A 72089-nucleotide genomic window follows, 5' to 3' on the forward strand; every position below is an offset into this window, starting at 1 on the left:
ATATGAATGTTCAACACTTTTATTAATAAAATTATGTAGCAGAATAACATAGGTGAGACATAACACAGGGAATTAACTGGAAAGACGCAAACTGTCGTCACTGAGTAGTGACAACTACACCAACAGCAGCAGCAGTAATTTATTAAAGTGAACTGATACAACACAACAGAAGTCTTCACTGTCTTAATTAGCAGCAGCAGCACAGAACATCTAAGCAACATTCACAAGTCTCGAAGCAGCAAAAACAGCAACACAGAGCAAACAAGCTGCAAAATTTGTTTCCAAATAACAAAGGATTAGAAAATTCCTTTTACTAATAAGAGGGAAAAAAAAAAACTAAAAATAAGAGAAACCCACCAGGCATAGAGGAAGCCTTTGTCCTCATGCCTCCTCTTAACATGATCAGCATATGACATCTCTTGATAAGCTGGTGCATCCATTCTCTCTCCCTTCCTGTTTCTCTGGAAATCAGGAGACACCAAAAACTACAACCTTTGAACACAAACTAATGAAGGCTTGTTGGATAATATGTATAAATGTACGTGGCAAACGGATACTTAAGGAGATTTGAGGAGGAAGATTAGAAGTTTGTGCAATACGTGGAAACACTTGATTGGTTAGATATTTGTAATGGTCCAATTTGTCATCGTCAAACATTTTATTATATTCCTCATGTTATTTTCATTACGTAGGATTATCTAGTTTTGTGAGAAACCTAACTCGTTAAGCTTTCTTAAGTCTTCTTTCTTTTATATATATATATATATTTTTTGGAGCAAGCAAGCTTTCTTTAGGATTGTCTTGAAGACCAAGAAATTTCGTAAATGTTTTTTTTTTTAAAAAGAAATTATTATTTAATTTTTATATTATGAAAAAATTATTAATAAATTTCCCAGATTTAATTTTTTTTTTTCATAAAATAGGGAAATAATTAATTGACAGAATTTGAAGAAGGAAAAAAAAAATTCTGAATCGTATTTTCTTCTAATTTTTTCTTCCTATCTCACGATGATAGACTTATGACTTTTTTTTTCACGTAAATTAAACAAATATAGAGTGGGTTCGTATGACGCAGGATTTTTATTTTTTTATTTTCTTAAAACTAAAAACAGTTTTTTGATATTTAATATTTATTTCTTAAGTTTGTATAAAAATAAGTATAAATTTTATATAATAATAAAAAATAAAATATGTTTTAAAACATGATATTTAATAATAAAATAAGAGCGTAAATAATTTTATAAATAATTATATGTAAAAATAAATAATAAATTATATTTACATTCTATATAATATTATAATAAAAAATTATTATTTGATCTTCGGTTATATAAAAAATTAATTAGTTAATTGCTTAACTTTTAAAAATATATTAAAATATCATTAAAATTTTAAAAATTTTATCGATTAATTTTTCCTGTTTATTTTAATTGTCAAATAGTATAAAAATAAAAATTACTATTTAGTACTTATAATATAGGAAAAGTCACTAATTAATTTATTAATTTTAAAAAATATATTAAAATATTCCTAAATTTTTTAAAAATTTTATTAATTAATCCCCTATCAATTTTAGTTGTTAATTGTTATAAAATTTTTTTAAATATTCTCAATATGAAAGAATTAATTAGTAGACATTTTTATAAAATTAAGAGATCAACTAATCAATTTTCTCTTACTATAAGGACTGAATAGTAAAATATTTAATAATTAAAATTAATAAAAAAAACTAATTAATATATTTTCAGTATCTTAAGAACACTTCAATGTATTTTTTAAAATAAAAAAAATTAATTAATGAGTTTTTGATATTATATAGACTAAATAGTAAATTTTTCTTACAAAAAATTTAAAACACCTTCAATACAGAAGAATTTTTATAAAATTAAAAGATTAATTAATGAGTTTTTTATATTATAGGACTAAATAGTTAATATTCAATAATTAAAATTAATAAAAAATTAATTAGTATATTTTTTAAAATTTAAAAGTTGTTTTAATTTATTTTATAAAATTAAAAAATTAATTAATAATTTTTTTTATATTATAAAAATTAAATAGTAAAATTTTTTATAATAATAAAATAACAATATATTTTATAAATTAATTAAATAAATATGTATTTAAAACATAAATTTAATTAGTGAAAAAAAATTTTAAAATTTATAATAATAATTTAATAAAAATTGTAAAGAAAAATAATAAATTTTTTATAATAATAAAAAAATATATTTTATAAATTAATTAAACAAATAAGTATTTAAAATATAAATTTAATTGGTGAAATAAAATTTTAAAATTTATAATAATAATTTAGTAAAAATCGTAAAGAAAAATAATAATTTGATAGAATATGTAATAAAAAAATTAATATTTATAGTTTTTAATTTTTAATTTTTTATTTTAAAAATATTTTTTAATAAATAATAAAAATAAAAACATAACACTATGAAACAAAAAAAATTTTATATTTTTTAAAAAATAAAAAATCGTAACAATAACGAATGCATCCGTAATTATTAAATTAAAATAATACATTTTATTCCGTTTATTAATATGTCTTTTGCTTATAATTTTTTATTATTAAATTGTTTTTACATTAATAAATTATATATATATATATATTAAACAGAAATATATAAGAAGATTAACAAATGACTTATAATTTAAAATGAGAATTTACGTTTGATTTTTCAAGAGAACAGTAGAATTTGAATTTATTAATACCGTCGTTCATTTACTGAAAACAAATAATTTAAAGAGGAAGTAACAATAAATTGGACTTCTTCCTTCTCCCAATTTTTTTTTCTTCAAAAAAAAAAATCAATTTCCTCATCTCCCTCATATAATTTTAATTTATTTTCTTAATTATTTTCTGATTGATCATAATAATATGGGAAAAGTATCATATATTTGACACTTTAATTTAATTTTTAATAAATCATATGCTAAAATTTATTCCGTTAGCATTAAAAATTATTCGTAATATAATTAAGAATTTCAAAAGGGTTTAATTTAATTAATTCTCTTATTTAAATAAAATAATTTAATTTTTTTAATTTTAAAATAAATTAAAATTATGTGACTAAAAAACTGTGATCGGTGAATTTGTAACAAGAGAGTGCAGTGATTAATATTTATAATAGTTATTCCGACGTTAAAGTTAATAAATTAAAGAAAATGATGAAAATATTGAGATGTTTTGAATTTAATAATAATTATATAAAATTGTATATTTAATTTTTATATTTATCAATTTATATACTGTAAAGACATGAAAATTGTTATCAAATCTTTTAAAAATTCAAATAATATATACTAGTAGATAGGTGATTCCGAGATTATAAGTGTGAAGAAGATATATTAGATTGTATTTTATAATAGTAATTTTCTCGTTAGATCTGCCCTATAATTGAGAAGGTGAACGAAAAACTAAGATTTACAGCATTTGAATTTTTTTTTTTACAGATAAAATCGCTTAAATAATAGATTATTTTAAATGATTATCGTGTTATATCATATAATATTTTATTTAATTTATTTATTTTTAAAATAAATTATTATATTGAAAAGTTAAAAATAAAAATTTAAATCAATAATTTTAATTAAAGAATAATTTTATTATATTAATTATATTTCATAAGATGGCTAACAATATTAAATACTTGCCATTAAAGTGTTAATGAAATAAAGTTCAGAAACTATTTTGTTAAAAATTAGGGTAAATTATAATATGGTTATGTTAAAATCAAACGCCCTAAAACAAATATTAGAATAAGTCGCATTAACTATACTGCTATAAAAATTAATATATATACAGTAACAATATAAATGAAAAATTATTATTTAATTTTTATGATATATAAAAATTTATTAATTGATTTTTAAATTTTAAAAAATATATAAAAATATTCATAAAATTTTAAAAATTCTATTAATTCATTTTTCTGTTAATTTATAAGAAAACTTTAATCGATCACAAAGATTAATTAATTTATATTTTAATAAATTAAAAAATTAATTAACGCTTATGGATTAAATTAGCGAAAAAATTAATTAGTCGATTTTTTAATATTTTTATATGTTTTTAAAATTAATGAAATAATTAATTTAATTAAACCATAAATTTAATTATAAATTTTAAAAAATTATTTTTAAAATATAACTTTAAAACTATTAATTTAATAAAATTATATTTAAAAATTATATTTTTTAAAAATTTAGGTGGTCACAAGTAAAATTAAGGTGTTTGATAAGAAAAAATATTAAAATATATACTTGCAAATATACATTTAGCTTTAATTCCTATAATCTCAAAAGGATTAAGAAATTGTCATATAATTAAGTTTAAACTCATTTTTTTTTTCTATTTAGATTATAAAATTTGTTTTAATTTCTATATCTACTTTTTTTTAAATTTATTTATTTCAAATTAATCATTAATGTGTTAAAACAATGTATTAAATTTTAACATATTTTACTTGTGCATTTTTATATTTTATATTATTTTTTAAAATTATTTTTATTTAACAATGCATAATGTTTAAAAATAAAAATTCTATTTGATAAAAATTCAGTTTTTTCAAATTATGACTCAAAATTATTTTCAAAAAATAAAAAAGAAAATTTTTTTATTCAACCAAACCAACCAACCAAAGCTATCACAAATGGAAATTTATCTCGAATGGGGGAGCTGACCGAGTTTAGACTTTAGATCCGCCTGAGAGTAATAGTGGCGCTGCATCTAAAGGTGGAAATTTCAGCCACCGCATCTGGTGGCTACCAATGGCGGCGTTATTTTAGAATTTTTAAAAATCAATTTTTATTTTAATCGAATTCATTTAATTCAGTTTAATTTAATTTAATTTGATCGGTTAAATTTTTTAATAAATTTTTTAATTTTAAATTTTAATTAAAATATTTTAATTCTAATTATAATTTAATCTTTTTAAATTATATAAAAAAAATACTATTGCTTTTCTATTTTTATTATTTTTTTAATTAAAATTGAATTGAATTGAAATAATAAAAAAATTTTAAAATAAAAATTGAATTGAATAAAATAAAAAATTAAATTAAAATTTTAAATTAATTTAATTCTATTAATTTTTTTAATTTATACCGAGTAACTTACTATACCCAAATCAACAGAGAATCACTTTTAATAAGTATATAAATTTTATTCACTTTATTTATTTTATATATATTAAAAATAATATTTTATTAATATTTTAATTATATTTATTTTAAAAACATTAAATTTTAAAGATATTAAATATAAAAAATTAAACATTTATGATAATTCACATTTATATTCAACTCTTTAAATTTTGAATGATAAAATTAAATCTTTTTAGTTTATCACAATTATAGCTAAAAAAATTAAATTAAATTTAAAAAAATTATAATATAATTTTTAAAATTTTATATTATTAATAAAATATATAATTCTTTCATTTAAATTTTATATTGAAATTAAATATATTTTACATTTATTATATATAATATTAAATATATTATAAATATTTATTATAAATAAATTTATATTATATAAAATATCAAATATAAATAATATGTATTAAAATATTTTATTGGATGCTTATATTTAATATTATAAATTATGTATATATAAAAATATATGTGAAAAATTTTATTTTTTATTAATAATATTTTAATAGAATAAAATATTATATATTTTAAATTGTAAAATTTTATTTTATATTATATTTTAATTTTTTATTAATAATTTATAATATTATATAAAAGGAAATAGAGAATAAACAAGCGATTAATAAAATATGAAAGTGTTATAATAAAAATATGTATTTAAAGATTATTTTATTAATTAAATAGAACTTTAGAGTAACTTTTTTTTTAAATTGTCTCTTTGACTATAATTATGATAAATTAAAATGATTTTATTTTATTATCAAATTATCCTAAACATCAGAATTCTTTTTTTATCTAATATCTCTAAATGTTATTAAATATTAAGAAATATTTTAAATGTTTATTTTAAAAAATAATAATTAATAATAACTTATTTTGAAAATAAAATAAAATTAAAAAAGTTACAATAGCAATATAAAAAAATAACAATATTTCAAAACGATAAAAAAGAAAAAAATATTTCCATTTAGAACTCAATGAGGTTTAAATAATGTTTCCATTTCCTTCTTAATTTTCATAGAAGTGAGAGTCAGCTCAGTAGAATCCATTCCATTAATTAAGGAAAGCAAAGTGAATCCCAGAGTCGCATATCCTGTGTATTCTATAATTTATCACAGGCATCTATCTTCATGACATTTCAACTTTCTTCCAAACTCCAGATGCATGCAAAATCCAACCCAGTGCTAAATGTTTCATAAGCTGAGGAAAGAAATGGGAATTAGCTATACAACTTAAAGTGTAATAAAGCAAACAGCTAGAAATCCTTGCTGGGTTATAGTAAGGACAGAAGCAGCAGCAGCAGCAGCTCCATTTTCAGAGCAAGGAGACAAATTACAACTCTTGAAAAGAATAAATATGGGCAGAAAAACAAACAGCCCTTGGGGTATTGTAGAAACAGGGGATGTCAATACACATAATTGCAAGCTATGGGGCAATTCCATCACAGCCCCCATCTGCCAAACAAACCTTCAAGGTGGCTGCAGCCGCAGCAGCAGCAGCGCCGCGGCAGCATTACTACTTATAATACAACACCTTAGCACAAGATGCAAATCCTACTAGCATCCTAGATTCCTTCCTATTTCAGGAAATGATTTCAGCACTGCAATCAGATTGGCACAATTGTTTGTTTCTTTCGCCGACAGTGTTGCTCACACTATTAGATATTAGCAGGCAACAGAGCATGTGGCAGGTTTTACTGGAGACAAGATATTATCAGCTGTAGATTGGAAACCAGCAGCATTTTCAAGGCGTTCCCATGTCAACCTCCGTTTCTCAGCTTTCGCACTTAACATCGAGTCTTCCTCCTTCAACTTACATTGGCAGGCAAGCACTAGCTCTTCATCCATCTCACTGAACATCTTCTTAATATTCTGTGTTAGGTTGAGAACTGCTTGATTCCAATGATTCTGGGTGTTCCGCTCGAGCGCTGAGAAGACAAGAGGCACAATCACCTGCCTGTTTTGCACAATAAGATTTAGGATGCGCTCATTGTTCCATAGCAAGTGAGCCCGTTCAGCCACCTGGAGAGGTGAAATAAAGCTCGTTATTGTTCATTGCATAATAGTATTGCAATTTATTGCATATGCATAAACAACTTAATTTTTGTCTTCAAAGGTTTAAGATTCTAATTCGGAGATTCCATGTGCCGGTCTAACAATTGAGTTGAGTTCAGCTGGTTTAGCTCTTTATGTAAAGATTACGAGAAGCACCTCACGCCCAGAATTTTACTGGTGCATAACATATTTATAGAAGACCTAAAATCGGATGGGAAGTTCTAAAATCGGATGGGAAGTTCTAATACCATGTTAAATTTGAGTTAGGCCTAACTCATCCCAAAAGTTAGCTCAAGAGGGAGGAGTGCCTATAGGCACATTATCCCTTTCCACAACCGATGTGGGATTCAATACAATTCATACTCCATTGGTTAAATAAATTCATAAGCTTCTTCAATTGAAAAAACGTAAGCCACAAGGACCAAGTAGAATGCATAGCAAGTAGGACTCTAACCCTCTGTATGGAATTAAGAATTTTGCAAGAATTCAATTGAACTGATTTTTTTTTTTTTTTGTCAATTTTCTAGTTTGAAATAAAAGAATTCAATTTTTTTAACTGATGGAGGATAATATAAGAATTCATTTGAATTCTTTTCTTCCAAAGTGAATTGCTTCAAACGAAATCTAAGATAAAATACCATGCATAGAAGTTTTAATTGAACAAAGACATGGCATGAAAATGGGGTCAATTGTACTATCACATAATGAGCATGAGACTGGTAAAGAAGTATTTACCTGGTAATGTGAGCTATTAAGGCAGCATCCAATGCGTCGAAATAGTGGGACCATGATCTTTTGAAACTCATCCATGCTAGTCATTTCCAAAATCTCTTCTATCTCACTTATAAACATCAATTCCTTCTGGCTGTTTGTCACTGGCCAATACTTCAGTAAACCCTTAATCACACTACTTGCCAACTTTGGATCCTTATCTATAAACTGTACAACACAATATGTCAATTGTTGATGGTAGATGCCGACCGATTTTGGCTTGTGTAGAGGAATCAAAGCTCTCCATAGAAACATCTTATGTTCCTCTTTCAAAGGCAAGGCAAAGCCGCTAATAACACTTCCAAAAATCTCCAACAGCTCAGCAATTCCATTATGACGGTCAGTTTCAAAAACAAAATTATAGATGATGTTATTAACAGCTTTTCGGATAAAAGGTCGGTGTACCATGAAATTCCCATAAATCTTATGCAGAATAGTTTTCAAACAGTCTCTTTCTCTTGGGTCCTCGGAATCAAAGAGGTCAAGTAATCTCATAATAAAAGCATGATCTATATACTTCTTTGCTGCCTTTGCATCAACCGAATTTATAAACTTGAGTAGTAGATCATACACACATTGTAAATGTGACCAATCGGGATCAAACATCGGCTCTTCATCCTCTGTTTCACCACCTGTGTTATTGGAATGATACTTCGGGGGGAAAACCCGAAAGAGGTTTGTTGCACACATCTTACACATTGCAGCCATTGCAGGTTCATTAAACTTGGCAGATCCAGATGAAACAAAATCAACAAGCTCCAGCAGTATTTGACGTTTAATATCTTGCTGGGAAGCAATTTTATCTGGATCACTGACATCAAAAGCTTTGCAGCAGAAGTTTAATTTACTGACAAACAGGTTTTGTTTCTGTAGATTTGAAACATCTTTGAAGGATATATGAGGCTCCACAGCCTCCACCCCAGCCATGATGCTTGCAGGAAAGACTGCTGAAGACACCCGTTTGACAACATTTAATCGACTCGAAAAAGAACTTCCTCCACTTGTACATGAGACTCCATTGTCCCAATTGCTAGAATTGTTTCCAGAATCAATCCCAGTGGAATCCAATGAATCAGACTTTGAGGACTTCCTTGGGATTTTTCTTAGAATTTGTTTGAGCATGGTGGCAATGCAGCAATTATCAGCAGAAAAATACCTACATCTCAGTTATACAAATTGAATTAGTGCAATTACTAAGTAAAGGGAAATGGCCAGTGATAGTCTTTCATGCAAAAACAGTAAAAAAGAAAAAGAAACATTATATAATTTGCTGGCTTCAAAATTCACGATGTTCTTATCAGTAGAGCTTAGTTTCCAACACTATCAGCGAAAACTCCAGACTCAAGAACATGAATCATGCATACATTAACAATCAATGAAACGAAGCAACCAGTTTCAATTGAATAAGATACAGTTGAAATCAGACAAAGTATACCAATCCAAGGTTAGAACTATAAGCACATCATAAAGGCAAGAGATCAAAAGAAACAATGAAATCCATTAATTGGAATTAACAGCTTGAGAACACAAACAAAGCAAAACACTAAGGAAATTGATGCAAGATTAAGAATCCCTTTGGCAACTAGCATGGAAAATTAAAGCACAAAGGCCCGTTTCTTCAAAATTCACTATTTTTGGCATGCCATTTCCTTTGTCAAAAATTCCAGACAACATGTCTACTCTGCTCAAGTTGTTGGAAATTTTAAATCAAGCTTGATGCTCTTACAACCACCAGGGTGATAAAAGCAGCCTCATCATCCACCCAGCATTAGGTTATTATCTGTCTCTTAATACCCAAATTTAGTTCTGGCCAAATAAAATAAATCCAAAATTTATAGGATCTTTGCTCCAATGGCAGTAGACAGCAAACCCAGATCAAGGATGCTAGCTTTCAACTTGATACCACAAACAGTCAAAGAGAAACTCAACAAACAATGGCTCCAAGCTAAAAAGGTTAAACAAGTTACTTCCATTGGCAATTATTTAAATCAAGAAAAAGTTCTCTAGCAGGAACATTGGAGGATGAAGCCTTAGATCTGGAACAATTATGAGGTCAAGAAAGTGAATTAACAAAGATCTGCACAAACTTACATGCATGAATCAAGTGGACAAAGCCCAGATCTTGATTATAAAAAACAGTAACTTCATCAAACTAGCGACAAGCTTCACAGGTGTAAATGGCACAATCACAAAGAACTTCCTTTGTCAGTCCAAAAAGCAACTCCAAAATTAACCACAAAATAGAAACTTTCAAGCAGTTGGACTACACAAGTCAAGAAATAACATTCACACACAGACAACAACAGAAGAGAGAAGGAGACGGAGAGAGAATGAGAGAGAAAGAACCTGTGCTTGTCTTAAGAGAGAAGAGAGAGGAGGGATCTTTTTAGCAAAAAGATGAAAATGGTTGATATATTTGAGTGTGAAAGTAGAATACTTTCTAGTAAATGGAGATGATATTTTTGATTTTGGGCTTTTGGGTATTGATGGATCTCCATTAAAGATCAAAAACAAGATGGAGGCACCTCGATTGAAGAGAATACGAGGTGTGGCATTGCAGGTACCAGTCGCCAGTCACCACCAACAAGCACTACCAAATGTCTAGTAAAATTGAATACTCTCCTTTTATTTTTTTTAATTCTAATACACAGTTTGATTAATGGTTTTTTTAATAAACTTTGGGTCCCTGTGTTGGACTCAGCCTCAATAATATTGAGGAATAATAATCATTATCTGGGCTACCATGTTTGGTTAAGCTGATTTAGATCTGTTTTTCCTTTTTTTTCTTTCTTTTTCGGATTTTCTTTGTCCTGCTTAAATTTGGAAACTTTAATTTATAACAGGTAAATTTTGTCTGGAATTTATCCGCAGATCAATAAAAATCTTTTCAAATTTGAAAATTTTCATGTTCTTAAATCTTTTTGCTTGAATTTTGGTTTTCACATAATACAGTAGCACTGAGCTTGGATTTTTTTTTTTTAATGTATTTCTCTGTTTGTCTTTTTATGGGGTATTTTGGAATATAAAAAATTAAAAATTTAAATATAATTAAATAAAGGCAGACTGCTTTTTAAAATTAATATAATTAAAAATAAAAGCACTTAGTTGATTAATCAATTTATTTTAAAATCTAATATTAAAGGGTATATATCTTTTTTATTTTTTAACAAATATAAAAATTATATTGTTTATTACTAGAAATTTAAGATATTAAATATTTAAATTTTTATTTTAATTAATTAAAAAATATAAAATAAATAATACTGTTGTGAGGGAATTGGGAGGTGAAAGATTGAATTATTTAAACAGCCTTTGATTAGCAGATTCATCACACCTTCTCTTCCAAAAAGAGATGCCCTTCATGGGCTGGGCTGCCTTTTCCACCTGCCACCACACAAGTGAGGATGAAGATGCCTAATTATCAAAAAATATAATTATTTAATTTCTATAATTTTAAAATAATAATTATTTAATTTTTATAATTAATGGAAGAAATTAAAAATAATTAATTAATTTAAAAAATAATTATTTTTATTTTTTTAAAAACAAAAAATTAAATAATTAAATTTATTTAATTATAAAACTAAATAGCAATTTTTCCTCAAAGAAAAAGAGGGTTATTGGTCACAAATTTTGGTTAAATCTTTGATGTTAGAGCAAAGGAAGTGAGAAATGTGAAAGCAAATGATTAAAATGAGAAGAAGGAATGATTGTTGGAAAAACTTTTGGAGATTTTGGCAGACAAAAAGTCCTAAAGCACAATAAATTTATTCATCCCACTTTTATTTTACCTTCATCATTACTCTCCACCCAACATTACCCATAATTATACATTTTCCCATGCTTTTGTCCTCTTGCCACCCTCCACACCTCTTTACTTTTTTTTTCTTATTTTTTTTTTAAAATTACCATAATTAGAGGTGGCCAATTCGACTTGGTAATTTTCACTTTTAATCCCCCAATTTTTCTTTCAATTTTTTTTAAACCTCTTTAAATTTTATTAGAGGTATCATTAGATATGAGCAGTATTCGATTTAAATCAAAAAAACTGATAAATTGAATTAATTTAAAAATTTAGTTCAATTTTTTATTTATTTCGATTCAGTTTGATTTTTAATTTCAAAAATTTTAGTTATTTCAATTCGATTCGATTTTGATCAGAAAAAAATTAAAAAAATCTAATCGAATCGATTAATGATAATAATATATTATTTTCAATTATATAGAGAGATTAGATCATATTAAGATTAAAATAATTCAATTAAAAATTAAAATACTAAAAATAAAATATAAAAAATAAAAAATTTATTAAAAATTCAAATCGATTAGACTGAACCAAATCGAATTAAATTAAATCGATTCGATTCGATTTCTAATCAAAATCAATTTGATTTAATTTTTATAAATACTAAAATTTCAATTTTTAATTTATTTAATTCGATTTAATTTTAAACCGAAACAATTTTGCTATCAAAAAACTTTATTTTACTTCATGTTTTACTTTTAAAAAAATTTCTCTGCCTCTCCTTCTGGATCGAATGAGTTATCGCTTATTTGAAGTATAATATTTTCTATAATAATATTTTTTTTTTCTTGTGTTTAGTAATTTTATAATATATTTTTTTATATATTAAAATTTTAAATAAATAAAAAATATTTAAAAAATATTTTTTCTCTTTCCTCTATTATCTTTCTTTTAATGTATTCTTTTTTCTCTTTTCCATAAAAAAAAATATTAACTAGTTTAACCGCCAGAGTTTTTCAAAATTTAAAATTTAAATTCAAGTATTATTTATTAAATATATTATTCTATTATTTTTAATATAATTTTAAAAGAATTACAATTATTATATTTCAACGAGATTAAATCCCTAATACTTACTTCTAATAAATCAAAACATGATTTAGTTGGCTTTTTATTTACTATTTTATTTTATTACTTATTTATTTTTATTTCTAAATATTAATATTATATAATATTTTAATTAGATAAAAAATTTAAATTATTTTTAATAATAGTAGCTTACAAAAAATTTAAATTATTTTTAATAATAGTAGCTTACAATAATCATAATATTAAAATAATAATAATTTTCAACAAAAATACAATTAAAATTAAAATTTATAATATTTAAAATTTATGAATTATTCATAATCATATGAATAATTTAATTTATTAAAAAGAGATAATATTAAATATAAAAATAATTAAAAGGAATACATTTGTCTGTTTGTATTTTTTTATTTTCAATTTTTATTATATTTTATTTAATATTTTATGAAATTAAAATTTAAATTTTTAAATTGAAAAATATAATTTTTAAATAGAAAAATATAATTTTTAGTGAAAAGGTATAATGTTAATTTCATATAAGTTATGTCATATAAATATATAAAATTTTATTAAAACCTTATAATATATAAAACATATTATTAAAACTCTATAATAATAATTTTAATATATATATATATATAATTGACTTTTTTAGTATGATTTTATTTTAATTTTTAATAAAAAATTAAAATTAAAATTGTATAGTAATGTTACAGAAGAATCGCCCAAATTAGAGATTAAAACAGAGTAATGTGATTAGGGATGGATCTACGTTGATGCTAAGAAGCCATAGATTCCTTGAAAATTTTTAAATTATATAGGGAGTATTTATATAATTTTACATATAGCATAAAAAATTATTATTAAATCTCTATATATTTTAAAAATTTATTAGTTAGTTTTTATTTCAAAATTATTTTATTAAAATATTTTATAGTTTATAAAATTATATTCTTTAATCTTTTTATCCAATAAATAGTTTATTTAATTTTATTCGTTTATTTTACTTTATCCCTCTCATTCTTCATTTTTCCGCTAGACCATCTGAGTGTTAGTCTTACTAAAAGGTCACAAGGCCATCCAAGCATTGGTCTCGCATAACAAGACATTTCATGGCAGGTCACAAGGCAACTTAGCTAGGCATAATTTGGGCGTTGGCCCGTGGAAACAAAAACAAACTCATAAAATGCCACAAAACCATTCGGACATTAAAACTCACTAAAACATTCAAGGCGGAAACCTGCCAGAAGATTGAGTGTTGGACTCACTAAATAAAAGATTCAAGGCGAGAACCCACCAGAAGATCGGACGTTAGACCCACTAAACAAAAGATTCAATATGGAAACCTGCCAGAAGACTGGACGTTGGACCCATTAAATAAAAGTTTCAAGGTGTGAACTCATTAGAAGATCGAGCGTTGGACCCACTAAATAAAAGTTTCAAAATAGAAACTTGTTAGAAGACGGGCGTTGGACCCATATAAACAAAAGCTTTTAGGCCATAAGTCGAAAATACGTTAGTCCAGAAGATCGGGCATCATACCCATATAAACAAAAGCTTCTAAGCCATAAATTGAAAATCTATCGGGCTAGAAGACCGAGCATCAAACCCATATAAATAAAAGCTTCTAGGCCATAAGTCGGGAATCCGCCAAGCTAGAAGACCGAGCATTAGGCCTATATAAATAAAAGTTTCTAAGCCATAAATCAGAAATTCGTCAGACCAGAAGACTGGGCGTCGGAAACATATAAATAAAAGCTTCTAGGCCATAAGTCGGAAATCTATCAGACCAGAAGAATAGGCGTCAGACCCATATAAACAAAAGTTTCTAGGCTATAAGTTGGGAATCCGCCAAGGGAAAAGACCGGGCATTGAACCTACTAAAACAAGGCGATAAATCGAGAATCCATTAGGCCAGAAGATCAAGTGTCAGTCTCACTAAACAAGGCCATAAATCAAGAATCCATTAGGCTAGAAGACTAAGTGTTAGTCCCACTAAAATAAGGCCATAAATCGAAAATCCGTCAGGCTAGAAGTTTGAGTGTTAGTCCCACTAAAACAAGGCCATAAGTTGAGAATTCGCTAGGGCAGAAGACCGAATGTTAGTCCTACTAAACAAGACTATAAGTTGGAAATCTATCAGTCTAGAAGATCGAGTGTTAGTCCCAACAAACAAAAGTCTCAAGGTCACAAGACGGATATATGCCAGACTGACCAACTGGGTGATAGTCCAGCATTATAAAAAGTTTATAAGGGATTTGATACCAGGCCACAAGGCAGGTATAAATTAGACCGGCTGACCGGGTGACAGTCCCACTCCAGGCAGTCCAAACTGGGTGATAGTCCCGCTTCATAAAAAGTTTCTAAAGTATTTAATAACAGGCCACAAGGCGAGTATACACCAGGCCAACTGACCAGGTGATAGTCCTGCTTCAGAAGAAGTCTCCAAAGCATTTAACATTGCTCTTACAATCACTCTAAAGAATCCAAACTTTTTGCGAAGGAAGAAGGCCCATTGTAGGCGGGCGAGACTTTTTCATGATTGACGAAGATGGACTGATAAGAGAACAAGTGGAGCTCGCAAGGGCTAGAAAATGCCTGAAAACTCAACAGAGCAAGGAAATCCTTGGAAGCTCGCCAGTGCTGAAAAATACACCGAAGCTTGCCAGAGCGAGAAAATACTCAAAAGATAGTCAGAGTTAGAGAATACTCGAAAGCTCGTTAGGACTACAAAATAATTGAAAGCTCGTCAGGGCGAGAAAATGCTCAGAAGCTAGTTAGTACTAGAAAATGTCCGAAAGCTCGACAGGGCGAGAAAATGCTCGAAAGATAGTTAGAGCTAGAAAATATCCGGAAGCTCGTTAGGGCTACAAAATGACTAGAAGCTCATTAGGGCTGGTCAGTGCGAAAAAATGCTTGGAACCTAATTAGTACTAGAAAATACCTGGAAGCTCAACAGGGCGAGAAAATGATTGGAAGATAGACAGGGCTAGAGACTGCCCGAAAGCTCGATTGAGATAAGAGAAAGCCTAAAAACTCGCAATGGTGTTACTATATCACTCGAATTAGTTTTGGCCAAGCATCGGACAAGATCTTGGACCAGGCTGATTGGAAGTGCGAGTCAAAAGGAAGCAAGGATAGCACATGCTCAGAAGCTAACTTAGTTCGACGGGCTGAACTAAAGACCGCACTCGTGATAGTCAATGTGATTTACACTCTAGGACCATGACACATTTCTTGACCAGGTTAACAAGAGGGTATCCACCAGGCCAACGACCATGGATTAGCCCTGATTAACAAAATTTTCAAATCGTTATCATAACTAAGTATTATGTTCAGATTATTGTAGCCACAAGGCATTGATCATTTATGGGAAGGAGCAAGCAAAGCGATGTGAGTATGGAATGGTAACCTAAAATAAGCCACATGCCCCAAATTATAAAGACAATTATCTCATTTGAATCTGAAGATCAAAGAACAGCGGGGGACCTCTGATGTTACACAAGAATCACCCAAAGTAGGCTATGAGTTGTCACCATAAGATAGGGCCACGTGGTAAGAGTCTGATAATCGATGTGCGATCCCACCCAAAAAATGGAAGACCCAGACGACCGAAATGTCCGACTTTTCATCAAGACTCGCCCATTCCAGAACAGGCCGAGTCTTCATATTAAGTTACCAATAGAGGTAATCTACCAGATCCCCGTTACTCTTGTAATCACGGAATCCCCAACCGATTAAATGGTAAGAGCCCTCGTCAATTAGTCGGCCACATCATTGCCGGATTATCAGGAAATGCTAATTAATCCCCTTTTACAGTATAAAAACAAATGATTACATGGACAAAGGTACGCTATTCTCTCACAAAACTATTGAATTTTAAAAATTATATTCGCCATTCTTTTCAACTTACTGACTTTAGTATTTCAACTTACTGATTTGAGTATCGGAGTGACTGCCGTAGACGCCAACCACTTCATGTTCTTTGTCTTGCAAGTAGACCAATCACAACACAATTCCGTTAGACCAATCATAACACAACTCCATTTCAACTATATTATCAATTTAGTTTCAACAATATCACATAGCTAAATAATTTTGATTTAATACTATTTAATTCTTATAATATTAATTTTTTTTATTTCTGATGTAATTTTTTAATTTATTTTGAAATTTCAAGAACCATATACATCCTTAAAACTATATAAATTTGCACAATTTATATATCGAAATTTTAAGATTGATTTAATGGACAATATAAACAATGGAGCCATGTCCCTCTACGAAAAATTAGAGGAATCTATTTATATATGTTCGTGAGTTATTTTGAGTTCATGACGAACTAAATTGAGAAAAAATCTCTCCAAAATTATTGCATTATTTCTCTTCCATATGCGAATTTGGCGATTTACCTACGTATGTCGGTTGTCAAACTGGAATCCTTTCGGCTGCCACGCAAGTGCTCTTTTTTGTCGGTTGCAGCCATTACCTCTTAATCGCAATTGCTCCAATCAAGTAGAGGGAATTACTGTCATGTTTATTAATTTTTTAAAATATACTGGTTTGTTTCTGCTTCAAAGTTGTCCAATTAAAATGTTTAAAATTAAACTCTTTAATCACTCCAGTAAACATTCTAGATAGTAAATTTTTGAATAAATTTAAAAGATTTTAAATTTTATTTTTTAATTTTTATTTAAAAAAAATTATTATATTAAAAAAAAAATTTTATTTTTAGTCAAAGTGATTAAATATTATAAATATTTAAAATTATATGAATTAAAAAATATATATATAATTAAAATTTTAGAAATTAAAATTTTAAAATAATTTAATATTTTTAATAAAAAATTAAAGAGATAGATTTTAAAAAATACAAAAATATTTTAATTGATTAATTTTAAAAATTAAATGAATTAATGAATTTGTTAATAATTCAGGAATATAATAATTACCTCTGTGAGAATCATATTATTGATTATAAATTTTTTATTATTCCATCAGTTGATATTTTTTTATATTATAGTAATACATAAATTAATGATTACAACTCTATTTAATTTTATTTTATTTTTAAAATATTATTTTATTTAATTTTTTAAATGAATATTTAAAATATTTTTTAATATTTAATAAAAATTTAATGTGGTTAAAATGAGTATAAATAGAAAGTTAATAAAATAATTTTTTTAATATGTCTGGAAAAATCAAGTAAACAAGTGTATTTTTTATTATGAGTTTTTATTGCTTTATTTTGTATTTGGTGAAATTATAAATTTGAAATTTTAAAGAGCTATGAAAGTGTAAAATCGCTGAAATGGTTATTCCTGGTATTTTGCTCCATGTTTGCTTTTATTTTTATTTTTTAAATTCTTTATAACTATTGCTTAATTATTGATCATAATAATCAGAACTCTACTTAAGAAGGAAGAATTACATTTCAAACTTTATTATACCCATTTATTTTAATTTGATTTAATTTAATTAATTTTTATTTTAATTTAATTATAAAATATTTAATAAATTATATATAACTATTATCAGTTGTATGTAAAAAGAATTATCAATTTATTATATTAATAAAATAAATATAAAATTATTAATTTATTATATGACATATATAATAATTAAAAATATAATTATTTTTTTATAATATGTATAATTTTTATCATATATTATGAAAATTGCAACTAGTTTAATTATTATTTTTAATATTTTTTATTTATATATTATGTATTTTACTTTTAAATAATTTATTGATATAAAAATTTTAATTTTAAAAATATAATTAATAAATTAAAAAATAATATGATTAAAATAAAAATTAAAACCATCGGTATCCGATTAGAAACTGATGACCGCGGAATCCCACGAAGCTGAGCCCCCAATGACAGAGCCGACTCAGGACCCGCGGAGTTCCACGAGTGAGAAGATCCAGCCCATTCATCCTTGAGGTCGGGCTTTGCTCAAGACCCAGCCTTCTCTTCCCGAACCTGGCCCGGAGGATTAGCAAAATTAGGATCATTGGCCCAGTCCCGAACTGCTCGGTTCACACGCGTGCTAAAAGGGAGAATTAAATAGCCGTTTAGCATGGCGCAGAGGTCTGATTCTTCCAATGACGAGAAGGTTGTTATACGTTACTGAACAGACCAAGAAAAAGAATAAAAGGAGAGGATTACTTCCTCTCGGACCAAGCTTACAAACCCCTTGTAAAACTCTATTTTCTAGATTTCAAATCATCAGAAACAGTTTTACAATTAGAGTAAATTTTAGCTAATAGATTTCATATCAATGGCCTATTTAACGGTATCTAACAATTAAACTAAATACTCTCAAATTTTTTATAAAATAGATTTTAAAATTAGACAAACGATTAAGTTCTTTTAGTTATTAAAATAAAATTATAAAAGGGTTATTAAATAAATTAAAGTTAGATTTAACCAATAATATTATGTGTTTAATAAATTATGTTTAATGAATATTTTTAATATATAAAATAGCTAATAAAAATATATATTAATTTATTATATTAGTATATAAATATAAAAATAATAATTAGTATACAAAATACATAATAATTAAAAATATAATTATTTTTCATACACATACATCATTTTGATCATATAGTAATGTAGTAATTTTTAATATTTTATTAATGTAAAATTTTAATTTAAAAAAATATAATTAATAAATTTTGAAAGTGGTAATTACACAGTCCAAATAAGAATTAAAAATAAAAAATATAATTATTAGTTGAACTTAATTTAGTGATTTGGATGACTATCGGTTATCAGCACATCTAATGATTAAATCAAACACTTTCTAAAAGTTATTTGTAAATTACAAAGTTTTACCAATCACTTATTTTTTATTTAGCCATTTTGAAAGAAAATAATTTAAATTCTTATAAAATGTTACAAAAATTTAATTTTTTTTAAATAAAAATTTTTTATATTAAAAGGTATTGTATTTCTACCTTTCGAAATTCGAAAGAATTGAATTAAATTAAATTCTCATAAAATCTTTAATTCCAAATAAAGGCTTAATGTTTGTTACCTATTATTGGTTGTTTTCGAAAATTAAATTAAATTTAGAATTTAATAAATAAAAATTTAATAAAATTTTAACCATTTTTTAAATTTTAGTTATTATATTAAAAACTTAAATGTTTAGATGTAATTAGTAAAAACGTGAAAATTTTAACTTATTTTATAATTTCACCTAAATTTTACTTCTTTTGCTTCAATTTGCTTTGAAATGTTCTATGCATGCTAATCTAAATGAGAAATTGTATTATGCAATTTTTTTATATATAACAATTTTATTATAATTATTAATAGTACATTATAATAAGATAAGAAATAATTAGACAATTTCAATATATTTCTTCATTTAAGTAATTGTGTATATATACAGATTACAATATCTTGTTAAGGCAACTTTTAATAATCATTTATCAATCAATTAGCCTATGATTATGTAATCTACTATAATTATGTACAGATTATGTTCACACTCTAACACTCCCCTCAAGTTAGATCATAAATATTTATTATACCTAACTTGTTAAAAAAATATTCTATTTGAGACCCATTTAAAGTTTTAGTTAGTAGATCAGCCAGTTGCTCTCCTGTCTTCACATAACTGGTAGACGTTAAATTTTCTTGAATCTTCTCACGGATGAAATGACAATCAACTTCAATATGCTTAGTTCGTTCGTAGTATACTGAATTAGAAGAATTGTGAAAAGCAGCCTGATTATCATACCAAAGTTTCGCAGGTGATGCAACATCCATACCAACTTCATTCAGCAAATGATTTATCCACAGAATCTCACAAGTGGATTAAGCCATGGCACTATATTCTGACTCGGCACTGAATCTGGATATCACATTTGACTTCTTACTTTTTCAAATCACTAGGGTTCCGTCAACAAATACACAGTAGCTTGTAGTCGACCTTCTATCACTTTTGGATCCCACCTAGTCAGTATCAGAAGAACACTCAAGTGCAGTATGCCCATAATCACTGTAGAGTATATCGAGTCTAGGAGTCCCTTTTAGATAATATAGAATTTGTAAGACATATATTAGGAATCATTGGTGTGCTACATGGTTTACCTCCCATCTTCCCCGTTTCTACAAGTAAGTCAAGAACATACTTCCTTTAGGACAGAAAAATTCTCCTTTTACTCCTCAAGAATTCAATTTCTAAGAAATACTTAAGCTGATCCAAGTCTTTGGTACGAAAACTCACATGCAAATAGTTTTTGAAAGAAGAGATCCCAGTACTATCAATCCTTGTAATGACAATATCATCAATATATACAAGGAGAATAATATTAGTATCTGAATTCTACAGAAGACTGAATGATTACACTTGCTTTTTTTCAACCCAAATTTTTGAACAACTTCACTGAACTTGCCAAACCATGCACGGGGACTCTGCTTCAAACCATACAAAGATTTCTTTAAATGGCAGACTTTTCCATACCCCCCCTGAGCAACAAACCCTGGTGGTTGCTCCATATACACCTCCTCTTGGAGGTCACCATGTAAAAATGCATTCTTGATATATCTAATTGTTGTAAAAGCCAATGTTGAAAAGCAGTTAGAAAGATAAACAAGCAAACTGAGGTCATTTTTGCCACAGGAGAAAAAGTATCAGAATAGTTAACGCCATAGATTTGGGCATAACCTTTAGCGACAAGACGGGCCTTAAGCTTCGCTATGGAACCATTTAGATTGAATTTGATGGAAAAAACCTATTTACAGCCCACAGCCTTCTTGCCAGAGGGTAAATCAACTAGTTTCCAAGTATGATTTTCATTTAGAGTGTTGATCTCCTCAAACATTACATTACGCCATCCAAAATGAGTCAGGGCCTCTTTAACTGTTTTAGGCAAAGAAATGGAATCTAGAGAGACAATTAAGGAGGTAGAAGAAGGAGACAAGTGATCATAAGACAGAAAGTTAGCAACATAATAGGTCAATTTTCACTATCGTTTACCTTTATGAAGACTAATGAGGAGGTCAAGGTCACTCGGTAGTGGATCTGATAGCGAAGAAAATTCTAGTACAGGACATGTATTATCAAGTATTGGTCTCCGAGAGCAAACTTAAACAACTGACGGTTTAACAGGAGGCTAAGTATTAGGAGGAATGTTATCATCAGATTATACAGCAGAAGGCATACTCGAAGAGGTCCTACCATTAGATATGATTCTATAGATGAGCCACTCATCATCATCCTCTTGATCAGGAGAGGTCTGTGCAACAGGATAAAAAGGAATTTGCTTGGAAAATACTACATCTGTTGCGACCAGATATTTGTTGAGGTCTGGAGAATAACACCGATACCCCATTTAAAGGTGAGAATATCCCAAAAAAACACACTTCAAAGCTTTAGGATCAAATTTAGTCATATGAGGTCTGACATCCCGAACATAGCAAGTACTGCCAAATAATCGTGGTTCGAGAGGAAATAATAGCTTCTTAGGAAAAAGGATATTATGTGGAGTATTACCATTTAGTACTGTAGAGAGCATGTGATTAATGAGAAAGCATGTAGTAGAGACAGCATCAGCCCAAAATTGCTTAGGAACTTGCATTTGAAACAACAGAACTCTAGCAGTCTCAAGGAGATGTCGATTCTTCCTTTCAGCTAACCCATTTTGAGTGTATGTATCAACACATGACGATTAGTGAAGAATACCATGTTGAGTCATATAAGCTTGGAATGATTCTGACATACATTCTTTAGCATTGTCGCTCCACAAAATTTGCATAGAAACATTAAATTGAGTCTTGATTTCAGCACAGAAGGCAGAAAAATGAGAAAACACTTCTGAACGATGCTTCATAAAATAAATCCAAGTCATTCTAGAATAATCATCCACAAAAGTGATAAAATATCTCAATTCAGTCTTAGATCCAATCGGATATGGGTCCTAAACATCTGAATGAACTAATTCAAAAGCAGACTCAGCTTGTTTATTGACTCTAGAACTTAAAGAGTTTCGATGATATTTTGCAAAATGACATGACTCACATTCCAGTAAAGATACCTTATGAAATTGAAGGCATAACTTCTTCAAAACCGATAAAGAAAGGTGTCCCAACCGATAATGTGCTTCAAACAGAGATACGACATTACAGCAGGCAACAGACTGAGGCACCCATGCATCCAAAATGTAGAGACCCCCAAATACATGTCTTTTACCAATAATTTGCTTCGTCATAAGATCCTGAATGAGACAATGATCAAGAAAAAAGGAAACACAAGAATTTAGGTCTTTGGTAAGTTTACTCACAAAAATTAAATTAAAGGCAAGGTTAGGTAAACTCAGCACAAATGATAGGGTAATAGAAAGAGTAGGTTTAACAGTCCCAGAACCATCAACATTATAGGTTGATCCATCAGCTATAATAACAGGAGAAGGTGTTTTATGAGATTGAAAACTAGTAAAAATATGAGGATTATCTGTCATGTGATCCGTGGCACCAAAATCAATGACTCATTTATATGAAGAGAAAATAAAACATGTTTTACCTATCTCAGCCGCTACTGAAGATGTTGGAATAATTTTAATAATATGGGTTTTACTGTCAGAAACCATTTCAACTAAAATTCTATACTCCTATACCTTAAAACGAATTAAAGGAAGATAATAAAATCTAACCCAGTGAACAGTACCCGACGTGAACAGTTTAAAAAAATGTCCCCACCCAACACTCAAACAACAAACGAACTGCAGATCTGACAATGGGGCTACAAGGCGATTTTGACGTCCTCCCTAGGTAGATGGTGAGAGATAAATATTATTCTAGATGGGTAATACAAAAGAACAGGAGTTGTAAGTCTTCAAAAATTTAAAACTTGACGGGAGAAAAAAAAAATAAATCTCTACAGGAATAGCTTTGATACCATGTAATAAGATAAGGAATAATTGAGCAATTTCAGTATATTTCTCTATTTTAGTAAGTGTGCATATATACAAATTATAAGATCTTGTTAAGAAAACTCCTAATAATTCTCTAACAATTAATTAGCCTATGACTATATAATCTCTTATAATTATGTACAGATTATGTTCATATTCTAATATACGTTATACGTAAATCCTACTATTATTAATTATCAACACCTAACTATTGTACACATGGCTGTATGTAATCATTTTTTCATCTAATTAGGACAAGATGTAGATTACATTTCACTTTCTCATTCTCTAGTTCTCTCAAGTCTCAACCTGTTTATACTTTCATATTTCCCTAATTCTCTTGCTACAAATTTATTGTATGTATCTATAAAAATATATCAGTGCCTTTGCTTGATTAAGGTATTTTATAAATGTGGTGAACATTTATATTAATATGTTCAAAATTTTCTCTATTCTATAAACCTCAAATCCTTTATCCTTAAATCCTTTAATTTTTAATTCATTTAAAATATTTATAGCAATTTTATATTAAAGACTTTCTCTATTATATAAATTTAAAATACTTAACCTCTAAATTTTCTAATATCTAAAAAATCCCTTAATGATAAAAAAAATTACAATCATTATCTATTTTTCCTCCATCTCAAAGATTATTCATACCGTTCAATCACTTACAATTTGACTTTATGACATGTCATATCTCATCCTTTTATAATTAACCACTAATTAAATAAAACCGTTCAAACACAATCTCTTTCTAATTCAAAATTCTACATAAATAAAATTCTAATAGTAATAGACTCTCTAATTTATTTTAAACTACTAATTCTATTTGGATTATAATTTCAAGAATCTCCCCTTATAAGTCAAATAGAATTGGTATTCACAATTTCTGTAAAAGTCAATCTTTTATTTGATACCACCTTGTGCAATTGATTATTGATGTTATTACGTACTTCAACTCACGATACTCTAATCAAATTACTTCTCTTCAATTCAAAAAGATTTTTTCTTTTAAGTTGCGGTCTTCATAATTACAAAAGCACTTCGACTAACTTTTGTAAATCCACATTGAATAGAAATCTATTACTTAAAGAATCTAATTTACCTAAAAAAATTAAGTTCCTCTTATGCATAATTTACTTTATCGAATACTTTGACACAATCATTATGCAATTTGATCTTCGCTCTATCAATACCTTCAACTTTCATCTTACTCCTATTAGCTAGCTTTACTTGATTTCCTTTCTTCTCCTTAACTGCGTTAAGTCATTCCTTCTTTGAACAATTATGAAAAGGGTAAGGAGAATCCATTATCTATTCATCTTGTAATGGATCATTTTTCTTTTCTTCATCATCATTCAAATTCATTACATCATATCCATCCTCCTCATTTGCAACTCCTCATCTTACTCCTATCACCTAGCTTTACTTGATTTCCTTTCTTCTCCTTAACTGCGTTAAGTCATTCCTTAACTACGTTAAGTCATTCCTTCTTTGAACAATTATGAAAAGGGTAAGGAGAATCCATTATCTATTCATCTTGTAATGGATCATTTTTCTTTTCTTCATCATCATTCACATTCATTACATCATATCCATCCTCCTCATCTGCAACTACAACAATTCCTTCCTTTCTACAACTTTTCTTGAATTGTTTAAATTATGATTTCTTTCATCTTCTTATAGGTCTATCGAATATAACACATCTCATGATAATAAAAAAAAATATTCTTTATTTATAAGTTCTACTTGTGGTCTCAAACTTGATCTGTTTCTTGAATTATTTACGCATGAATTGCTTCCTTTACAACTTGAATTAGCAACAAATGCTCCACCTTCATTGCCACCCCTCGTTTTCTTGAACTTTTGATTATCTACTATAATAACATCTTCTACTTTCAATATCTCATTTCCAAATGTTAGGACCATTACTAAACTTTTATAGAATTGTAAGAGAGAGGTTAGAAATAAGAGAGGCTTTGTCTTCATCATCAATTTTTACTCCTACATTAGCTAATTAGATAATTAGTTTATTAAAAATATTAAAATAATCTCGAATATTGTACCTTTATCTATTATAAGTTAATACAATTTCTTTTTCAAATATACATCGTTTGTAAGTGACTTTGGTATGTATAAACTCTATAATTTCTTTGATAATACAATTAGTGAACTTTCTTTCTAGTGCATTGTACTTCACATCAAGGCTAGTGTCAATCTAATTATACTTACTATCCTTTGTTGAAACTCCTTCCAATCATTATCCTTAATCGTTGTCGGTTGTTTTTCATTCAAAACTTTAATTAATTATTATTATGCTAGGACATCCTTCACGATATTTTGTTACAGACTAAAATTATTTTTTTCTATTCAATGACACCACCTCAAAGAAAAATAATACAACCACTATTTATTTTTTTCTCTCTCTCTCAGATCACTCACACTACTCAATCACTCACCACTTGGCTTTATTGCATGCCACACTCATTCAAGAGATCACTAATTACTCTTCAATACAATTTTTTTCCTAATTAAAATTTTATTTAAAACTTGCTAAATAAAATTCTAAATAGATTTCCTATTTTATTTTAAACTACTGATTTTATTTGCATTGTAATTCTACCATAGTCATTCCACTAAAATTCGTTATTAAATTATAACAATTTAATCATTGAAATTTCACTTTTTATAACAATTTAATCCCTTTTAACTTTAATGGTTTGCAATCATTTACTATTTATAATTTGGATAAATTACTATGGGATCCCTAATTTAAGGAAAATTAACTAGTTGGTCCTTATAATTCTTAAAAACAATTAAAATATCCCTCATTATCATAAAATAGAACAAATTAGTCCTCCTGTAAAAAATTTCATCAGTCAAGGGAAGAGATACCAGTCAAAAGAGAGAGGATAATTTTTAATTACAAAAATAACCTTCTTCATTCTACCTCATTTTCGTTCTCAAGAACATCAAAATGCTCAATCAGATCTCCTACCTATACCTGATCTCCTCTCATACTTTGACATTGTGATAGAACTTGTGCAGCTAGTGATTTGCACCATCAGTGAGGGAGCAGCTCACCATTTGCGTGGTCAGTGAGGGAGCAACTTTCGATTTGTGTGGTTAATGAGGGAGCAGCTTCCAATTTACGTTGTCAGTGAGGGGGAGCAGCTCACAATTTGTATGGTCGGTGAGGGAGCAACTTCCGATTTGCATCATCGGCGATGGAAGCTTTTTTCAGTCAAGCTCGATTAAGGTGAAATGCTACATGATGAAGAGAAAAGGAGTAGATGGGTCTCAATCACTATCTTTTGTCGTCGAGAAGAGAAACGATAGTGATTAAAGAATGGTGTGTTTGTTTTCGCGAAGGATGTAGGTAAGACCATAGGGGTGGAGGCATGCAGTGGGAGAGAGAGAATCAAAGAATGGCTATACAATGCGATGTCGTGCCTTTGCCTCGCCATTTTTGGAGTTAGATTCAATTGGGTTTTCTTGGGGCTGAGGGTCCTTGATGAATTTTTGCCAATTGTAACTCTACCTACTCATTCCTTTTTTGTGTTTATATCCTTAAGCAACTACAAGGAAGTATGTTCTTTATTCTCATATTATTTTGACATATTATATTTTGCAAATCAAAATTGCAAATTAGGTTGTGTTGATGATTATTCTATTTTAAGATAATGAGAAATATTTTAATTGTTTTTAAAAATTATAAGTATCAACTAGTTAATTTTTCTTAAATCCAGAGACCCCATAGTAATTTATTCTTATAATTTTAATTTTACGAAGGATTTAGATTAACTTTTTTAATTAACTATTGACTAATAGTAATTTTATTAAAATGATATATATATATATAAATTGCATAATTTTGAAAGAATTCAAAAGAAATAAATTCTTTTTCCTAAATTTTTGTATTTGTAACTAATAGTGTAAGAATTGAATTCTTGTGAGAATTGATTTGAATTAAAAATAAATCTTGTAAAAATATTAAAATTTGATAAGAAATCATTTCACTTAAGACTATTTACACTAAAATTATTTAATAGCCTTTGTAAACTCTTTTTATTTTCCTTTTTTTTATCCTTTGATTTTTTATTAATTTTAAATTTATTTCTTATTTTTAATTAATAATTACTCTTTATAAAAATTATTTTAATTTAATATTAACTATTAATACTTAATACATTTATAATTAATAATAAGAAATTTATTTTATTATTTTGTTAATTTTAAAAAAATAATCTTTATATTTTAATGGTAAAATTTATAAAAAAAAATCAGATTTTAAATGTTATAAAAATGTGAATAATTATTTTTCAAATGCATGTGATATAAAAATAAATATTTATTTTTAATTTAAAAATAATAAAAATAATGAATAAATTAAATTAATTTAAATTTATTATTAATTTATTTAATATAAAAAATTCAATTGATTATTACATTTAAATTAATTTCAAATAAATAAATTTTTTATAAATAAAATAAATTAAATTCTATTAATAGAATTCAATTTTTTTTTAATTAAAGAAGGGCTATATAACTTATTGTATGGGTTTGATTTGTTGTTTTTGATTTATTTTTTAAATAGTTACATCTTATTTATGTGGCAGTGTTTCAAATAACCTCATTTGAAAAAAATTTCTCCCAAGCCTGGGTAAGGGATATTTTTTTTTAATGGGCAAAAGCCCCATTTATCCATGCACTCACTTCTTATTAGATTTACCAAAAAGAATAAAAATTGAACTAACGAAGTTAGCACGATATAAATATGAAATATTTATTATTTAATTCTTAAAATTTTTTATTATTAATAACCTACGCTCTCAATTTTAAAAAATATACTAAAATGTCTTTACATGACTAAATTATTATCGACTAAATACTTCTTTCCTCTTTTCCGTCTTCCTGAATCGTACAAATTATACTTCTTTTCTTTATCTCCTCTGTGTCCAAAACAGGAAAGGTAGCCCCACTACAAGTGTATATATCAATTCCATAGTTCCATCATCATTTGGCCTTGAATCCAACATTTTGCCATGGAATCGGGTGTTTGACCTATTAATCTCTTTTGTCAAACCCTTCAATCTAATAGCTCGTTCTTCTTCTGTCAAAGGAGCCTCGCGCCTTTCAGAGGGACAATACATCAACAAATTTTTGGCTGTGTAATTCTACGACACCAATGTGCTCGGTGGTTGATCAAATGTCCCATAACCATCTGTAATCCTATTCCTCTTCGCATCCCCACTCAATTTAACATCCAGCTTTTCACCTTCTAACAAGTGCCCATGTTTCTCTGTCCTCTTCCTATTATCTTTCTCCAATATTTTTGAAAACCTATCACTATCCTCACTCGTATACCTCCATATGACCGTTAAACCACGGACATCTAGTCCATAGTTGAGTTTTTTGAGGGGGAGTCGGTTCCAAAACTCATTATAGCCTATTATATAAGCTCACTTAGTAGCACACTTTGACTTGATGGAAAGTAGAAGGGCAGACCCAGTTAAGCCCTATCAGCACGAATGCTAGCATGATGGCAGTTAACGTCTAGAACAAGGAAAAAAGAAAAAGAGAATTCACATCAAAATTCTTTTTTTTTTTTTTTGAATCTTAGATTATCACATCCTTAAGAAATGTTCAAACTCAATGAATCATCAACAAGGCTTACCAAACTCTTCATTACCAGAAAACTCCCTATTTGCATCAGTAGAAGTTCTGTTATCAAATTCATCAAAGGGAGTGAAATTATGCATAAAAGTAGAACCTGGAGTTTGCATTTGTCCTCTGGTTTGAGCACTCCCATCAGCATTGAAATTATTTTGCCTTTTGTCAGCGACGCTCAATGATCTTCAAATGTGCATCTCGTATTAGGATAGGATTGCCAGTTTTGACCGCTTCAAGCCAATCAAGCCGATCACGGAGTTTTGCGATGTCGGAGAAGAAGTCGCGTTCGATGATTTTCTCGATTGCGGCAACATAAATGTCCTCGTCGAGAACAGAAGGGCACTTCCTAGGGTTTACAGGTGTACTGGTTGATGATGCATTGGAGATTTTGAGGATTTGGAGATAGGGATGATAGATGCCGAGGCGAGTGAACTGCAGACACGAGCATGGTGAATCAGGACTGGAGTTGGGGTCTTGGGCAAATTTTAATTTTAAAATTTTTTTCTCATTTTTCATCAATTTTTTAACCAAAAAAAAAATTAGTTGTGGATGATTTAATTATATAAAATATTTTTCAAAATTCATATATTAATTTATTAATAATGTTAAAATTTAGGAAGTGAATAATAAATTTTTTTATAAATATTAATTTTAAATTACTTTGGTGCAGCCATGTGTCACGGGCAAAGTGATTTTTCAATGGGAAAAGCATTCAGATCGTGACACATGGTTGCTTTTCATTTGCTTCCCAAGTTTCCTAAGTTGGATGGGACAGTTCAATTCTCGTTGGATTTGATTGGTTTCATTTGTTGTGTAGGATTGATTTTGAAATGGATTGGACTCTAAGGTTGCTTCTGGACTGGATTGGACCCTTATGTCTCTAAGCTTTTATGTGCTAGAAATATAGCATGTAAATACAAACTAGAGATGTGGGGTTCGATTTCATTTCAGAGTCTATATACCAAAATCATGCTAAAAATTTAATATAATTAAATAAGACAATACAATAACTTAGAATTTATAAAAATAATTAATATTAAATATTATGGTAGCTTGATTCAATTAATTTATTTAGTTAACAATTTAATTTTAATTACTAATATTAATCAAATAATCTAAGTAATTCAACTTTTTAAAACTCAAAATATTAAAATTTTCATTACCAATTCAATTAATATTCATCAAATATTTCCTTCTAATATTAAGATAAAATAATATTATTCAAGCAACTCAAACGTATTAATATTAATAATTGAACAATAAATTAAGTAAATAAAATCAACTTAAATAAATTAAATAAAATTACTAATTCAAACCATATCAAATCCCTATAACACTTAAATTATTCATGGTTTAGAATTTATGAATAAATAAAATTCATAAACTTATCTAAAAATAATTCTGAAAAATAAATAAAAAAATAAGGAAAGGAAATAAAAACTTTAATTGCATAAATTTATCTTTACCGTGTAGAAATATCAAAAAGTGAGTAAAAATTTTAAAATTAAATATAAAATATTTAATAAAATTAAATAAATATGATCCTAAAAATATATAATAATTTATGCAAATCATCACCACATCAAAGCTTATAATATATGATGACCGCTGGGTTTCACTACCCTGATAAGAGGCCGAGCCCACAATAACAGAGCTAGTCCAGAACTCGCGGAGTCCCACGAGTGAAAAGGTCCAGCCCATTCATCCTTGAGGTCGGGCTTCGCTCAAGACCCGGTCTTCTCTTCCCTAACCCGGCTCGGAGGCTAAGCAAAATAAGGATCACTGGCCTAGTCCCAAACTGCTCAGTTCACACGCGTGCTAAAAGAGAAAATTAAATAGCCGTTTAGCATGGCGCAGAGATCTGATTCTTCCGTACATACGGATCAGCATAGCAGGGACAGGTGGCCCAACGATGAGAAGGTTGTTATACGTCACTGACAGATCAAGAAAAAGAATAAAAGGAGAGAAGTACCTTCCTCTCAGACCAAGCTTACAAACTCCTTGTAAAACCCTATTTTCTAGATCTCAGATCATCAATTGGCGCAAAAGTTTTCGGGTCACACGATCATAATGGATCCTCGGCGTTTACCCTCCTATCATTCATGAAATAACTGATGAGAAGGTAAAAGGGCAATTGATGACCGCTGGATTTCACTATCCTGGTAAGAGGCCGAGCCCACAATGATAAAGCCGGCTCAGGACCCGCGGAGTCCCAAAAGTGAGAAGGTCCAGCCCATTCATCCTTGAGGTCGAGCTTCGCTCAAGACCCAGTCTTCTCTTCCCGAGCCCGGCCCAGAGGCTAAGCAAAATAATGATCGCTGGCCCAGTCCTGAATTGCTTAGTTCACACGTGTGTTAAAAGAGAGAATTAAATGGCCGTTTAGTATGGCATAGAGGTCTGATTCTTCCGTACATACGGATCAGTATAGCAGAGACAGGTGGCCCAATGACGAAAAAGTTGTTATACGTCACTGACAGACTAAGAAAAAAAATAAGAGAGAAATATCTTCCTATCAAACTAAGTTTACAAAACCTTTGTAAAATTCTATTTTCTGAATTTAAAATCATCAATATATATAAAAAATATAAAAGCAATTTAATTCGGCAGGAGAGTTTGATAATCTATAAAAATAAAAAAAATACTAAATAAAAATATAAAACTTTCAAAATTAAATATAAAATATCTAATAAATAAAAAAAATTAATAAAATTAAATGAATATAATTCTAAAAATATATAATTATCTATGTAAATTATCATCGCACCAAATATTTTTAAAATGTATAATATATAAAAAATATAAAATCAATTTGATTTGATATGGTAACGTTCAGTCAGATTTCTATTTAATTTTTAATAAAAAATTAAAATCATAAAATAAGTTCAATTCAGTGCAAGTATTATAAGTTTTTGTTATATAAATATATAAATTAAATAAATTTTAATAAAAAAATAAAAACTAAATATAAAAATAACAAATATAGAAGCTAATGGGTTGCGTGTAAAATTAATCAAATAATGGGTTGCGTGTAAAATTGGTACCCTTACTGCAAACCATAGTTAGGAATGCTTATGAGTAATGAGGTGGCGGTCTATACATGCACATTACAAACCTGATTCTGGAACAGTATTTTCATGCAAACAGTTAAAGATCACATACAAAATATAATATCTACAACCCATAACAATAAATGAAGCACAAAATCCAGCTGTGTAACATCTGTCCATTAACATATTAACAAATGGATTTTAAGGTAAAATGACGAACAATATACACGTGTTGCCCAAGTAAAGGCCATAATCCAGGCAGCCTTGACACCAATTCTACGAACCAAGTTGCACAGGCTGTGTTGCCAAATCAAATAGAGCTCCCCCTCGAACATTACATGTTCAAAAACCAGAACCAATCTCAATGGAGAGAGAGATTTCAGCAAGAAACAATTACATGTTCTTCGTAAGCAACTCATGGGCAGTGGCTTGGTCAGGAGAACCCAATGGAGCCGTAACAAATTCACTGCTTACGGAACCGAGCCCAGAGTGATTTACTTCCCTTTTCCAAGAAAGGAATATAATATATATATATATATAAGAAGAATCATGTATAACTTCAAGAACTGAACAAAAGGACGATTCTACACAGGCGTTGTGGCACAAGGATATTAGTGCTACTTCAGTGGAGAAAGAATCGGATCCTTAAGCACTTTCAGCAGGTAATTGACCCATAATATCGAAGTTGGTGGCGTACTTTGGCCTCCACTCGGTCCTTCCCCTCACAATCTCAGCTCTATCCTCAAGTCGAAGCAAGTGCCGGCACTCAATCTCCCCAGAATTTGCTAAATTCCCTATCCCACCACCGTCAGAGACGGCAGTCAGAGACTGCAGCACACTATCCCTTCCACACTCCCTCCTATACTCGAGAGTAATGGCTGACAGTTCATGACTCTCCAGGAGTGGCAGTGGAGCACTCTGCAAGAGAACCCACCATAAGCTGAATTTTAACCATTCACATTGAGAGGGAGAAAAAAAGAAAAAGGCAGAAGTAATTCCTAGACAAGAGATGATGTCCCAATTGATACCTAACTAATTATTGATTTATTTTATATTCTTCCAGTCTCCACGTGTTTAGATTACATCAATAGATTTGAATAGAAGGGGACAGGGAATTGAGTGCTAAATACTGTGATCAAGCTTGGCCAAAAATATAAAAGAAACCTTTAAAAACAGCACCCCCCCCATGTAGATTGGCTACTGTTGGTCTGCTTTACATCAATAAGGCCAGGTAAGATATTAAAGCTGACAAGTTAAAGGACATAATGATTGTTGCTTGTATCATGAGACAATCATTGAACTCGAAAAATAGAACATGTATCACCCAGTCCAGCTGTTAAATAGATATCAAGCATTTTTTTTTTCTCTGAGATATCAATCAATTGACTACTTCAGAATATTAAAAAAAGGTATAGGAGTTATGGCATAGCATAACAGATAGCTGGACGCTAAAATTTGTTATATTAAGAGGTTTGCTTGAGGTTTTGACAACCATTACCTTAATCTTTTTTAAAATTATTTATTAGTACCATTGTCTATGCTATGCAAACAATTATGTAGACTTACCAATGTATCCCCCCCCCCCCCCCCCCCCAAAAAAAAAAAAGAACAATTATTCAAACAAGTAGGTAAAATACACCATCCTCTCATAACTTAAATTATATGATTTAAGTGAAAAGAATTTTAGCACGGGCTCCAAAATCAGCAAAATGACAAAAATAAATAATTTTAAATGATTGAATAAGGATAGCAGTTAACATGAAGTTACATGATTTTTGGTTTAGCTATAACAACAAGAACAATAATACTAATAAAGAGGAAGACAGAATTTTGATTGAATCCCACTCTAAATGAGCAATCTATATAAGATTTCATCTGACCATTTTAATACTAATTAAAGAGATTCACAGCGACAGCTATTGCTACTACTCCCAATGCAATCAAAACAGGGGAAAGAATTATAATTGGAATTTTATAGATCAAAAATCTACCTCAAGGATCCAGCCAATGTACTTCACATTGTTAACGTGCTGGTTGACATCTAAATCACTCCATCTAGGCTGCAAATCAGATAGCATATATCATCATGAGAACAGCAGGCGATCAATAACTATAAGCCATAATACTCCCAGTAAATAAAACTATTAATACTTTGGTAAGTTGACTTACAGTTAAACCTTTGTGAACATAGTCTGCAGTGTTGTCATCAAGCTTTGGCAATTTTCTGCTATCCTCATCTACAACAGGATTAGAATTCAAAAAGTAAGGCTCTATTTCCCCTCGAACCTCCTCCGGAATTTTAGATAACCTTCTTGTCAGTTTATTCATCATCACCCACACACTATCAATATCAAATGTTCTAGATTAATTAGTCATCAACTTGAGATAAAAATAAAACTAAAACTAGAAAAGATATGAAATTGTAAGGGAAAAATAATCTACCTGGAGGCTCTTGTTAGAGTTTCACCAGTTTTACTGTCACGGACAAGCCAATCACGACGCATACCATTCTTTCCAGATGCACTCACCCAAGTATCTACTCGAACAACATCACCCCTGCAAAAGAAATTAACTCAGCCAATTGAAACTGTGGTCATCAAATCCATACTAACTCAATATCAAAATATAAATAGGACACAAGCACCAAGTTCAAAATACATCCAGCATGTATGCCAAAATCTTTCTTCAAGTACGAGAGCAAGTAAGCAAGCAACCATATGTCTAGTCACAAACAACCAGGAGTTACTGAATTGCAGACCGCAACTTCGGACATACCAGATTCAAATGTGTTTTTCATGGTAATCCTCAACATGTTGCCTAATCCCAAAATTCTGAATGCCCTTTTACAGCCATTATTGACTGGTACCAGCTGGGTAAATTCTACTTTTCAACCATGCTTGTAATGCCTAAATATTAAGTGCAGCTTCTTCCAAGAAATTGTGAATAAAGAAATAAAAACCTAGAAAAAAATTAGAAATTAAAGACACAAACCAGCCTATATTAAAACTTCACATACCAACTTAGAGGTCTTGAATTTCATAGCAAGACAACAAATTAGCATCTCCCAATTTCAAGACAAAAGATACAGAAAGAAACATCAAAAGCCAAAGGTACAGGAACAAGAGATCATAAATTGACTCATTTAATAGAAAACATGGAAAAGAATTATGGCTTACCATGTTGGGTAACGATCCACCAGGATATGCATCCGAGTGACCACCCATATCAGGTTCTTTTTAGTCATCTCTGGTGTTGAACCAAATCCATCACCCAGAAGTCCAGCAGTCTTAACATGATTGAGAGCCGTTTCCTGCAACCAATAACAGAAGGGAACAATTCAACTTGTTAGGAAAATGATTAACCGTGTCTTTTTCATATATTACCAGCTACATAATGTTACAGTCACTGAATCTTCAGGTACAAGGACAAAACAAATTATACAACATACTTGTAAATGATTCATCATTGTCTCTATAGATGCTGTACGATCAGCACCAATTTCATAAGATCTGATAGAGAAGTTCTGGCGAAAAATAAGTCCATCCTGAACAATTCTACCGATACCAAAGGGGTCAATAAGCGTGTCAGGTCGCCTTGGTTTCCAGTCAAGCATCATCCACTGCTTCTCTGCTGCCAAAAACACAGTTGTAATAGCAGCAAGAAGCATGCTCCAATCAGGTAATTGGTTGATAACGGTCCTCGGAGGTGGTGACGGCATGTCATCCTCATTCTTCACATTTTGCACGGACGTTGTGAAGCCCACCGTGGAACCATTAATTCTGGGAGGAGCTTGGGCATTTGCCTTGACCAGCAAGCCCCCAGAAGAAGCAGATTTCGATTTGATTCCACTCAAACTAGCAGGTCCACTGCCAGTCTTGGTGGACTTGGCACCTGCAGATGAAGAGGGAACTGGAAAGAATGACGAAGTAGCAGCAGTGGCAACCATGCTGTAATTGAAGATTCTACGAACCCGCAGGAGCTAGACAGCTATTTAATTAGAATTTGACAAGGACAAGCAAGTTTCAGAATCTTATCGTCTGTTCCGCAATCTTCAGAAATATGTTTCTGCATCACAAATGATATCAAATCAGAAAATCCCATTATTGAATGAACGATAAAAATCAAATGATAACAGCTAGATTCGATATTACAGATTCTGCTAAAAGTTTATTCGATAGCTGCAGTCAGAATTTTGATTTCATGAACTATACAAATATGCAAAAGAATAATCAATTGAAGCTACAGATAGAAAAGGTATGCAAGACATTTAGCCATTTCTTTTTCATATATATCTGGAAAAAATCACCTTCCCATCAGACAAAAAACGGGGCAATTTCAATCTAGCTTAAAATACAACAAAAACACCGTTCAGTCTCCAATCAAAGAAGGAAAAGCAGAACAGTTATAAGTTTACCAGATTCCATTAAGCAAAAGAAATACGGGTTTATGCACATTGACAGTTAAAGGATTACAATATCAACCAGACCCATGAAAAAAGAAAAACAGAGCGGATCTGACAATAAAACACAAATGTGTAAAAAAGAAAAAGACTCTAAAACATCAAGAAAACTAAAATAAATAAGGCGGAACTGTCATGCAGTAGTCGGTAGCTGAGAAAATGCACGATGAAGAAGTGAAATTTGAAATTTTCAAATCTTAGATCTCTCCGGCCAACCCAACCAAAACAAATCCATTTCGATGCCTCATTACACCACTTTTTTCAGCATCCAAGAGCAACATCAAAACCTCAAACCGGATCAAACATGAAAATGAGAGAAAATGCAAGAAACAAAAAGAAACGGAAACTTACCCCAGCCAGCCAGCGAGTGAGAGAGAGGGAGGCAGCTCAACAAACAAGAGAAAACTAAAAAGAAAACACAAACAGCAAGGACTAATGCGTCATTTCACAACTTCAAGCTACGCTTTTCCCGTATTTTCTAGGGTTCGCGAATCGCTTTTTCCCGTTGCCTTCCTCCGTCTCTCTCTTCTTTTATTTTATTTTTTTAAAATTTTTTTAGAAGCTTCCGTTGTAGCTTTCCGAAATTCGCAGGGAGAGGGAGAGAGAGAGAGGCGATTTTAAACGTTGAGAATGGCAGTGAAATGGAGTAAGGCAGGGAGTGGAATTTATAGTGTAGACTTGGGCGGCCACCTCCCGCCTCTCCTTCTTCAAAGTTCCATTACGGCAACGTTTTTCTTCTCTTATTTACGTTTTTGCCATCCTTGTTCATTTAATTCCCTCCTCCATGGCTACAGAGTTAAAAGCCTAACTCCCATTATTGAATGTTAGATATGGTTCCTTGCTGGACCAATAAGTTGAGGTCTCAAATATAGCCATCAGGCTAATTTCTAAAATATTTATACTTTTCTGGGCCAGCAAATATGCATCAATATAATGCTATTAAAAGAAAAAAAAATATTATTTAATATGTCTAATAAAATAAATCTCAGTTATTCAATTTTAAAAAATATATTAAAATATTTAAAAATTAAAAAAAAATAATAAGAATTATACAAAAGGAGATTAAAGAGGATTTTGAGAAAATCTCAACAAAGAGATCTATTGAAACAAACTAAACTTAGTTAATTTATCAGTTAAGATATTAGTAACTTGAAAAAGCAGATACAAAGAATTAATACCATTAACTAAAGCTCAAAAATTTCAAAATATCTAATCAAAAGGGTGAGATAAAGCAGAAACAATAAGAGTATAGTGAACCTCACAAATCACATCTTGAAAATCTTGAAATAATGCTAAATGAATGGCTCCTAAAAAAGTCATAATCTCTCTTGTAGTCGACGACGCGTAATATTATATGTGTTTAATTAAATTATCGATCAAATGATCATATATATTTTTAATAATTATAGCATTAATAGCTAGTAAAAATTAATGACTGTGTTGCGAAAGTGAAAGCTCATAAACTATTATAGGCTTATTTATTCATGTGATACGTGGAAGATAAATATTTTTTTTAAGTAATATATTTAACAGTATTTTTTTAAAATAAAATTATTTATTGTATTAATAAAATTCTATCAGAGATATCATCCCATACAGAGAGACGATTATATCTAATAGATTTTTTAGCCGCAGTTAGAATAGCATTACAGCGAATTCATTTTACAGAAATATCAGTTCTAGAGCCTACCAAAGATTTATAATCATTCAAAATTAAACCCCTCTATAAGATAATTTGGCAAATATGCTATTCAAGTGCATGTCTAAACTTCTGCATAAAATAATTTGGTAAAGATATTTCTCCTTCTTTCTCATTTCTGGAATATAAATCATTAAAATCTCCCGAACAAAACTATGGAAGAGAGTTTCTACGAGATAAAGCTCGAATAAGGTTCCAAAACTGACGTTGTCGTTGCGATTCTGGAAACCTATAATATAACTAATAAACCTCCATTAAACATTATCTTTTGAATCAATAAAATTTAAAGAAAAGTCAACCGCAGAAATAGGCATATGACTCTTCCACAATTCTTGTCTATTGGCTGAGAAGCAATCATTAAAATGTAAAAAATTACGAAAAAATTTCATACGAGAACTAAGAGTTGTTGTTTTCATCAAAAATAAAATGTCCGGTTTATAACTAGTAACCAAATCCTTCAATGCATTAACTGTCCGAGAATTGCCGAGTTCTCGGCAGTTCCAATACAAGACGATCATTGCTTTCGACTATCCTAACCTTTGATGGAATGAACCACTTCACTGTTAGCTGTCAAATTAACATTCGCAGGGGTGTTGTTAGAGGCGACATCTTCTCTTTCATTAATAGTCAATTGATGCAGATTATTTTCTATATGGAGAAAGAAAAAAAAAAAGTTAGGTTTAATAAAGAGAGAAAGAGAAAAAGGCGAGACACAAAACTTCTTAAATTATTATTATTTTTAAAATTAAATATATATTTAACAGTATTTATCTTACCGGCAACTCAGTAATAATGACAAACCTTCATAGCCAATTATCCTACCATTATCAATTAAGATTTCACTTTATTGAAAATTATATGTATTTAAAAATTTCAAATTACTAAGCTTTTCTTATATGAATCTTTTTTCCGACATTTATATTTAAAAATATTATTTTAAAAATATATGAAAAATATTTTTTAATAAATAATTTATTTTTTATTATTTAATTTTAATTTAAAAAATAAAATATGGTAATAAATTTATGCATACAAGTGTTAATAAAAATTTTAAAATATAAAAAATAACTTTTTCTTCTCAGTTATCTCAAAAATAAAAAAATATGAAATATATTTTTTTTAAAAAAATATTTTTCATAACATAAAGGGAGTGTTTTAATTAATGGAAGAAGTAAATTAATTTTAAGTATTTTATTAATATTATTGTACTCGCTCCATTCCATAATTTTCATATATTTTTTATTATTTAATTATTTTAAAATTATTATCTATTTTTTATATGATAATAATATATAAATTAATTATTATAATTTTTATTTTATTTTATTTATTTTAAGAATTTTTTTAAAATATTTGTTAATATTTAATAAAATTTAATATTTTCAAAATAAAAATAATTGAAAAATTAATAAAAAAAATATTTATTTTAATATATATATGTATATAATAAAATAAATAGAAATTATGATATAAAGAGAATATATAAATTTACTAATATTTAAATATTTAAATGAATAGTTTCTACTTTATTTATTTTTTTTAATGAAAATTAGAAATTAAAAAAATAGAATATGAAATCTGTCAGATTATTGAGATACACTTACCATTAGACTATAATTGTAAATGTATTCTCAAACTTCCTTATAAAATAGATTTATTCTTGATACATATAATTCACTCATAATATATTACATATACATTAATAAAAAAAATATGATTTTAAAATAACAAATTCACATTTTTTATTAGCGTGTTTTAACTAAGATTCCGTAACAAATATCATAACACCACGTGTCTAACATGTTTGCCATTAATGAATATATTCAAGGGGCTTTGTTATTCGTCATGATTAAATAATTAAATCAAAAGTAACGAAATTATAATAGTTAAATGATTAAATTGCAATTAATGAAATTTAATTACCTTATTATAAAGATATTCATTGATTTATTATTGACTAGTAATTTTAAAATTTTTGTTTTCATTTATCAAATTGGTTCCCTTTAATTTATAATTAAATTAGTTCAAAATTTATATAAACTTTTATTCCATATTGTTGTTTAATGTCCTTTTGTCCGCACTTGCTGGTTGAGTTCGTCAAGTGGTTCTCTTTAGCTTTCTTTACTGTTTCTGCAGAAAATGCTTCTCTTATTCTAATGATATGTTGGGCTTTGTGGCATAATAGAAATAATGTTGTTTGGAAAGTTCAGGATCGAACTGCGAGTGGTGTGTTCTTCATGGCATTGAATTTTTTGCAGCAATGGAGGGGGGCCTGTTCTGATTCTACCAGCTACACCAATATTGTGTCGGTTTTGACTGTTTGGTCTCTTCCACCGCAGGGTTGGATTAAGGTTAATATTGATGCCTCTTTAAATTCGCAACGAAGTTCACTAGGCTTCGGTTGTATAGTCCGAGATGCTAATGGTAGATTTATGGCGGCTAAAGCAGGCTGTTTTTGCAGTCAGATAGAGGTTAAGTGTGCTGAGACAATGACTTTTCGAGAGGCGTTAAGTTGGATTAAAGAGTGCGGATGGGATCGAGTTTTTTACGAATCAGATGCTCAGGTTCTTGTTGTGTCTATTAACAATACTTTGTTAGATGATTTATCACCTTTTGGTCTTTTGGTTCAAAATTGTAAATTGTTTCTATTCAGTTATGAAGAAACAAGATATAGTTTTATTCACAGGTCTGCGAATGATGTCGCTCATGTTCTAGCAATATCGGCTCATTCTAAGTCAGGTCAAGGAGTTTGGGTTCATGTCTCTCCTCCTCGTATAGTTTTTTTGATTATTTTGAATTAATGATATTTCTCTCCTTATCAAAAAAAAAAGTGTTACTGTAGTTATTATTTTTGTAATTTTAATATTTATTTTTACTTGTTTTTTTAGTAAACGTAAATCATATTCATTATTTTTTATAAATGAAATAATATTATATAATATATATTATTAATGACATTTATTTTTAATGATTTTTTTACTAAAAAGTAAATAATATTCATTTTCTTTTTATAAATGAAATAATATTATACAAGATATTTTGTTAATTGTTAATATGAAATGTATTTATAATATTTATAACAATTGTCTATTATTATTGTCCGTTATACTAAAATTAAGATTTTTAATTTAAATTAAATTTATTTTTTTAATAGTATTCTTGACTAATTTACTTATATTAAAGTATATTTGATTTAATTTACGAAATAAGTTTATAAATAATTAAAAATTGAATCTTAATACATTAATATTATAACAATTATATCATAATTAGTAATTATTTATTAAATTTTTTAAATATCTTAAATATCAAAAAAAATATTGAAAATATTTATTAGACATATTTTCAGATTTAGAGTGTTTTGAATTTTTATACAATTGTCAAAGTTAGCGTGTTAAGTATCGAACATAGCCACTTGCATACAGGAGTCTGTCTGCAAGGTATTCTTTATTAAAAAGATTAAAAATATTTTTTAAAAAATATATAAAAATAATTATTAATTATAAAAAAATTATATAAAATGTCAGCTGAACACTTTTTTAAATAATTAATAATTAAAATTATTTTTTTAAATTAGATGTATATAAATATGAAAAGAATAAATATCTTAAAGAAAAAAAACTCTAAAATATTTAAAATATTCGTTGATTAATATTTTTGAGTGTCCTAAATATTAAAATAATATAGAAAATACTTAATTAAAAATATTTTCTATAAAATAAACAGAGTCTAAAATATATAATTTTTATGTAATTTTTTAATATTCTTCAACACATCTATTTATTAAAATTTTCACAAATATGATGTTCTTACATTTTAACTTGTTTTTACTATAATTGAAATTCTAAAATTTTTTAATTCACAATTTAATAAATAATTAATAAAATTTCAAAAATATATAATTTCATTATAATAAGTTTATGTAATTTTTTTAAATAATTATTTATTTAAATACTTTTTTCATATTTATATTCATTTAAAAATAAAAATAACTTTAAAACAATAAATTTATTTATTTTTAATAATAATAATAATAATTTTAATTATTAATTATTTTTTATATACTTTTTATAAAAAAATATCTTTAATTTTTTCTACAGAAAGATATTCTTACATAAACGTAGTCATATTCGACGCTTAACGAGTAAGCGATAAATATGATCTATAATTATTTTTTAAAAATAGTATATGGAATATTTAAAGTGTCGAATATGCGAACTTCAACAGTATTATTATCAAACTTTGCAGTTTATAGTATGATTGTCGAACAAAAATTTAAAATATTAAAGATCTAAAAATATTTTTAGAGTAAATATGATTTTTTTTTCATGATTATAGAATAAAAATTTAAAATATTGCAAATTTAAAAATATTTTTAGAGTAAATATGATTTTTTTTTCCACTCATCTCTCCTGAACACAATGTTATTTTTGACCAAATTGAGAGCCCACCTCCATTGAAAAGGATGTAGCTCAACCATATCACTTTTCCTCCCTACCAAGAAAGCTGTCCAACATACACAAAGTCAATATTATATTTGGAAGTCTAGTTTCATTGGACTTTTTTTTAAGCAAAATAATAATTTTTTTTCAGACTTTCAATTTTTATTACGTTTTAATTCACAATTGCATTTTTAATGTAAGTATATTAGTATATAGGCAAATATATAGTAATATAGTTATATTAAAAGAATAGTATATAGATAGTTTATGGTATGTTTTTATATCAATTTATAACATCAAGCTTTCTAAATTTCAATTTGCATATCATTAAAATATTCGTAACTTATTTGATGAGATCAGAAAATAGAGTTACGCTGTGATTGGCTAGACCTGCAAGAAAAAAAACGTGAGGGAGTAGGTGTTCACGACAACTATTCCGATACTCAAGTCAATATATTTGAGAATCGGGTGAATGTAATGAATTATTTAAAATTTAACTAGTGTAAGAAAATAGTGCACGTTTGCTTTTAGGATAATTTCCCTTTACACCGTAGAAAAATAAAGATAAATATAGTATTTTTTGATAATTCAGCGATAATGTGATCGACTGGTTATAAGGAATACCGACAGTTAATAGTTCGGTGATTCTATGATTCTGTGATTACAGGCATAATGGAGATTCGTTAGACTGTGCTTAATAAAAATAATTTTAACTCGAGACTCGTCTTATTTAGAGGAGGACGAGTTTTAATAATAAATCGAGTGTTGAGGTATCCGGGCCTTTTATTTTCTCGCGTGGAGCTGCATTTTTCACTTATTAAATTTTTATCACGTAAACCTAAAAAACTCTTTGTGTAGCATCATTATTATTATTATTATTATTATTATTATTATTATTATTATTATTATTATAGTTTCACATTAATTTGTGACTAAAATTTTTACATATCGTCTCAACTTAAATAAATGTATTTAACTTTGTAATTGAATTTCACAAATCGCCTCAACTTTAATAAATGCACCACAAATGCCTCTAAACTCTTATTTGTATCATAAAATTAATAAACTTCAGTTTTAATGTATAAATCGTTTTTTAGTAAAAAATAATAATTAATATGTTGATTAGTTTTAACTGTTTAATAAATTATTTAAAAATTTAAGAGATTAATTAATAAATTTTTAAAAATAATAAAAATTAAATAGTTAAATATTTAACGATAAAATTAATAAAAAGATTAATTAGTAGATATTTTATTACAAGAAAGAAATATTTAGTAGATTTGTATGATCATGATATACAATATGAAAATTTTAATTAATAACTAAACATCATATTCATATTTCCATTTTATTTTAGTTTTTAAACAAAAATTTAATTTCTTATAAATTTGAACTCTTTTTTGGAAAACAATAATTGATAAAAATAAAATAAAAATTATGACATATTTTTATATTTTAATATATTCAAGTGGAATTTTAAATTATTACTTAATTTTAAAATTTAAATAGTTTGATTCAAAATAAGTATTTTATGCTGCATGTAATTAAAATAGAGGTATCAAATCAATCAATTTAATGGGTATAAATAGTTAAAAATTTTATCCATACAAGTAAATTGATTGAAAATTTTTCTAATTAATCTAAATAATTTGTTAATTTTTAAGGTAAATTTAATATATAGGATTTCATTAAAATTTTCTCATTATTAAAATTAAATAGTATATTTAATGATTTAAAATAAAAAAAAAACCTGAATGGGGACATTACAGCGTGAAGCAATTGTGGAGAGCAAATCAGTCTTGCATGAAGCTCTGGGTGCAAGTTCATAGATTTCATCAGGGAAAGCAAATCAGAGACCCAATCTTGCAAATATCCCGATGAAATCATGGAAAAACGAAAGAGAAAAGGAAACTCTCCAATTTCAAACATGGAAAGGAGCATGGTAAGAGAAAGAACCTGTAATACCCGGCTAGACTCCGGTATCAGAATTCCTACCGTCCGGTGGAATCTCGGATGTCGGAAGTCTCTCGTAGGGTAGAAACATGTTTTCATAAAATGTTTTAATGTATTTTATGGTTTTAATCAAGTAAGAAATGAGTTTTTTTGCATGAAAATAATCTTGGAGGAAGACCCAGGTTCGGCCGCCGAACCTCAGGTTCGGCCGCCGAACCTCAAGTTCGGCCGCCGAACATGCATGCACTTCGGGAGAGCCTTAGGCCCCCGAAGGCATAAGTGAGGAAAGTCCAGGTTCGGCCGCCGAACTTGCATGCGTTGCGGAGGCACGTTCGGCTCCCGAATGTGGCCTGGCCAGCCACCTATAAAGGGGTCCCTTAGCCGAAAACGGGCGAGTTTTTCTCCCCATTTTCGGCCAAGGTGAGCTCTCCGCCGTCCCTCACCGATCTTGAGTTTCTTCCTTCCATTCTTCATGATTTTTATGAGTTTTCACCTTCGTTTTGAAGATTTTCGAGTATAAAGCAAGTTTTGAAGCTTTGAGGTTCAAGAAGCTCAATCTCTCCCATCTCCGAGCTAGGGTCATTCTTGTAACAGCCCGGAAATCGAATTGCTACCGGCGCTAGGATCCAGATCGACTTAAGGTCACCGGGACCCGTAGTAAGCCTGCTATCCTGTCTGTGTACCTGTGAAATCCCATACATGATCATACATTGTTGTAAAACATAAAAACTTTTTGTCATTCCAAGACTTAACCTGTGCATGCACTATCTCTGTTCTATCACAATCCCTACTAGAGCTCCTCATTGCTCTAGGCGGATAAAACTCATAATGTTAAGCCTGGTTTTCTCATAATCAGACTAATAAAAGCAAACATACATCAACTGATCATGTGACTCTACAAAGGGATTACACTTCTTATAAGTCAAGCACCATTCGATATCCTGTACACATACACTATCTCTTTACAGTTACATGTCCACACTAGCTATTACAAAAGTACTCTTCCTGTACCCTGCTGACCTCCCTCTGAACGCTGAACCTGCACAACTGGAGTTAGGGGAGAGGGATGAGCTACTATAGCCCAGTGAGTAGAACAGTAATAAAGAACAGGTGATAAAACATGCTCTCATGCAACGTATCACATCACAAGTAATCACATCTCAGCATGGACGGATCAACACTCCCTCTATACCATATGCCCGGTCCCCGTAGGGCTGTTCCAGGTCTTTGTGCCTGGTCCCCGTAGGGCTGTTCCAGGTCTTTATGCTTGGTCCCCGTAGGGCTGTTCCAGGTCTTTCCTCTGAGGGCTATTGAATCTTTACTATGTCCATACAGTCATAGACTCAAGGATAAATGCAATGCATCATATTCGTGTACACTAATGCACTCATCCTATAGCATATTCATGATGCATGAAGCATGATAAAATACTCGTTTCTCATATTAAAATACTAAGTTCAGTTCTACTCACCTCGGGTTGACTCTGAACTGACTCTGCAGGTTCTGAAACTGGACTCACTGCTGACCTCTCTGATTCCTCTGGTCCGTACCTACACAAGTGGACTCAAATGAGGGACCAAACTCACTCAAGAACATTTCTAAGAAACTCCCCAAAACCCTTCTAAGCCATCCTAGAACATTCACAGAAAACATGCAAAAGAAGGCTGGACAGGGCACTTTCGGCGGCAGGTTCGGCGGCCGAAACCCCTCTCCAGAGACAAAACTCATGCATGTTCGGCGGCACCTTCAGCGGCCGAAGGTCTCGTCCAGAGACGAAACTCACATACTTTCGGCGGCCAAACTCCCTCTTTCGGCGGCCGAAAGTCCCTTTCTAAACCGAAAGCTTAGCTTTCGGGGGCAAGCTTTGGCAGCCGAAACTGCCTCCAAGCATGTTCGGCGGCCGAACCTGGTTTTGTCCATTCCAAAACTCTTTTCCTTTAACAAGTTAAAACATTAAAACATGTTAAACTACCTTAGAAAACATATGTATTACCCTTCTAGAGGGTTCCGACATCCGAGATGCCACCGGACTACAGGAAGTCCGATGCCGGACTCTAGCCGGGTATTACATTCTTCCCCCCTTAAGAACATTCGTCCCCGAATGTTCCTAACACAACATAAAACACAGAGAAAAGGGGAAAACTAACCTCAAAACAGATATGGGTACTGTTGGAGCATAGACTCCCGTGTCTCCCAGGTGCACTCTTCTAGATTGTGGTGGTTCCATAGGACTTTCACCATTGGTATCTCCTTGTTTCTCAGCTTTCTGATCTGGGTGTCTAAGATCCGCACTGGCTGCTCTACATAGGTGAGATCACTTAAGATTTCCACCTCAGGTTCACTAAGAACCTTCTCTGGATCTGACACAAACTTCCTCAACATAGAAACATGGAATACCGGGTGAATTCTTTCCATAGAGGTAGGTAAATCCAGCTTATACGACACATTTCCGATCCTTTGCAAAATCTCAAAGGGACCAATGTACCGTGGGGCCAGTTTACCCTTCTTTCCAAAACGATCCACTCCCTTCATTGGAGACACCTTTAACAATACCATATCCCCCTCCTGGAACTCTATCTGTTTCCTACGGATGTCTGCATAGCTTTTATGTCTGCTAACAGCTGTCTTGATCCTCTCTCTGATGATAGGCACTAACTTGCTGGTAATCTCAACTAGCTCTGGCCCTGCAAGAGCCTCACCTAAACCTAAACATGCATACTACCCATACTAGCACATACACATATATATGCACAAAGGGGTCTCAAACTATCCTAAACCCCAAACAAACATAGCACATAACACTTAAACATGAAAGATCACCAAAAACCTCACCTAAACCTAAACATGCATACTACCCATACTAACTTTATAAAACCTTCAAAAATCAACAAAGAAGGTTCAGGATCTGTACTTACCTCTTCTCAACAAGAGATTACACGATCCTAACGTGGAGATATAGAGAAATCCGTTCTCAAACTCTCCAAGCTTCAAACTTTGTTCTTTTTGCTTAAAACCTTCAAAAATCATCAAAACTCTTAAAACCTTGGAAAGATTTGAAGGAAATCATAAAAACCATGAAAGTCAACGTGAGAGAGGCTGGAACTCACCTCTGGCTGCAAGTGGAGGAGAAATAGCCTCCTTCCACCGACCCTTGGCCCTTTTATAGGTGGCTGGCCAGACCACCTTCGGCAGCCGAACGTGAATCCGAAACCATGCAAGGTTCGGCGGCCGAAAGTGACCTTCGGCGGCCGAACATTAGCATTTCTCCCTTCTTGCTTTTCATTCCAAAAATCTTTTCCTTTAACAAGTTAAAACATTAAAACATGTTAACCTACCTTAGAAAACATATGTATTACCCTTCTAGAGGGTTCCGACATCCGAGATGCCACCGGACTACAGGAAGTCCGATGCCGGACTCTAGCCGGGTATTACAATTCTCCTCTCGATCTTCAAGAGGTAAGGGCCGATTTTGAGCTCATTTTATGTTTTAAACAAGTTTTAAGTTGATCTTTGGGGTAGAAATGCATGTTTAGGTTTTTAGTTGGTTTAAGGGTTATGTTAAGTTTTTGAGCAATGTATGATGCTTGTGGTTGTTTGATGTGTTGTAGATGGGGTTTAGGATAGTTTGAAGCCCCTAGGAGCTGATGTATGTATCTATGTATGTTTTGAATGAGTTGTATGCTTGATCTAAAAGGTTGGGAGGCAACTGTGCATGAGGAACCAAGTTTCTGCCCTTTGGCAGAAACCAGGTTCGGCAGCCGAAGGACTTTCGGCCGCCGAACCTGCTTGGGAGGCAAGCCTTTCGGCTGCCGAAGCCTGCCCCCGAAAGAGGACTTTCGTCTCTGGAGGGTAGTTTCGGCCGCCGAAAGTGCCGCCGAACATGCATGAGTTTCGTCTCTGTCTGGGAGTTTCGGCCGCCGAAGGTGCCGCCAAACCTGCCTAACTTTCGGCTCTGGAGGGACTTTCGGCCGCCGAACCTGCCGCCGAAAGTGCCCTGTTTAGCCTTCCTTTGCATGCTTCCCATGGATGTTTTGAGGTGTTTTAAGGGGGTTTTTGGGGGATGTTTTAGAGTCATATTCTAGTATGTTTGGTCCCTCATTTGAGTCCACCTTTGTAGGTTCGGACCCGAGGACCCCAGCAGTGACAACTGCTTCAGAGTCTTGTCAGAGTCAGCCAGAGGTGAGTAGAATAAATTCTTACGTTTTAAATAAATGAAAAACTTTAGCATGAATCATGCATCATGAATGCCATGTGATATCCTAGGTTGCTTGCATTAGAATTCACGAATATGTTGCATTGCATATCTTGATGTTGATGTGGGTGGATATTGGATGACCCATTGGTCCTCAGTATGATGAGACACGATATGATATGATATGGAAGTCCAGGTGTGGCCTGCACTACGCCCCTGGCACTATGTAAGTGAAAGTCCGGGTGTGGCCTGCACTACGCCCCCGGCACAGTTGGACATGTATGTTATGAGATATGTAAGAGAAAGACCAGGTGTGGCCTGCTCTACGCCCCTGGCACTATGTAAGTGAAAGTCCGGGTGTGGCCTGCACTACGCCCCCGGCACAGTTGGACATGTATGTTATGAGATATGTAAGAGAAAGACCAGGTGTGGCCTGCACTACGCCCCTGGCATAGTTGGATTATGTAGAGGACCCTTGGTGACAAGTCCATCCTTGATGTGATATGGTTGTGATGTGATGCATTACATGATAGCATGTGTTTTAATTGTTATTATTATTCTGCTCACTGGGCTCTTGTAGCTCACCCCTTTCCCCTTATCCCCCAGGTTTGCAGGTACAGGGTAGACCAGGAGGTCAGCAGGAGTATAGTCTGTTTTTATGTAATAGTTAGAAGTTGTGGACATGATGAAATTGAAATGTAATGTTTTATGTAGTCATGATATGTAAAATGATATTGAGGATTAGAGGTTGTGCTTGACCCTATGTGTATGGTATTCCCTTTTTATGCATGATCACTATTATTAACGATGAGATGAGTAATCAAGCTTAATGTATGTTATTGATACCCCATTGGAGCATGTGATGAGGGCTCTAGTGTGAGGTTTATGGTTATGTTAGTGTGCATGCACAGGTTAAGCTTGATTTATGAAATAAAAAGTTTACATGTTTATGTATTTGTATGATCATGTATGGGAATACACAGGTTTACAGGTTGTATGTCAGGCTTGCTACAGGTCCCGACGGCCTTAAGCCGATCTGGATCCTAGCGCCGGTAGCGGTCCGATTTTCGGGTCGTTACAGAATGGTATCAGAGCCCTAGGTTCATATGGTCAGACTTAGAGTGTCGGGCTCATAGAGGTTATAGAAGGTCAAGCACAATAGGAAAGGTCATGTCCACTAGGATAGGATGTGGAGTCCTGTCTTGTATGATGATGTGAAATGCCATGATTATATACATGTGCATTAATGCTATGATATGAATAATATGTGTGTGATGCGGGTTCATGTGTGTCCACATGAACCATATGATGCTAACGTTTATGTGATGTGTACTGTTTTTCAGAAAACAGGATGAGGGAAACTCGTCGATCTGCACGATTGGTTGGAGTGCCACCTGAGGATGAGGGCATGAGCGCCCGTCCTCTTGCATTGCCTAGAGCAATGTCTAGTAGGGCTAGCAGAGAAAGAGCAGCAAGAGACCCTAGAAGGTCTCTGGATCTGGGTAGAAGCAGATCAGTGAGGGGAACAGTTTAGGGAGGAATATCAGAGGACATGGGGGATGATATGGATGTAGAGCAGAGGAGAGATGGCAGTCTGGGAGTAAGCATGTCAGAAAAGGGAATGGGAGAGTCCCAAGGAGGCACTCAGGCCTCAGGATTTGCTCAGCCACCCCACTACCCACACTTCTCACAAAATCCCGGGTATTCGATGGGAGGTACGTCGGATTACCCTAGCTTTACCCCTTATCCCATACACATGCCATACCCTCCCTACTACCCACCATACCCACAGCACCCAATGTATCCACCCCCACCCTACTATCCAAATCCAGCTAACCCTACCTCAGAAAATGTTGCACCTCCTCCACCATCAGCAGAACCCACAGTTCCAGCAACCCATATGCCTAAGCCTAGCTCATCTGGTGGGAGCAAGGTCAAGATGACCGACTACATGAAGCTGGGTGCTCCCCAGTTTGAAACCGGTGATGACCCGTTTGTGTACCTTGAAAGGGTCAAAACAATTACAGATGAGATAGGAGCTGATGACAGCAGAGCCATTCAGATGGTTGGGTTCACACTCAAATGCAAAAAGGCCCGTGAGTGGTTTAAGAACTATGTGAGCCCAAGGTTGGACAGCCTATCATGGGAGGAGTTTGCAAATGAATTTGCAGGATGGGCTTTTCCTGACAGTTCAAGAGAATTGAAGATGATTGAGTTTGAACAGTTAAGGCAGACAGAGGAAATGAGTGTAGACAAGTACACCGACAGATTCTTGGAGCTGTTGCCGTTTGCAGGGCAAACTCTTGACACCGATCAGAAGAAGTCAAGGAGGTATATCATGAAACTTCACTCCAGGTATTCCTCCTTGATTCAGTCCGCAGATAGGGAGAGCTTCCATGCCATAGTGGATATGGCTAGGAGGATGGAGGCTAGTGCTATCATCGAGGGGAAAGTCAAGCAGTCAGTGGCACAGCCTTCTGGTTCTAAGACCCCAGGCTCTTCTTCTCTGAGTGTAGCAGCTTCAGGAAGTAAAAAGTGGGACAGAAGCTCTAGGAAGTCTAAGAAGAACAAGTTATGGAATAAGGTTAAGTCCAGTCTGGGATTTGGTGGTGGCTCAAGCTCTGGTGCGGATAATGCAGTTTGTACAAGGTGTGGTAAGCCACACAAGGGAGTATGTCGGTTTGGGACGACAGCCTGTTTTAGATGCGGTCATGAGGGACATATGGCTCGAGAGTGTCCAAGAGCAGTTCCGATGGCTCAGTCCCAGCAGACAGCTTCTGGTAGTATAGCACAGCCAGCAGCTCCAGCCACGACTCAGGCTAGTGGCAGAGGTAGAGGGAGAGGGGCAGCCTCTTCTTCAGCTGGTTTCAGAGGTGAAGGTCCATCAGCTCCAGCACGGATCTTCACAATGACACAACAGGAGGCAGATGCATCTAACACCGTGGTGGCAGGTAACTTAGTCATTGGTTGTTCAGATGTGTATGCCTTGATGGACCCTGGTGCATCTCATTCTTTTATTGCACCGAGAGCCGTTGAGAGGTTGGGGTTGATGATCTCTGGGTTAGAGTGTCCTCTCTGGGTCAGTGGACCCAAGTGTGATCCATCAGTGGCAGAGTCAGTCTGCCAGTGTAGTCCTGTGTTTGTTGAGGGAAGATGCTTGTCCGCCGACCTTATGGTTCTAGACTTGATAGATTTTGACGTCATTCTAGGGATGGACTGGTTATCTACCCATGGTGCTACCTTGGACTGCAGGGACAAGGTAGTCAGGTTCAGAGGTCAGGATGGGTCAGAGGTAGTCTTCAGAGGAGACATGAGGGGTACACCTAGAGGTCTGGTATCAGCTCTTCAGGCTCGTAGGTTGCTTAGGAGGGGATGTCAGGGGTATTTGGCTCATGTGAGGGAGCTTAGCAGTCAGGTTAGAGAGCCCGCCTCGGTGCCAGTGGTCAGAGAGTTTTCAGATGTCTTCCCAGACGAGCTGCTAGGTTTACCACCTGCTAGGGAGATAGAGTTCGAGATAGAATTGATGCCTGAAACCCGACCGATCTCTATCCTCCCTACAGGATGGCACCAGCAGAATTGAAAGAGTTGAAAGAGCAGTTACAAGAACTGGTAGACAAGGGCTTCATCCGACCGAGTACCTCACCCTGGGGTGCTCCAGTTTTGTTTGTGAGAAAGAAGGATGGATCCCTTAGACTTTGTATCGACTACAGGCAGTTGAACAAAGTCACTACCAAGAATAGATACCCTTTGCCAAGGATCGATGATCTATTCGACCAGCTAGCAGGAGCGGGTTGTTTCTCCAAAATAGATCTGAGATCTGGGTACCATCAGCTGAGGATAAGAGAGGAAGATGTGCCAAAGATGACTTTCAGAACCAGATATGGGCATTTTGAGTTCCTTGTAATGCCGTTCGGGTTAACCAACGCTCCTGCAGCATTCATGGATCTCATGAACAGAGTGTTTAGCCAGTACCTGGATCACTTTGTTATTGTCTTCATAGATGATATCTTAGTGTATTCCAGGAATGCAGAGGAGCATGTCCATCATCTGAGGTTGGTTCTGCAGACCTTGAGGGAACACGGCTTGTATGCCAAGTTCTCCAAGTGTGAGTTTTGGAGCATTTCACTCTTGGGGCATGTTGTGTCAGAAAATGGGATAGAGGTGGATCCCAAGAAGATAGAAGTTGTGGCTAACTGGCCTAGACCCACTTCAGTGTCAGAGATCAGAAGTTTCTTGGGTTTGGCGGGTTACTACAGGAGGTTCGTTCAGGACTTCTCAAAAATTGCAGCTCCTCTGACCAGACTAACCAGGAAAAATCAGAAGTTTGTGTGGGCCGACCAGTGCGAAGAGAGTTTTGAAGAGCTTAAGAAGAGGTTAACGTCGGCACCAGTGTTAGCTTTGCCAACTAGCAATGAGGACTTCACAGTGTGATGCATCCCGAGTGGGTTTGGGTTGTGTGTTAATGCAGAATGAAAGGGTGATTGCTTATGCTTCTAGACAGCTGAAGAAGCATGAGTTGAATTACCCCACACATGACCTGGAGATGGCAGCAGTAATCTTTGCACTCAAGATGTGGAGGCACTACCTCTATGGGGTTAAATGTGAGATCTTTACAGATCATAAGAGCCTGCAGTACATCCTGAGTCAAAGAGATTTGAACTTGAGATAGAGAAGATGGGTAAAGCTGCTGAGTGACTATGATTGCAAGATTCAGTACCATCCGGGTAAGGCGAATGTTGTGGCAGACGCCCTAAGCCGGAAGTCACTAGGCAGTCTATCCCACATATCGGCAGAGAGGAGACCAGTAGTGAAGGAGTTTTACAAGCTCGTTGATGAAGGTCTTCAGTTGGAGTTGTCTGGTACAGGTGCTTTAGTTGCCCAGATAAGAGTGGCACCCGTGTTTCTGAAGCAGGTGGCTCAGAAACAGCATGAGGACCCAGAGTTAGTGAAGATTGCCAGGACTGTTCAGTCAGGCAAGGATAGTGAGTTCAGATTCGACAACAAGGGGATCCTCCGCTATGGGAGTCGATTGTGTGTACCAGATGACATAGGGCTAAAGGGAGACATTATGAGAGAGGCTCATAATGCAAGATACAGCGTTCACCCCGGAGCCACCAAAATGTATCAAGATCTGAAGAAAGTTTATTGGTGGCCAACTATGAAGAGAGAAGTGGCACAGTTTGTGTCAGCCTGCGAATTGTGTCAGAGGGTGAAGCTGGAACATCAGAAGCCGGCTGGAATGCTTAACCCGCTACCTATTCCAGAGTGGAAATGGGAAAATATAGCTATGGACTTCGTAGTGGGGTTACCGGCGACGTCCAACAGATTGGACTCCATATGGGTGATTGTGGACAGACTCACCAAATCTGCTCACTTCATCCCTGTCAGGAGTGGCTATTCTGTGGACAAGTTAGCGCAGGTGTATGTCGATGAGATCGTCAGGCTGCATGTGGTTCCTGTTTCAATAGTGTCCGATAGAGGACCCCAATTCACCTCCAGATTTTGGTGGAGTCTGCAGAATGCCATGGGTACCAGGTTGGATTTTAGCACTGCTTTCCATCCGCAGACGGACGGACAATCAGAAAGGACCATCCAGACCATAGAGGATATGCTCAGAATGTGTGTGCTGGACTTTGGCGGTTCTTGGAGGCAGCATCTACCTTTGCCTACAATAACAGTCATCATGCTAGCATCGGGATGGCTCCATATGAAGCTTTATATGGAGGAAGTGCAGATCACCTGTTTGCTGGGAAGAGGTTGGAGAAAAGGCCTTGGCAGGGCCTGAGCTAGTAGAGATCACTAGCAGGGTGGTACCCATAATCAGAGAAAGGATCAAGACTGCTGCAAGCATACATAAGAGTTATGCAGATATCCGCAGAAGACAAGTAGAGTTTCAGGAGGGGGATATGGTATTGCTCAAGGTGTCTCCTATGAAAGGAGTGGTTCGCTTTGGGAAGAAAGGTAAACTAGCCCCACGATACATCGAACCCTTTGAAATCTTGCAAAAGATTGGGAATGTGTCGTACAAGCTGGATTTACCTGCTTCAATGGAAAGAATCCATCCGGTTTTCCATGTTTCAATGTTGAGAAAGTTTGTGTCAGATCCGGGTAAGGTTCTTAGTGAGCCTGATGTGGAGATCCAAGAGGATCTCACCTATATTGAACAGCCAGTACGGATCATAGACACCCAGATCAAAAAGCTAAGGAACAAGGAAATCCCGATGGTGAAAGTCCTTTGGAACCACCACAATATGGAAGAATGCACCTGGGAGACACGGGAGTCTATGCTCCAGCAGTACCCTCATCTCTTTTAAGGTTAGATCTCTATGTGTTTATGTGCTATGTATGTATGTTATATTGATTGCTGTGCTTGTGCTAGTTGGGGAACATTCGGGGACGAATGTTCTTAAGGGGGAGAGAATGTAATACCCGGCTAGACTCCGGTATCAGAATTCCTACCGTCCGGTGGAATCTCGGATGTCGGAAGCCTCTAGTAGGGTAGAAACATGTTTTCATAAAATGTTTTAATGTATTTTATGGTTTTAATCAAGTAAGAAATGAGTTTTTTTGCATGAAAATAATCTTGGAGGAAGACCCAGGTTCGGCCGCCGAACCTCAAGTTCGGCCGCCGAACATGCATGCACTTCGGGAGAGCCTTAGGCCCCCAAAGGCATAAGTGAGGGAAGTCCAGGTTCGGCCGCCGAACCTCATGTTCGGCTGCCGAACTTGCATGCGTTGCGGAGGCACGTTCAGCTCCCGAATGTGGCCTGGCCAGCCACCTATAAAGGGGTCCCTTAGCCAAAAACGGGCGAGTTTTTCTCCCCATTTTCGGCCAAGGTGAGCTCTCCGCCGTCCCTCACCGATCTTGAGTTTCTTCCTTCCATTCTTCATGATTTTTATGAGTTTTCACCTTCGTTTTGAAGATTTTCGAGTATAAAGCAAGTTTTGAAGCTTTGAGGTTCATGAAGCTCAATCTCTCCCATCTCCGAGCTAGGGTCGTTCTCCTCTCGATCTTCAAGAGGTAAGGGCCGATCTTGAGCTCATTTTATGTTTTAAACAAGTTTTAAGTTGATCTTTGGGGTAGAAATGCATGTTTAGATTTTTAGTTGGTTTAAGGGTTATGTTAAGTTTTTGAGCAATGTATGATGCTTGTGGTCGTTTGATGTGTTGTAGATGGGGTTTAGGATAGTTTGAAGCCCCTAGGAGCTGATGTATGTATCTATGTATGTTTTGAGTGAGTTGTATGCTTGATCTAAAAGGTTGGGAGACAACTGTGCATGAGGAACCAAGTTTCTGCCCTTTGGCAGAAACTAGGTTCGGCAGCCGAAGGACTTTCGGCCGCCGAACCTGCTTGGGAGGCAAGCCTTTCGGCTACCGAAGCTTGCCCCCGAAAGAGGACTTTCGTCTCTGGAGGGTAGTTTCGGCCGCCGAAAGTGCCGCCGAACATGCATGAGTTTCGTCTCTGTCTAGGAGTTTCGGCCGCCGAAGGTGCCGCCAAACCTGCCTGACTTTCGGCTCTGGAGGGACTTTCGGCCGCCGAACCTGCCGCCGAAAGTGCCCTGTTTAGCCTTCCTTTGCATGCTTCCCATGGATGTTTTGAGGTGTTTTAAGGGGGTTTTTGGGGGATGTTTTAGAGTCATGTTCTAGTATGTTTGGTCCCTCATTTGAGTCCACCTTTGTAGGTTCGGACCCGAGGAACCGAGGACCCCAGCAGTGACAGCTGCTTCAGAGTCTTGTCAGAGTCAGCCAGAGGTGAGTAGAATAAACTGTTACGTTTTAAATAAATGAAAAACTTTAGCATGAATCATACATCATGAATGCCATGTGATATCCTAGGTTGCTTGCATTAGAATTCACGAATATGTTGCATTGCATATCTTGATGTTGATGTGGGTGGATATTGGATGACCTATTGGTCCTCAGTATGATGAGACACGATATGATATGATATGGAAGTCCAGGTGTGGCCTGCACTACGCCCCTGGCACTATGTAAGTGAAAGTCCGGGTGTGGCCTGCACTATGCCCCCGACACAGTTGGACATGTATGTTATGAGATATGTAAGAGAAAGACCAGGTGTGGCCTGCACTACGCCTCTGGCACAGTTGGATTATGTGGAGGACCCTTGGTGACAAGTCCATCCTTAATGTGATATGGTTGTGATGTGATGCATTACATGATAGCATGTGTTTTAATTGTTATTATTATTCTGCTCACTGGGCTCTTGTAGCTCACCCCTTTCCCCTTATCCCCCAGGTTTGCAGGTACAGGGTAGACCAGGAGGTCAGCAGGAGTAAAGTCTGTTTTTATGTAATATTTAGAAGTTGTGGACATGATGAAATTGAAATGTAATGTTTTATGTAGTCATGATATGTAAAATGATATTGAGGATTAGAGGTTGTGCTTGACCCTATGTGTATGGTATTCCCTTTTTATGCATGATCACTATTATTAACGATGAGATGAGTAATCAAGCTTAATGTATGTTATTGATACCCCATTGGAGCATGTGATGAGGGCTTCAGTGTGAGGTTTATGGTTATGTTAGTGTGCATGCACAGGTTAAGCTTGATTTATGAAAGAAAAAGTTTACATGTTTATGTATTTGTATGATCATGTATGGGAATACACAGGTTTACAGGTTGTATGTCAGGCTTGCTACGGGTCCCGGCGACCTTAAGCCGATCTGGATCCTAGCGCCGGTAGCGGTCCGATTTTCGGGTCGTTACAGAACCCGACAAATATCAAGAAGGAAGGATCTTCCAAAATTACAGGCTACAAAATTGGGTTTTATTGAGATATGGAGTTTAATTGGTGAACTACATTAAAATCTGTCTTATTTACTATTCGTATTTATTTTTTGATTGTGTGATTGTTCGATTCTTAGCAATTAGTATAAAAACTTTTTGTTTGTACAAAAAATATGAAAAGATGATGGAAAGTCCGAATGTTTGAATTGAGAAGTTCAGTGGAATCGATTTTGATTTCTGAAAGATGCAGATTGAAGATTATCTGTATCAGCGGAGAAGCTAGAAACTATGAAACAGGATGTTTGAGATCTGAAGGATCGGAAGGCACTAGAGTTGATCCATTTGATGTGGGCAAGAAATATTGCCTTCAATACCGTTAAGGAGTGCTGGTAGCTCTAGCGAACATGTATAAGAAACCGTCGGCTGTTAATAAGGTATATCTAATGCATTGTTTGTTTAATTTGGAAATGTTTGAAAGTGGATATGCCATGGATCATGTTAACGAATTAAATATGATCATCAGTCAATTAAACTTTGTTAAGATTAATTTTGATAATGAGATTAGAGTCCTAATTTTTTTGTCCCCTCTACCTGAGTTGTGGGATAATGTTGTTTTCGCAATTAACAATTTACGTGGGTTTGAGAAGTTAAAGTTTGCTGAAGTTTGGGATATTGTCATGAGCGAGAGTATTCACAAAGGGAAAATCAATGATTCATCTAGTAATGCACTTCAACTAGTCACACCTGCACCAATGTTGAGGAGATTTACCAGGCTACCAAGTCACCAGAAAGGTATTCACCTTTCTTTTATTATTTTTTGTTGACTGATGGAGGGAAACCAGAATCCTTTAATGAGGCTTTGCAGGTGAAGGATTCAATCAAGTGGGAGCAAGCCATGGATGATGAAATATGGTCATTTGAGAAGAATGACACTTGGAAATTAATTAACTTGTCTGCAGGGAAGAAAGCTTTGTTGAGCAATTTGGTTTACAGGATCAAGAATGAAAATGATGGTAAAGCTAGGTTCAATGCTCGATTGGTGGTTAAGGGGTATTAACAAACAAAATATATTGATTACACTGAAATATTCTCTCATGTTGTAAAACTAACCACAATCAGAGAGTATTATTACAGTAGAAAACTTGCACCTTAAGCAGATGGATATAAAAATAACATTTTTACATGGGAATTTAAAGGAAGAGATCTACATGTAGCAACCACAGGGATATGAGGTTCTTAGTAAAGAACATATGGCATGCAAGCTCAAGAGAAGTTTGTATGGTTGAAGTTTACTAATTTCTTTGTTATGTTAAGAAGTTTACTAATTTCTTTGTTATTTTACTCTTATAAGTGGATGATATATTGATTGTAGGGTTAAGTATGGAGGAGATCAATAATCTTAAGGGGAGACTGTCATTAGAGTTTGAAATGAAAGATTTTGGTGCAGCAAAGCAAATTCTAGGGATGAGGATTTGTCAGACAGGTCTACTAGAATTCTAAATTTGTCCTAGGAGCAATACATTGAGAAGTGTTGTCCAGGTTTAGAGTTGATGATGCTAAGTTCAAGAGCACGCCTTTGGTTAATCATATCAAATTCTCAAATGAGCAATCACCCAAGACAGCTATGGAGTGTGATAACATGGAAAAAGTATCTTATGCTTCTGTAGTTGGGAGTTTGATGTATGCTAATGTTCTGAGATCCAGAGGATAGGATTTCCTTTTGTGTGTGTGTAAGCTTGATCCTTTTAGGGGGTCCTTCTTCTCCTTTTATTCTTTTCTTCTTGCATGCCATTGGCGCCTAACAGCTTTTCTGCTACAGTGACGTCTGTCTGTCAGGCAGGCCCGTACCGTCAGTCGCCATATCCATGTCAGGCAGCCATTTAATTTTTCCAGTGTGCATGCGAACAGGGCTGCGAAAGAACGGGGCTTACTTGTTTCTCCCCATGTCCCCTTCTCGGGCCGGCCTCCTCCCCACTAGGCTTGGGCTGGCCAATGACTCGACCCATTATTCGTTTTAGAATCTAGGCTGAAGTCGCTAGGCAGGCCGATTTAGGGACGTTCCGAGCTCAAAGTCTGATCTACTTCTGTGAATCCTGACTTAGCCCAAGGGGGTGCGAGGCCCGGCGGTTATCATATGCTATGGTTTGCACTATACCTGATATAGCACATGCAATGGAAACTGTGAGCTGATATATGTCAAATCCAGGTAAAGAGCATTGGGAAGCTGTGAACTGACTTCTGAGATACTTGAAAGGAATAGCTACTACATCACTATTATGGGAATGACAAAGTAATATTAGAGAGTTTTGTTGATACTGATCTCAGTGGAGATGTGAATACAACCAATAGCACATCCGGATATATCTATACTATAGGTGGGACAACAGTGAGCTGAATGTCTAAACTTCAAAAGTGTGTCTTTATGTCATCTACAGAGACTAAATATATTGCAATTGTTGAAACTGGTAAGGAGATAATATGTTTGACTGATCACTTGAAAGAGTTGGCCAAGAAGCAGTTTAACAAGTTCTTTTCACTGATAGTCAGAGTGCCACATAATTAATGAAGAGCTCAGTGTATCACTTTAGAACAAGTACATTCGGCGTATGTATCATTTTACTCGCAGTCTGGCAGGAGAAGGTGAGATGTATTTGAAAAAAATTGAAGGTACTAAAAATTCGACAGACATATTAACTAAAGGTGTTGATGCTGGGAAATTGGTACTGTGCAATACCTCAATTGGTTTTCTACAGTAGTGTAGAGGATGTTTGCAACTGGATTTTTTTTTGTAGATATACTGGTATAGAGAATGAAAATAGTTGGGATGACTGAATTAGTTTTCAAGTGAGAAAATTGTTAAACTATGAAGCTTAATAGTATATCATACCCTAATTTGCTACTTAATTTCATAAGCGTGTCTAGAATATTGTCACATGGTATATCTGGCCTCATTTTTATTTTTATATTTTATATAAAAATTAAATTATCTTATTAATATATTAATTTCATCTAAGTTCAAATTTCAGATACACAAGTCTCACCTCATATAAAAATTATTTATATATAACTTTTTATTATATTTATTAGAAAATTAAAAATTCATATAATAAATTTAACACGTATATATATAAGTATGATTAAGAATTCAATTATCAACAAAATTTTTGTGTAATTTTAAATATAAAAATAAATACTAAATTACATTATTAAAATAAATTAATAAATAATTTGCATACTGCAAGAAAAATAAATTATATATAAACTTATTAGTCTAAAAAAACTAAACTTTACGAGTTTTCAATTTATAATCTAAATTTTTATTTTTAAATTAAAAATTTTAATTTTAAAATTTATTATAATTATAGTAACTTTTTAAATTAATTTTAATTATATTTAAATTAATTTACATAAATAACTTAATTAAATTGAATTAAATTTTAGTTAAAATATATAAAAATTTTACATAAAAATAAATATTACATAATTATAATTTTAATTAATTTTATATAAAAATTTTATAACTAAATTATTATATACAATTCATAGTGTTAAAAGCTAAAGAATGTAAATTTTAAATATATGAATGATAATATAACTTTTTTTTAAATAACTAAAAAGAGACGTAGAAAATTAAAAATTAGTAAGATATAAACTAAATATATTAGAAAAAAATTTAAATTAATAAATCTAAAATTTGTAAGAGAAATAAAATTACTTATTTTATAATTACTATACATATATAAATAAAATAATTTTTTAAATTTAAGTAGGGAAAAAATTAATATAAGATTATAAGATATGTTATTAGTAGATCAAGTTTTATTTAATTTTAAAAATAAATTATCAACTAAAATTTTTATTTATAAAAATAAAATTTTGAAATAATATTTAGAAAAATTTTTGTGTTTATTTTGTAACAAACAATTAATTTTGATGTTTCAGTTTTAATTATAATTCATATATAAAAAATTATTTAAAAAGTAATTAAAAGTTTTTTTTTCGAAATAGTTTGATGGATCAATCAATGAAAATTTAAAATTTATTATAGCCATTAAAAAGTTTTTATAAATTCTTGAAGGGGACAATAAAAAAAATTAGAATACTAATTAATTAAAAAAATAAATTTCACTGTATATAATTAAAAAACTTGAAAAAACCTGAGAGACCGGGCTTCCTTACGTCTGCATGATATTTTGAAAATTTTAAAAAAATGAAGTTTAAAAATAGAGTTTACATGAATGTATGTGTTTAAGCCTAATACGAGAGATTACATATTTTTTTTTTATTTTTTTTTTAAATTTTATTTTTTAGTGATGTATAATCATCACTCTGTCTATTTTTCATGCAGTTTCGTATATACAGATATACCTGTTAACCTATATTCGTCAGACGACCATTTAATTTTTTTTCAACGTGCATGCTGATATGATTAGGATGTAGTCGAATTTATTCCGATTCCTGCTCCGCTCCCTGTCACATCAGTGGTGCGAGAGTCTCTCCTGAAGAGTCTAGTCTTTGAATCAGTGTGGTCTGCTACAATCACGAATCGAGCGGCTCGCTGATGGATTGGCCTGTTTAGTGGGTTTTACTGAATTTTAAATCTATTTTCCTTCTTCTAGATTCAATCTCGATCCGAATATCAAAAATCCAGAGATTATGAATGTACGTTTATCAAAACTCAAAAACTATAATTAATATTTGAAATACTATTACAATTAATTAAAATTTATTAATAATAAAATTTTAAAATATAAAATATAAAAATATCAAATTATATGGATAAATAAAATAATAAATAATCAAGTATTAAGCAATTGAGCCGATAATATATATGGGAGATGGCAACGCAAGCAATTGATAGTATATGGACCCATCTATTGCCGATGACACAGTGCCTTCAAGAAAATGCCACGTTTGGCGATCTTTGTTTGGGTTTGAATATGACAGAAATCAGTTTTTAGATGCAACTTCAATTTCAAGATTTAATTCTAAGGAAAATAATAATGCAGCTTTCCCCACAAAAAGGTTTTTTAACTTTGATCATTTTTTCATCAGAAAAATCCAATTCCTTAATACTTATCACCTACTAAATTATTTTAGAGTTTAAACAGAAATATTTTAATAATAATTATAATCTTATCTTAAAATCACTGAGACAAGAGTAAGAACAATTTAAAGTTATTGCAAAAGAATTTTAATTTTTATTATTTATATAATAATATATTTTAATAAATAATTTATTTTATATTCAATAATATTATATTTTTAATAACACTTTTTATTTATTATGAAAAATTAAGAAAATTTTTATAAGCTTTTGATAAACTGTGCGCTAAGAAAAATAATTGTCTCACTCTTTTATTATAAAAATAAATAATTTCAAAATAGAAAAATCGAAAGACTTTAAGATCTCCTTTATTTTCTACAATTTAAAGGGAAGTAAAGCTATGCTATTTTAAGAGGGGCTAGCTAGTCTTTTTATATATTCATCTAGTTAATTACGATGGAAATCCTAGTAGATGAATTAAATCCAGTTAGATATCCGGATGAGTAGTTTAGGCGCTAAATGGCTAGCTAATTAATGGCCTGTTAGGTAACTTTCCTTATAATCCAAGAGTTTATGAAAAATCACATTTATATTATAAATCTTATTTTTAAAATGAATTTATTTTTTAAATGAAAAAGCCAAAATTTAACATTAATTGTGATTATATTCAGAGAGTAAATTGATTTTAAAAAAATTAACAGTAAATAATATGGTTATTAAGTCTTATTTAATTAATAAAATAGTCATTTAAAATAAATATTTTTATTTTAATATTATTTTATTAAGTTCAATAATTTTTCCTTTTACCAATTATATTATTTTTCTCTTCTCAGTAATTAAAAAAAATGAAAATTAAGTTTAAATTAAATTTTTATATCTTAATTTTCCTATTAACAAACATTAGGATAAAAAAATTTAAATTAATTTTAATAATATTTAAAACTTTCTAGCCGTTAGACTTATATACATTAACGTGATCGAAATAGAATTGTGCTGTAATTGGTCAATCCTTTAAAAAAGAAAATGTGAGGTGGTTAGCGTCTACGGTAGCCATTTCGATACTCAAGTTAGTAAGCTGAAAAATATGGTGAGTATAAGAAATTGTTTAGAATTTAATAGTAGTTATGTGAGAATTGCGTACTTTTATCTATGTGATTATTAGCTTTTATAATGTAAGAAAATGGAGTTAATTATTACATTTTTTGAAAATTCGGTTGGTATCGGCTAATTGCTAGAAAATCCCGCAATTATAGGTATAATAGGAATCTGCTAGATGATATTCGTTAACGATAACTTTATGTTAATAATTGATTTTTTCTGAATAGGGCAAGACTTAAGGAAGAACCGGATGCCACGACATCTGGGTCTTCCTTTCTATAGGTAGAACTGCATACCGGCTTATTAGATCTTTGCCATGTGACCTTATCTTATGGTGATAGCTCATGACTAACTTTGGACGACTGTTGTGTTATATCAGAGATTCCTCCGCTGGTTTTCGATTCTTTAAATTCGAAAGTGACAGTTGTCTTCATGTTTTAGGGTACGTAACTTATTTAGATTGGTCTTTTCCTACTCACGTCGCTTCACCTGCTCTAGTTCTACAAATGATGGTTGCCTTGTTTTTCAAACCGCATTTAAAGCCTGCCATTGAAACTGCTATATAAAAACTCTTTTTCTCCTCCAAATATCACTTTTATTCACAACTGACATATTTACTTTACAAAAGATTTGACCATTCCTCTGTTTCGTTCACACTTTCTTGCTTTCAAGGTAATTCCTATTTTCTTTCCCTTTTAAAATTAATAGGAATACTTCCTCTTCTTCCCTTACTTCCAATGAAAGTTTTACTTCAATCTCCTCCGACGGGCCCATCCACACCCTAGCTCCTATTGTTCTACTGAGGGTGGCTCATGAAAGTGAAGGCAGCCTGATCAGCGATATCCCCTCCATACTAATAGAGAAAAATATGGACCGCCTTCATGACAAATACCAAATCTCTAGTGAAATCTTCTATGTCTTTGCTTCATCTCCGAGCATTCTCATGGATGACCAGATCTCTATGGAGGATACTATTATAGTCTACGAAGAGCAGCTGAAGGTGGATATTTGGTTCCCCATGGACCCATTTTTTACTAAGGTCCTTCGATTCTATAAGTTATGGTTGCCCAGCTATACCCCAACAGCTGAAAAATCTTGGTAGCCTTTCAGTCTGTTTGTTTTAACAACAATATAGAGTTGAGCATTGAGCTTTTTTCCCAACTGTACCAGCTGGGTACCTGAAAGAATGAGGAGTTTTGGTTCTTCAATGGGAGAAAACATCAGACGCTCTTCGGCTGGATCCCCTCATCTTTGAAACACTGGAAGAATAAAATTTTCATTCTCTACCACTGGGTGTCTGGGGGTTTCGATCCCCTTCGAACAACCTGGAATATATATGTGGAGTTGAGAAAGGATGGGGTCTAGCTACGGAGGAGCGAGGAAGAGGCTTTGGACTTCCTCTAGACGATGGCCACATCCCAGAAGATGGACATCACCAAGGCGGTGAGGAATGCCATTTTATCTTGGCATAGCCAACTCTAGGCAAGCCAGGCTCGGGATCCTCACTCGCCCAACCTTTCTTGTCATGAGGAAAGCGCCTCTTTAGCTAGTGAGCAAGATATTTCTCTTTTCAACCCTTTTTGTATTTCAAACTACCTTACTTACGCACTTTTTGTTTCATTCAGATATGGCTAGATCAAAAGCTAAACTCGTCGAGGCTACTTGTGCTGCCCAAAAGGGCAAGGCTGTTGCTGGAGCGATCGTGCCTCCACCTAAGCGTGCTCATTGCGCTGAGGAGTTTATCATTCTTCCCCCTCCTCCACCCCTACTACAATAGAGGAATTGGCCCTTTCTTAGCTCGAGTCTTCTACAAGGGGTGCCTCTGCAGCAATCCCTATTACTGCTGAGCCAACACTAGAAAATGCTGGGGTTGAGTCCTCGTGGCCTCGTAGCATCCAACATCTCGCGCTGGCACTAACCCGAACAACCTTTCTTCTTGAGGAATCCCACCTGTCAGTCCTAATAACCAAGACTGTATTGAGGCTTGGGGAGCGTCATCGCCTAAACGATGTCGAGACGGATGAGCTTTTCGACAACATCATGCATTTTACCATATAGAGTGTCCTCTGCGCATACATGGCCAAAGAGCGTAACAAGGCTCTGAGGTGAGAGTTAGGGGCTCAGGAGATGGACAAAGGACTCCTACAGGAGGAATGCTCAAGGCTGAAGGCTCGGGTTGATGAAGTGGAGGGTACCATGAAAGAGACATTAGAGTCGGTAGACAAGCTCCAGGCGAACCTGGATGAGGCCAGTGTTTCCAAGCTTACCCTTGAGAACTGAGCAAAGAGTGCCGAGGATCAAATGACCATACTTTAACACCAAGTCCAAGAACTGCAGTCTTAGGCTGAGAAGGCACAAGTTGCCTCTACCAGGATTGTTGAACTGGAAGCAAAACTTCAAGAGACAGTGGCCTAGGGAGGAGAAATGTTCGTTGAGGGCTAAGACTCAGTAAAAGAAGAAACTGGTGAAGTGGTTTCCTTTTAAGGACTTTGCTTGGATAAAATACATCTTCCTAGATGAGGGGGAGATGAGGGCAAGCAAGAGGAGGAGGGACAAGTTGAGGAGAATCCCGCCGTCTAGGTCTCTATAGATAATATAATAGAAAATACTGATGTAATTGAGACTCGAGGGAGGAACTTGAAGATCCCCCTCCTATGTAATCTTTCATGATTTTAATGAAAATATCTCAATTTCTTTCACTAAGTGTTTATGTGTTGTACATTCGTTCATAGTTCTCATCCAACCATCATCAAATAAGACTTAAATAATCTCTTTAAAAGATTGTTAAAGGGTTATTATCTAACCATAACCCCCGATCACTGGCCTAACTGGTGGCCATAAAATAAATAACTTGGGAAACTTGTAAAAATAGGACTAACTCCCAAACATGTGGCCTGGTGGGTACTCGCCTTGTGGCATGAGCATGAAATGCCTTAGAAAAATTATAAGTGGAGAACACCCAGTCATGTGGCCTGGTGAATATCTGCCTTGTGGTTTGGGCATAGAATGCCTTAATTAGCGAGAATAACACCAGGATTATGGCCTAGCAGAATCCGTCTTGTGGACTGTGTCACTACTCTTGTAATCACTCTCAGAAATCTAAAACTTTTTATAAAGGAATGATGACCAGCCAAGTGCTAATCGGGATGAATGAAGTCTGCAAAGAAAATGTCCGAAAGCTCATCAGGGCTGGCTATGGCTAATAAATGTCTGGATGTCTATCAGGGCTAGCCAGGACAAGAAGATGCCTGGAAGCTCATCAAGGCTAATTGGGGCAGCAAAATGCCTAGAAGCTCACCAAGGCTGGAGAACGCCCGAAAACTCGTAGGGTTGCAGACCCGGAAGCTCATCAGGCTGGCTGGGGCTAGAAAATGCCCGAAAACTCTCTAGGACTGGAAAATGCCCAGAAACCCACCAAGATGGTACTAAGGCTGCATGGTCCCTATGTCAATTTGGGAACAATTGGTACGATTAACACTCTAGGACCATGAAAACTGGCATGGAATGCCTTGATTAGCGAGACTAATATTTGGATTATGGCCTGGCGGAATTCGCTTTGCGACTTGGAATAAAATGCCTTGATTAGCGGGACTAACACTCGGATTGTGGCCTGGAAGAATCTGCCTTGTGGCCTAGCATAGATTGCCTTGATTAGCAGCACTAACACCCAAATATGGCCTGGCAGATACTCGCCTTATGGCATCGGTATAAAATGCCTTAATTAATCAGAATTAACACCCGGACATATGCCTAGCGGATTCCCATCTTATGGCTCGCCTGGTGGATACCGCCTTGTGGTGTCAACATAAAATACCTTAGTTAATCAGGACTAACACTCGAACATGTGCCTGGAGGATTTCTATCTTGTGGCTCCCCTGGTGGATACTCCCCTTGCGGCATCGGCATACAATGCCTTAATTAATTGCGAATAACACCCGAATATGTGCCTAGCGGATTCCTGCATTGTGGCTCGCCTGGTGAATACCCGCCTTGTGGCATCGGCATACAATGTCTTAGTTAATCGGGACTAATACCCGGACATGTGCCTGGCGGATTCTTACCTTGTGGCTCGCCTAGTGAATACTCACCTTGTGGCATTTGTTCTTTGTCTTCGCGCTTTCGTCAATCCAAGACTTCTGATTTATATATAAAAAAAGATTGAAGAATACATCATAGTTTTATTAACATTTCCATAAATTACAAACATACTTTCAAGGACAATTAAAAGATTTGGTCTTCTAACTTGACCAATTTCAAAACTTAGGGTTTTGATTCCGGAGTTAAATATCTGTGATATTCTACTTCTATAGACCCTTATTGCTACTCGGTCTTCCTGCAATCACATGAATAACCCCCTACGGGTTCATTTTCATCTGGATGGACTAGTGTTCTTACCTTAGGTCCTGACCTCTTTTATTCTCTATCTTTTATAGCAAACTTTTGAAGTATGTTATCCCTTAGTAATTTCTAGATCTCATCTTTCAGTTTTCAGCACTTCTCCATTGTATTCTGTGATCTTCGTAAAAATGACAGTACTTGGTCCTATCTTGCCTTTCAGCCTTCTCAAGATTGAGCTTGGAAGGCCATTTAACTTCCTTATCATTTTTTTTGATCCACATTAAAATACGCATCTGTAAGTCATTCAGTGGAGTGTAATTCTCATACTTACCTTGGTCGTCCTTTCTTCGGGAGACTGGGTAACTTCTGCGATTTTCTTCATACTCTCGCCTCTCTGGTATTTGGTTTTACTTTTGATCGCCCTTTTTTCCTCTCTTAATGCTTGAACTTCGTCATCTAGCCTGATGTACTTCTAGGCTTTGTCCATCAGCTATTAGTACGTAGCGGCTGGGTTCTTAATTAGGAAATTCATAAACTTGATGTTGCGTGTTCTTTTTTTTAATGCTTCACATGCTATCTAATAATTTAATTCATCTACCTATATTACTTCTACATTAAACCGTGAGATAAAGCTCCTTAAAAATTTTTCCTCTCCTTGGTGGATCTTCCGCAAGTCAGAGGTTAGCTTTTTAAAAGGTATACAAGTAATAAATCTGGATTAAAATAATATGGGGAATTGCGTAAAGCTCTAAATTAAATCTGAACTTAGATATTGATACCGTTTCTAAGTCAAATCTGTGAGTGTTGACGGAAACACTCGAAACAACGCGAAATCGTTGACATCTTGAAGCTGCATGATCGTCCTAAAAATCTCCAGGTGACTTCTTGAATCTACTGTTCTGTCATATTTATTCAACCTTTGCAACTAGAACTTGGTTAGAAAAATTTCTACTATGATCTCTCCTGATAGGGGTGAGGTATCATCTAGGCTATAGTCCTCTTCCTGCTCCTTCTAGTACCTTTGAACAGCTCGTACCAGTTTTCAGTCGACGTCTTTTAGAGTATCGTCTGATGATTATTCTTCCTCAAACTCGGCCTTTCCTTTAGACAGCATCCGGATGGCATTTGTTCGAGTCCTTAGAGTATCAACAGAGACTTTCTCCCTTCCTCTAGGAGCCATGAATGATGCCTCCCCCCAAGTTTTGTATTGCTCGAGAGTAGTCTGCAATCTTTTGATTTGTCGAAGCATTTGCTCATTGTTTAGATTGTTAAGATCTATTTCGTTGACCATAGAGGGTGTATTTTGTCCACTGCTAATAGTGTAAGAAATGATAACGCTCTCATTGGTAGCAATCTTAACAGCAGCTCGTGAATTGCCAGCCATTTCGAGAGATAGAAAATAAAGATTTCTTTTTTAAGAGAAAGGGGATAAGAGACCGATTTTAATCCAAATGAATAGAGAGAATTCAATGGATTTTTCAGCAATGAAATCAAATAATGTGGTCAAAATCTAATTGGTTAATCCTGCAAAAAAGAGAATGTAAGGTGGTTGGTACCTATGACAATCACTCCGACGCTCAAGTTAGTAAGTTGAAGAATATGGTGAGTATAAGGAATTATTTAGAACTTAAGAGTAGTTATGTAAAAATTGCGTACATTTATCTCTATAATTATGAGCTTTTATATTGTAAAAAGATGGAGTTACTTACGACATCTCCTATAAATTCGGTTGGTGTCGACTAATTGTTAGAGGATTTCACGATTATAGGCGTAACAAGAATTTGCTGGATGATATTCACTAATAGTAACCTTATATGAAGGCTCGATCTTTCCTAAATAAGGTAAGTCTTGATGAAGAATCGGGTGCCACGACGTCCGAATTTTTTTTCTTCGAGTAAAATTGTGTATTGATTTATTAGATCTTTACTATGTGACTCTATCTTATAGTGATAATTTATGACTCTCTTTTTATGTTCTCTCAATTTTTTTTAAAATATAAATATACAATTAGTTGCATTCACAGACTTAATTTAATATATAAATCTGAAAGGTATCAGAGTCTACTCTCTCAATTTCTATTTAAAAAAATAATATATACGATTAGTTAATGAAAATTCAAACATTTATTGTCCCATTATTGTATTATAGGGACAATGACTAAATTATCATTCAATGGAAGACGCGCAATTCCTAATAGTACACTAAGTATTAATATTTACATTTATTTACACTTCCAAACGATTCTAATGTCAATTCATTAGATGAAGGTTGGCAAAGTAATTAAGAGTGCTCCCAACTCAAAACAATTCTCAACTCATGCATCCAATAAAAGAAGCATTATATATTCGGGTTAATTTATAATTTATAACATAATTTTTATTTTTTTAATAAAAAAAAATTTAATTTTTAACATTTATTTGTTAATAAATTAATTTTTATGTTAAAATTAATGATAGATTATAATAATTTAATCATTTAAATTTATTTTTTGTAGAACTTTAATTCTTATAGTTTTGTTATTTATAATAATTTAATTTTTATTATTTAAATATTAGTAATAATTTAATCTTGTTAATTTAAATCTGCTTTTAATTTATAGTTAACTAATAATGGATTTAACAAAATAACTATTTTATTAATAATGTAAAAAATTTACAAACTAAATTTTTTAGTATTAGAAAAATATAGACTAATAATAAGTTTTACTAAATTTTAAGTATTATATTATAAATTAGTCTTTGAGACGATATGTCATATTTACGTGCTTCCACGCAGTTGATAAATCGAGATTCAGGGATTCAATGGGTATATACGTACGGACAAAAGTTTCATCCTATAGAAAAATTAATAAATGTAGATGGGTGGTTAAAAATTAATAGAATTTGATACTGATTCGATAGATTAAAATTTTAAAAAAAATATCAATGAGTAGTTTTTTTTTAGAGAAGTTAAAGTCTGTCCTCAAATATGGTTGGTTCAAGATATACGTATCTAATCGTGTTTTTTTGGAGAAATTAAAGTCTGTCCTCAAATATGGTTGGTTCAAGATATACATATTCAATCGTGTGCTTTTTGACTTACGTCTGTGGCAGATATGTTAGGTAGCTCATTAACACTTAATAGTCGGCTAATAAATGCGAAATTGATTAGTCTATATTTTATTTATTATGTGCATCACGTCAATCTATTTTTACCGTACACGCAATTATGATCTCGATGGCGTACTAAGAAAGTGACCAACATGTTGGTAGTTAACTTATTACCCTAATCTCATTAGGTCGTGCTCAGTTTATCTAGTTTACATCGAGGGATCCCTTGAATCATTAAAGTCGATAGTTTTTCCTATTTAACTTTCATTTGTAGAATCTTGAAGTGGTCGGCTTATCTGTTTTGAACATTAGTGAAATCAAGGGTGCTGGTCGAACCTTCGTATTCTATAAATTGAACTTTCTGCTATTTGATCAGATCAAATGAAAAGGTTCATATGATTCTTTTAAATGTTCTAAATTTCGTATACATGTCTCATAATTTTAACTTTCGTATACATATCTCATAATTTTAACGATTTTATTTTTCATATGTTATCAAAAATTAAATTATTCTATAATTAAAAGCCGTAGA

At 32.6% G+C, this 72089-nt stretch overlaps 2 protein-coding genes, 1 long non-coding RNA gene and 1 pseudogene across 4 annotated transcripts in view; all 4 read right to left on the reverse strand.

Annotated features, from left to right (window-relative positions):
- LOC110604178 overlaps positions 1 to 524 on the reverse strand; it is a 525-nt gene extending 1 nt beyond the window's left edge. The window contains exons 1-2 of the long non-coding RNA XR_002486208.2: positions 358 to 524; positions 1 to 266 (exon numbers count right to left, since the gene is read on the reverse strand). The exon at positions 1 to 266 is cut by the window's left edge and continues 1 nt beyond it. This is a non-coding gene — a long non-coding RNA (uncharacterized LOC110604178). The remainder of the gene's footprint in view (positions 267 to 357) is intronic.
- A 5810-nt stretch (positions 525 to 6334) lies between these two features.
- Positions 6335 to 10603, reverse strand: LOC110603800 (serine/threonine protein phosphatase 2A 57 kDa regulatory subunit B' kappa isoform). 2 transcript variants are annotated; one of them, XM_021741722.2, is made up of 3 exons: positions 10341 to 10603; positions 7959 to 9150; positions 6335 to 7190 (listed from the first exon to the last, which is right to left on the reverse strand). In XM_021741722.2, exons 2-3 carry the CDS (start codon positions 9114 to 9116, stop codon positions 6834 to 6836), a joined length of 1515 nt encoding a protein of 504 aa, XP_021597414.1. In that variant the 5' UTR covers positions 9117 to 9150; positions 10341 to 10603; the 3' UTR covers positions 6335 to 6833. The 2 variants fall into 2 exon arrangements, with proteins under 2 accessions (XP_021597414.1, XP_021597413.1); XM_021741721.2 differs by lacking the exon at positions 10341 to 10603 and adding an exon at positions 10086 to 10334.
- A 17713-nt stretch (positions 10604 to 28316) lies between these two features.
- Positions 28317 to 30408, reverse strand: LOC122722103 (annotated as a pseudogene).
- Positions 30409 to 32594: 2186 nt separating this feature from the next.
- Positions 32595 to 37784, reverse strand: LOC110603870 (palmitoyl-acyl carrier protein thioesterase, chloroplastic). Its single transcript, XM_021741854.2, has 7 exons — positions 37301 to 37784; positions 35939 to 36555; positions 35667 to 35800; positions 34933 to 35046; positions 34660 to 34831; positions 34482 to 34550; positions 32595 to 33408 (listed from the first exon to the last, which is right to left on the reverse strand). The coding sequence occupies exons 2-7, from the start codon at positions 36434 to 36436 to the stop codon at positions 33136 to 33138; spliced, it is 1260 nt and encodes a 419-aa protein (XP_021597546.1). The 5' UTR covers positions 36437 to 36555; positions 37301 to 37784; the 3' UTR covers positions 32595 to 33135.
- Between the last annotated feature and the right edge of the window lie 34305 nt (positions 37785 to 72089).

The sequence above is a fragment of the Manihot esculenta genome, chromosome 16 (assembly GCF_001659605.2).
Source record: "Manihot esculenta cultivar AM560-2 chromosome 16, M.esculenta_v8, whole genome shotgun sequence".
Lineage (NCBI taxonomy): Eukaryota > Viridiplantae > Streptophyta > Magnoliopsida > Malpighiales > Euphorbiaceae > Manihot > Manihot esculenta.

Bases quoted from the DNA above. Each gene is read 5' to 3' on its own strand.
- LOC110603800 (XM_021741721.2), bottom strand. The intron at 7,191-7,958 runs GTAAATACTTCT...TCACCTCTCCAG, and splicing joins TTAATAGCTCACATTACCAG to GTGGCTGAACGGGCTCACTT.
- LOC110603870 (XM_021741854.2), bottom strand. From the start codon at position 36,436: ATGGTTGCCACTGCTGCTACTTCGTCATTCTTTCCAGTTCCCTCTTCA. The intron at 35,047-35,666 runs GTAAGCCATAAT...TTTCTTTTGCAG, and splicing joins GTGGATCGTTACCCAACATG to GGGTGATGTTGTTCGAGTAG. The intron at 34,551-34,659 runs GTAAGTCAACTT...TCTGATTTGCAG, and splicing joins ATGTTCACAAAGGTTTAACT to CCTAGATGGAGTGATTTAGA.